Source organism: Manihot esculenta, chromosome 4 (assembly GCF_001659605.2).
Source record: "Manihot esculenta cultivar AM560-2 chromosome 4, M.esculenta_v8, whole genome shotgun sequence".
NCBI lineage: Eukaryota > Viridiplantae > Streptophyta > Magnoliopsida > Malpighiales > Euphorbiaceae > Manihot > Manihot esculenta.
Genome location: NC_035164.2, coordinates 26917528 through 26984127, shown reverse-complemented (window position 1 = coordinate 26984127; position 66600 = coordinate 26917528). Strand labels below are relative to the sequence as shown.

The window sequence follows — 66600 nt, the reverse complement described above, 5'->3', positions numbered from 1 at the left end:
TTTTTCTCCAAATTAATTAAAAGTTTCAATTTAAACTTGATTTAGTTTGAAAATAACAATTTTTTAGTCTAAATATCTTAAGTTTGATTTAGTTTAAAATTTTAAATTAATAATCAAATTGAGTTTTTCCAACGAATTTAGGGGTAAAATTGATAATTAAGAAGATAACATACTGTCACTGGAAGTTAGCTGATTTTTGAGGGGAAACAACAGGGAAAAGGGTGGAAATGATGTGAGATTCAAAAGTCTTGAGGAGGGAACAAATGCACATGACATACAACAACGTCTTTCTTGATGACTGTAAGATCCATAGTGAGTTAAGATCAGTACCTGTGTATGAAAGAGATTGGTTCTGTATGTATGAGAGTGAAAGAATATTGAATGTAAAAAAGTAAATAATCTGGGTTCAAGGTATTTAAGAAAATTCTCTAAAAGAGAAAAACAGGTTGAAAAAGGTTTTGTAGTAATAATCCTAATATTCTCATTTTCGTACAAGGTACAACGAGCTAAATGTCTTATCAGGTCATTTTATTGTTTTGACATAAATTTTTTAGTCGGTTCATTTATTATGTACAATTAATTCATTTAATACGTAATTGGCTAGAAATCATTCTTTTTCTGACTCATTCTAAATAGACTTTGTAATGACACGTGTATTTAAAGTTTTGTACAACATGATTAAAAATCGTTCGATTATATAGTTTGATGTCCTAACCTGAGTTGTTATAATCTGGGTGTACTCATGCTTGTATTACTTCCAATAGGTATACACGTGTTAAAATCACAAGAGAGGTTATATTTTATGTATTATCAATTCTCACTAAAATCAATGAGAATTTAAAAAATATGAAATCTCATATTATTCGTGGACTTTAACTTATTAGCATTAGAATTTTAAAAGTGTGAGTTCTTGAATTCAAATTTGAATTGGAGCCTATTATACCAAAAATAAATTTCATTCTCACCAAAAGAATATAATCCACAGGCAATCTGCGGATTACATTGGCCTCTGTTCTGCCGGCCAAGATTCCCATCGTCATGGTTTTGCTTCAAACATTACTTGGTTTAGAAAGTCATTGAGCCAAAATTCAGCTCATTTTCCTGTGCAATTTGCCAAATGTGACCTAAACAAAAATCAAATATTTGTGATTGAAAAAATAGTTAAGGAAAATCATCCATGAAATATAGCATAATTAACGAATTTATTTATCTATTTTTAAAATTTAATATTTTAATTCTTGAAATTTAATTTTATATTTTAATTTTTAAAATTTAATTATCAAACGTAGAGTTCCCTCTCTCAATAATCAATCCATTTGCAATCGCCCGATTCTCGCTCTTCACGCTATTATTGCATGATGTTCCTCTACCATCCACCATCATCCCGTTGTCACTGTCGCTCATTGTTCCCATTACTAGTTGTTCCTGTTGCCCATCACTAGTTGTGTCTCTCGCTCGCATTGTTGCTCCCACTCGCAGTGATGATGAGAACCTCTTTGAGGTTTCGATGAAGGCAACAAGCGGTACTGACGAAGACGCTTCACGGCTTCGATGAAGGCAGCAAGACAATGAGACTTTGTGGCTTTCACTAAGATAGCAAGACGACGAGGAGTGCTTTTTCGAGCGGCGATGACGAGGGTAGCAATGATGATGAAATAAAAAATAATTTGAGGAAATGAAAAGTTGTGTAATTAATAAAATTTATAAGGACGGTAAATACAGAATAAAATAAAATAAGCTATTAATAAAATTTTTTTTTAAAAAAATCTTATTTTAGAGTTACAATAAAATTGCAGTTGATGAATATGGATAAATATAAGGTATCAGCTACAATTTTTTTTTTTTTTTTTTTTTTTTTTGCAGTAAAAAGTCTATTAGACCAAGGAAAGATACAGAAGCCGAAAGCCTATTAGCTCATAAACAGAAGCTCAACCAGAGCCATTAATACAAACCCAGCTCATCCCACAATTGGTGAGACTGCCCTCAACTTGGAAGACTGCCACCGACTGCCTCTTGCACTTTCACCACTGCTAATAACCGGAAAAAGAAGAAAAAGCTGGAATTCTTCCAGAAAAGTACCAGCAAACCAACACAGGGGCATGTCGCAAAGGAGAGGCCCAGAAATCAGCAGGAAAAGCCGAAACCAAACCAATGACTCACCCAAAATTCCACCGATCACCAGAATAGGTTAAGACTCCATCACCACACAAAGGATGGTGACGCACAGTAGAGTATTTACAGAGTATTTTATTATATCTGAGCATGTTGGATAGATAGAAAATACCTACTCAGGCGTGATACCATCTAACGATATATTCCTAAAATATAAATTGAATTATAGTTAAGAGTATCTCATTGAAAGGAAGATTATGTGGCAAAATTACATTATTTTGTATTCGTTGACAAATTAATTATGTTTATTTATATATAGAATATAATTATAAACTCAAAAGAAATTAAAATGATATCTCATGAGAAGTTCGATATAATAAATGATATAGGTTATTACATCTTATATCTACTCATAAAATTCATAATTTTAAGTGGTTATATTATCTTAACATACATATAACATTTGAACTTTTGAAGTATGTACTAGTCACACAATCTATTTATTATGTAACTACAAATAATGGGTGGTGGGCATTTTAAATTTTTATTTTTTTTTAAGAATTCTTAAATTAAGAGGTTACTTTGTTCTCTCGAGAGTCTAATAAGAATTGATTGTTTTAAAATAAAAAATTTATTCTCATAATTTATTTTGATTGGGCTATCTTCCATATGTATATGGAATGACTTTATGTGTTTATGTGAAAATGGAAAGGTGTCAATTGTGGAATCTATAAATATTTAAGTTTGTTTTTGGATTCTTAATAAATTTAATTATTATTATGAAAATACACTGTAATTCGAAATAATTCTTAGATCATAAATTATATGCATAATTTATTTTTATGTATGAATTATGTGATAAAAAGTGTTATTTTCGATAAAAAAAATTGTAATTTGTCTAACACTTGCCTCGCTAGAGGAGAAAGAAGTGGCCCTCCTTGCTCCACTAAAGGAAAAAGGGTAGAGAGGATGTTATTGAAGGAAAGAAGAAAGAAGAGATGTTACAGGACCTTTGTTCAAAAACACCATATGTCTTTTATATTTTGATTTTTTGCGGGTAGTCAGAAAATGGTAGTTTAATTTCACGAGTTTTTTTAATTATTTGTATAAAAATTTTACAAAGACTATCTACGGTAATTATTCAAAGTTTATATAAAACTGATAAAAGCTTAATTATATTGTTTACTTGTATTTGAATAGTGGAACTGAAATTTGCTAAAATATTGGCTAATTTCTGATGTTTATATTGATTTGCTTAGTTTGGTTAATTTTTTTTTTTTTGAATCAAGAAAGACTTTATTTATCTTGTAGAATAATAATCTAATAGACAATCATGAATGTCAATCCACATCTTAAATCTACCATGATGAATAGACTCTCTAGCTAATAAATGGACGGCTCTATTTTATGAACGTCGTACCCAACGAACATGAATGTTACCATGAGACCGCATAACATCCTTGCAATTAGAAACAACTAATCCAAACTCCAAAAAGTCATCCAGAGGAGAGCTGTTGGTTTTTGGACAAAGAAGTGAAGAGAAATCTTATTCATTGCTGTAACATTACAGATATTTAAACAAAAGCAAAAAGCTGCTAAGATTAACTTTCCCATACTTAGCTAGTACAATTTCACCTAAACAACACTTAGGCCATACTTCACCATGCCATGCTAAGATTACAAGTAAAGCAAAAATATTAAGCCAAAAAGAAAGGACATAATTTTCTGACAGCAGCAAAAATGTCACTGTCATCTTCACTCCTCCTTGACATTTTTGCTGGAAACACCAAGGCTCCTCCTCAATGTTTCAAATCTGACTTTAGGCAATCCTTTGGTTAAGAGATCAGCAACTTGAACTTCAGAATCACAATGAATGAGCTTCACTTCTTCTTCTTTCTCTGCTTCTCTAATAAAATAAAATTTGATCTTGATATGCTTGGTTCTGCCATGAAAAACTGGGTTTTTTGCCATTGCTATAGCTGACTGATTATCACAGAAGATCACAGTTGCTTCCCTTTGTTCCTGCTTCAAATCTTTCATAATTTTTCTAAGCCAAATGGCCTGATTCACAGCAGCAGCAGTAGAAATGTATTCTGCTTCTGCTGTAGACTGAGCTACCACTTCCTGCTTTCTTGAACTCCAGCTAACAGCTCCTGAACCAATAGAGAACATGAATCCTGAGGTGCTCTTCATGTCATCAACTGAGCCTCCCCAATCACTGTCTGTATACCCAATCAACTTCACTTCTTGACCAGCCTTGAACCAAATGCCCAAATTACTGGTTCCCTTCACATACCTGAGAACCCTTTTTGCAGCCTTGAAGTGCCTTTGGCTAGGATTATGCATGAACCTGGATAGCAGGCTGGTTACAAACATAATATCAGGTCTGGAAGCTGCTAAATACAATAGACATCCAATTACACTTCTGTAAATTGCTGAATCTATTTTTTCTGAATCATCTTCCTTGCTCAATTTCTCATTTTGGGCTAAAGGAGTGCTGATACTACTGCAATTTTCCATCCCAAACTTCTTGAGTACTTCATTTGCATATTTTTCTTGACAAATGAAGGTTCCATCTTGTTTGATGAACCTCCAATCCAAGGAAGAAGGTCATTTCTCCAAGATCAGTCATCTCAAATACAGACTGCATTTCATTCTTGAATTGTTGTACCAACTCATTGCTACTTCCTGTGATCAAAAGGTCATCCACATACAAGGAAACAATTACCAAATCTTCATTCTCAGCTTTAACATACAAAGTAGCTTCACTAGGACTTCTTGTAAAACCCAATTTCAACAAATGATCATCCATTCTGCTGTACCAGGCTCTAGGGGCCTGTTTCAACCCATATAAAGCTTTCTTGAGGATGAAAACTTTATCTTCTTGTCCCTTCTTAATGAAACCAGGTGGTTGCTCCACAAAAATCTCCTCTTGTAGATGACCATTTAGAAATGCAGATTTCTCATCAAGCTGATAAATCTTCCAACATTTTTGAGCAGCCAAGGCAATGAGAAGCCTTATTGTATCATACCTTGCTACTGGAGCAAAGGTATCTGTGTAATCCACTCCAAACTGTTGTGAATAGCCTTTCACAACTAATCTTGCTTTGTGCTTATTTATAGAACCATCAGAGTTGAGTTTGGTTCTATAAACCCACTTTACACCAATTACCTTCTTGTTTTTTGGTCTGTCAACCAAGTTCCACGTTTCATTTTTATTTATCATTTTCAGCTCTTCTTGCATTGCATTCATCCAATTTGGAGATTGCATTGCCTCTTCTAGACTTGTTGGCTCCAACAAGGCTATATTAGACCTCTCATAAATTTCTTCTAGAGACCTGGTACCTCTGACTGCAAAATCTGAATCTGAGTCACTTCCATAATCTGCATCTTCTTGTTCATGAGCTGGTTCTTGATTGAGACAATCAACTCTCTGAATTTGATTATTGTTCATAAGTTCCACTTGTGCCTTTTCCCAATCCCAGTAAGCTTCTTCATCCACTTTCAGATCTCTGCAAACTATTACACTCTTTGTCTCCATGTTGAACACCCTATATCCTTTTACATTGCTGCAATAGCCCAGAAAAATCCCAACCTGAGACTTGTGATCCAACTTATCTCTTTTCACAGCTGGAATATGAGCATAGCATATGCTCCCAAAGACTTTTAAATGTTCAATGCAAGGTTTAACTCCAAACCAGGCTTCAAAAGGAGTTTGTTCTTTTAAAGCCTTCGTTGGTAGTCTATTCAATAGATAGACTGATGTATTTACTGCCTCAGCCCAGAATTTTTTTGGTAATTTTTTCTCAAACATTAAGCATCTAGCCATCTCCATAACTGTCCTGTTTTTTCTCTCACTTACTCCATTCTGCTGTGGAGTGTAACTAGTTGTAAATTGATGCTGAATTCCTGCCTCTTCACAAACCTTGCTGAAATTCTTGTTAGCATACTCAGTTCCATTATCAGTTCTGAGTATTTTGATTTTTGAGTTGCATTGATTCTCAGCTGCAGCTTTGAACTTTTGAAACATCCGTAGCACTTCTGATTTTTGTTGCAAGAAATACACCCAACAGAACCTGAAAAAATCATCAATGAAAATGACAAAGTACTTGCTCCCATTGAGTGAAGGAGAACTCATGGGACCACAAACATCACTGTGAACAAGCTGCAACTTCTCTACTGCCCTCCATGATTGATTAATAGGAAAAGGAATTCTGGTTTGCTTTCCAAATTGACACACATCACACACTTCAATTGGGGAAAGCACAACAGGCATGTTTTGAACTAAACACTTGTCATACATGTGTTTAAGTGCATCAAAGTTGAAGTGTCCAAATCTTCTATGCCAAAGTGCAGATTCATCAACAGAACTAGAGAATGCATGTGCATTTAACTTATTCCACCTTAAGGAAAAGCTTCTATCTTTCATTTTAACTTGCATCAATTCATTTCTAGCAGGATCCATGATTATGCATGTCTTATTTTTGAACAATAAGGAATATTGTTTCTCAAGCATCTGACCAACACTCAGTAAGTTCTGGTCTATATTAGGTACATACAAGACTTCAGAAATTAGTTTTGTACCTGCTGGAGTTTCAACTGAGATTTCACCTTTGCCCTTGACTTCCAGAAATTCTCCACTTCCTATCTTTACTCTAGAATTGTAGGACTTGTCAAGCTTCTTGAATGTCGCAATCTCAGATGTCATATGATGAGTGCAGCCACTGTCAATGAGCCAGGAATCACTGCTGGTTCCAGCTGCACAACAAGTTGCAACAAAGAGCTTTGCCTCATCTTGCTCTTGACTTTCTACAGTTTGAGCTTGATATTCTTCTTGGCTTGGCTTTGACTTGCAAACTTTTTCAATGTGTCCAAATTTTTTACAAGACCTGCATTGAACACCAGGTTTGTACCAGCAAAATTTCTCCAAATGATTAGTTTGTTTGCAATTTGGACATGGAGGAAACTTCCCTTTTCTTTCTGCATTCTTTCTGCTGTCACCTTCTTTTTCATTCCTTCTATCATTAAACTTTTTTCCTTTTGAGTTGAACTGAACTTTCTCTTTGCTTTTCATGACAAGAGCTGCCTCATTATTGTCTTCTTGCCTCAAATTCCTTCTTTGTTCTGTTGCTTGTAGTGCATTAACAAGCTCTGCTAGTGAAATTTGTGAAAGATCCTTTGAGTCTTCAAGAGATGAAATTTTGGCTTCAAACCTCTCAGGAAGACTTACAAGAACTTTCTCTACAACTCTCTTGTCTGGAAGATCTTCACCAAGGACCCTGATCTGGTTCACAACCCTCAAAACTTTGTCAGAGAATTCCTTCACATTCTCTGTTTCTTTCATCTTTAAAGCTTCAAACTCTCTTCTTAGGTTCAAGACCTGCATTTGTCTTGTTTTTTCACTGCCTTGAAACTCCTCTTTGAGTCTGTCCCAAGCTTCTTTTCCTGTTTCACATGCCATAATGCGTGTGAATATTGACTCAGACACAGCTGAGTGTATATAAGAGAGTGCTTTGAATTTCTTTGCCACTTCTTCAGCATGGTGCTTCATTTGTGTGACTGTGGGATTGGTCCTCAATGGAGGAGGATCAGCTCCTGTTTCTACTGCTTCCCATAAATCTAAGCCTTTCAACAAGGCTTTCATTCTCACAGGCCAAAGTTGATAGTTGTCACCATTGAAGACTGGTGGTGAAAGTGCTTCAGCATTGCTTGAAGCCATTTTCTGTTCGAAACAGGTTTTTTGGTGGGGTTTTCTCACTTGTTTTCTCTCAACTCCACTGTCCATCTAAGAACAAGAGAGCTCTGATACCATTTGTTGGTTTTTGGACAAAGAAGTGAAGAGAAAATCTTATTCATTGCTGTAACATTACAGATATTTAAACAAAAGCAAAAAGCTGCTAAGATTAACTTTCCCATACTTAGCTAGTACAATTTCACCTAAACAATACTTAGGCCATACTTCACCATGCCATGCTAAGATTACAAGTAAAGCAAAAATATTAAGCCAAAAAGAAAGGACATAATTTTCTGACAGCAGCAAAAATGTCACTGTCATCTTCAAAAGCGAATAGCCAAGGCTAAGGATTGGTTATCCGTAAAAATACAACCAGCCTGAAGAAAATAATCTCTAGCATAAGATAAACATTGATGCAAGGCCAAAGTTTCAGCAATAACAGGTTGCCCACCCCCCTCATAGAAACCCGAAATTGCAATGGAAAAGAAGCCTTCCAAGTCCTCAAATACTGCTGCAAAACCGAACAAATCAGCACTAGCAAAGACTACACAATCAATGAATGCAATCCAATCAACTTCAAGAGTGGTAGTCTCAACCAATGGGAGCACACGAGGAACAGATGGGTGGAATAACGTCCTTGGCCGAGCCACAAGTGAAGCCACATAATCATTAAAATATGAACTAGCAGCATGATGAACCTCACTAGGTGACAAAATTTTATTGACCCACAATCTTTCATTCCTGGCATGCCATAACTTCCATGCATGTATAGCCATACGTGCTGTCCTTTCTCTGCCAAAAGTATTATAAATATGAATAAAGAAATCCATGAATATAGGAAAATCAACAGCAGTAGAAAAACCAGCAAGTCTCCATAACTCAACAACCATTGGACAATGCAAAAAAAACATGTGAAATAGATTCATCATGATCACAAAAAAGACATGCAGTAGATACATGTATCCCACGCCTCAAAAGAATATCCCGAGTAGGAAGCACTCCACGACAAGCACGCCAAAGAAAATCACGAACTTTGGGAGGAACATCAAGAGACCAAAGACGGTTCCACCCATCATTATAACCCAGCACACCAGTCCTACCCGACAATTCTAAGGCACAAAAATAGGCAGATTTAACTGAGTACACACCCTTCTTATGCAAGTGCCAAATTAATTTATCCGGTTTTGGGAATAGAGGCAATGGAATAGTAAGAATAGCTCTCATATCAGCAACACTAAAAATATTCATTAGCTTCTCTATATCCCAACGCAGCTCACCTTTAACAAACAAATCACATACTCTCATGGCTTTAGGAACAAACATCGACTCATCTAAAGGCATAAAATCAATATCCCGAGGAATCCAAGGGCAATTAACAACAAAAATCTGCTTACCATCACCAATGCGCCACCTTACCCCACATTGCAACACTTGTTGAGAAGACAAAATACTCTTCCAAACGAAGCTATAGTTAGAACCTAACCGAGCTGACAAAAAATCCCCATTCAAAAAATATTTAGCTTTGAGCACTCTATATAGAAGAGAATTGGTGTCAACCAACAAACGCCAACCTTGCTTTCCCAATAAGGCAGTATTAAAACTAGCCAAATCCCGAAAGCCCATCCCACCTTCCGATTTACGCCCACACATTCGATCCCACGAGAGTCAATTCATCCCTCTCCCATCCTCACGATAACCACCCCACCAAAATTTATTCATCATGACCTGTAGCTGACGGCAAGTGGAAACAGGTAATAAAAAAATATTCATGCAATATGTTGGAATTGCCTGTAATACAGATTTAATTAATACTTCTCTGCCTGCACGAGAAAGAAAACGATTACTCCAACTACTAATACGTTTCCAAATGCGATCCCTCAAGAAAGAAAAAATTTACTTTTTACTACGGCCAATAAGAGATGGTAACCCCAAATAATTACCGCTACCCAAAGGAAGATGAACATCAAGTATATCAGAGATGGTCAACCGGTTTTCCTCAGACACACGGACTAAACATGATACCAGATTTATCAAAATTTACAGCCTGATCTGAAGCCTTCTCATAAACACCAAGAATTTGCTTAATCTGTATAGCTTCCTCCACTGTACCATCAAAAAATAGTAAGGAATCATCTGCAAAGAAAATGTGAGAAACCGGGGGGCAACCAACTTTCGCGCAACACCCATGCAAAAGGCCCTTATTTTCACTATCTTGAATCAACAAAGACAGTCCTTCAGCAACAATTAAGAATAAATAGGGAGAAATGGGATCCCCCTGCCGGAGACCCCGACTTGGAACCACAGGACCAATCTCTGCTCCGTTAACAGCAATGTAGTAGCTCATGTTTGAAAAACACATACGCATCCAACCAACCCAAGTATCAGAAAATCCCAATGCAGATAACATCGCAAACAAATATGACCATTCAACTCTATCATAGGCCTTAGCAATATCAATTTTCAGAGCACACGACCCCACACTACCCCTATTTTGTAATTTCAAACCATGCATGGTCTCAAAAGCAACAATAAAATTATCCGTAATTAGTCTCCCAGGAATGAAAGCAGACTGATTTGGCGAAATAATTTTATGCAGGACCCTCTTCAATCTATTGGCTAAGGCCTTAGACAAGATCTTATAAATCACATTACAGAGAGCAATAGGCCTAAAATCCTTCACATCAATAGGATTCACACATTTCGGAATAAGAACAATTAAAGCACTGGAGATTTCAGAAGGGATAGTACCTTGTGCAAGCCACAACCGACAAATATTGCAAACATCCACCCCAATAATTGGCCAATATTTCTGGAAAAAAGCCGGATTAAGACCATCCAACCCAGGAGCTTTATTCGGGTCCATCTGAAAGAGCGCTGAACGAAATTCTTCATCTGTAAAATCTACCAATAACTCAACATTATCTTCGGCCTCAATTATAGGCTGAACCAGAGGGAGAAGCTCCGTAAAATCAATAGGTGAATTGAAAAATAAACCCGAAAAATATTGCAAAAATGCATCCTGAATAGTACCCACATCCGAAGATAATGAACCATCCGATGTCACAATTTGCTGAATCCGATTACATCTGCGACGAGCTTTGATACTATTATGGAAATATTTTGAGTTCCTATCCCCATGTCTAAACCAGAACTGTTTTGCTTGTTGGCGTAGTCTAATATCCTCCTCTGCCAAAATTTGATTCCAGACATCCTTCAGTTGCCGCACTGCCCTTGTATCAAGCGATTCAGAGCACTTCCCCAATCTCTTCTTAATTCGTTCTTTTTGAAGCCAACGCATGCGGTTTCTATTCTTCCCCCAATACTGAACATGCTTCACAAGCTGGTCTTTACGTTGAATAAAATCTTTACGTTGAATAAAATCTTTACGTTGAATAAAATCCAACCCCAAACCTTGCTGCCAAGACGTCAAAACCACTTCCCCTAACTCATCATCCTCAAGCCATGAATTGTCAAAACAAAATCGTCGATTAGCCTCCCTAACTTGAGTTCCAACAGTTTCAATCAATAAAGGAGTATGATCAGAAACTGGAGCAACTAAATTAGACGAAATCGCATCAGAAAAACGAGCATCCCAGGTTGTATTGGTAACTATATTCAGTTATGAATAGATTTGCTTGATAAACTTTAAAGGCAATAGGTGAATAAACTACAAAGTTAAGGTTTAAGATTTTCCTATAAAATTTTTTTATATGATAATTTATGTATTAATTTACTAATGTACTCTATTAAATATATATTTAATATGACTTGTATTTCGCTCATCTTCACACTAAATTTTATTGACTCTTAATGATGACATCGTTATGACTCGACTCTTACCCATTGACTAGGTCGAAATGGTAATATCATTTAATTTGAAGCCTAGACCATGCAAGCCAAGGGTACTGGCGACTCAGGACATTGCAAGGCTCGCCTAGTTCCTATCACTTAGCCTTTGTTAGCAATTGAGACATAATTTGCAAAATCTCTTAAAACAAAAATTCCGAATAACTTCATATTAGATAGATATATATCTAACGAAAATTATTTTCTTACAATATAAAAGTTATTATAAATTAATATATAAATAACGTAATTTTAAGTATTTAAAAGTATTTTACTATTCGCTTTAACTCGTCCATTCATACAAATTATTTGAGCTGAGAATAATTATCCACAATATACCATCTCACTTGTATCTCACTGGTATATTATGCAGATATTTAGTGGTTAAGAATTCGAAAGGATATTCTCAAGCAACATCAATATTAAAAAGTAAAATTTATTAATTTTACTTATAATTTAATAATAGAATAATATAATATAAAAATATTATAAATTTTATTATTTAAATTAATTATATTTTTTAATATAATAAAATAAGGATTAATCATAAAAAAAATTCTATATTTTAAAATTTTTTATAATTTTACTGTATACATTAAAGATAGTAATTTAAATTTATATTTTTAACTTTTAAAAATGGCATGTAACCATTAAAACTTTTATTAAACACATCATCATAACATAAATAAAATAATTATCAAAAAAATATTATATTTTACAAATTTTTATAATTCTATGCTATATTTTAAAAATAATTCATTTAATTTTATATTTTTAAAACTTTTACCAATTATAACGAACCGTTAAAAAAACTACTAATATTTTGTTATGTCATTGATGAGAACGCCAAGTAATCATACCACACCATAAAATTGATTAAAAGGCAGGAATTTAATTTCAAATTATATAGCGGTATTAAAATATTAAATTTTATCTTTCAATCTAAATTTATCTTTAAACTATTATTAAAAAAAGCTAAATACGATCATCACTTATTTTTTTTTTTAATTCTTAGTCTATTTAATATTATTTAATTTTTTAATAATAATTTATGAATAAATTTAAATTGAAAAATAAAATTTGATATTTTTAACCAACTATAAATATTAGGAACAAATTTGACCTTTTTACTCTATATAATTACTGGTTAAACTTTTATTAATTTTGATAATTATTTCATAAACGTAGATATAGATATATTTAATAATATTACCAATAATTTTTTTAACAATTCGGTATAATTTATAGAAATTTTAAAAATATAAAATTAAATTGTCTATTTTTGAAATATTGGATAAAATTGGTGGTAAATATTTCATTAAAAATGTCGGATAAAATATTTATAGTGGTGCAACTTTGTTGGGTTGCAATCAAGTTTTGGCTTCATATATCCATTAAGCAGATCACTCTTCAAATTTAGTATTTAATTAACATTAAAAAAAAATTAAATGGGTTATTAATTTTTATATTTTATTAATTATAAATGACTTTATCCATCATTTTCTAGTATAAAAATACCTTCATTAAAATATAGGAAAATCGCTAATTCCAATATTAATCATTAAAGAATGAAACAAAATACAACAAATAATTGATTTTATTACCATGAGATCTCAAAGAATACAAATAGATGAATTGACTGAGAAAAGTTTTTTTAAACTAAGATAAGGTGGCAAAATCTCCTCAACCTGTTAATCTAGCAGGTTGAAAAAATAAAATATCTTGGAAATTTTGAAACCTGTAAAAACCTTACCTTGTTGAAACTATTTTCTTTCCAAACAAACTAAAATTACGTATTTTACTTCCAAAGACTTCCTCTTCCTTCCAGATATGACAGGCAACGTTCTGAATCTACATTAACAAGTTGGAATGTTTTCTGATTTATCAGAATTCAGAATCAGAACTCTTCAGGAATGCTCTGAAGTTGAGGAGTCCAAGAATGTCTGCGGCTTTCCTTGGCTGCTGCACTGGCTCTTAAAAGTTGCTTTTTCCGCAGAAGATTTAACCTCTGTTCTACAGTCAACGACGAAGATGTAGAAAAAGATTGCTGTTGAGAAATGTTCTTGCCATGTCCTCTCATCACTTCCAGCATTTGCCTTAAATCTTGTTTTCTCACTAACAGCTTCATCCTCACAACCCCATCTTCATTTACCTGCGAAACTACACTTCCACCATTGGCTTGTGCAATGGATTCCAATAGATTGTTCCTCAGACTGCGATGATTTCGAGCTCTCAGTGAACGGATTTCTCTCTTTGGAGAAGAAGCCTTGACTTCTGCAACTCTCAATTCCATCTTTAGCTAGCTATGCAGATGATACTGTTTCTGTATGTATGGACTACCATCTGCTGTAGCATTGAGGCTTATATAGGAATTGATCGGAAATCAATCTAAATATTATATTGATTTTGACTTTATTAGCCACATTCCACTTACCAAACCAGATAAGCAACAAAAAAAAAAGCAACTTCTCTCCTTTCTGAGAGAGAAACCGTTATCATTGCAGGTATTTTAATATATTTTTTAAAAATATAAAGACAAAAGTATTAATAATGATAAAATATTAAATAGTTATTTTTCTAAAATTTAATATGTTGAAATATATTTATAAAAATAGATTAAATGAGTAAAGTGTCTTAACATTATATTTTTGTAAATTTATAAAGTTTATACAATATGAAATTACTAAAATTCCAATACCCATCAACATTTTTGTAAATCACGTATCTCAAATAAACAATATGTTTACTTGCAACTTGAAGCAAGCCAAAATAATAATAATAATAATAATAATCATATGTGTTATAGCAGTCATGTAATATAAGAGAGATTCACCTACTCATCACATGCAAGCCCTGATATCACGTAGGAATTAGGTAAGTGTAAACACCAAAGGAGTTCTAATCTAGCTAAATATTTTCTGTGCGTTAAAATCCTACAAGCAGAGATTAAGAATGACCGTACTGAAACAGAAAATTGGACAATGTCTGTCTGTCATGTCCGAGTATGGACATCATTGGTGGGTACGTAAGAGAATTTCAACTTAATCAATGCAAGATTAATTCTATCTTCCAGAATGCAGCAAATTGTCAATGGTATCTTGAGCTGGTTCTAGCCTGTCATTTGTAATCAATCATTTCTATCTTTTATATATTGCCTTATATAGCTTCCTGGAATCCTTTCTCATCTTTACAGATGTTCTTTTAATATGCTGTAGGAGAAGAATAACCACCTACCTCTTCTTGCTTCTTGGGCTATCTCCACGTGTCCTGATTAATCCAATCCCATTTTGTAATTTGAAAGAAAATTTTTATTTAAATCAAATTTATGTAGACCTAAATGAGTAATTATGATAAAGTACTTATCAGATTCCGTCAAGAATTTTAATCAATATCGTTTGGTTAAGACGTTTTAACCAATATCGTTTGGTTAAGATGATATAAAAAAAAAAAGACTAAACGAGAATATATGAGTTTTAACTCTAGCTTATTGAAATTTTTTAAAAAATTGAAAAGTGAGTATTAAATAGTTAACGAAAATTATTTAAAATAGAAAAAAAATCTTAATATGTAAAATTTTAACAATATCTAAAAAATAATTAAAATGTAAAATTGACTCTTAAACGATGAAATTTTCGTTTAGAGACTTAATGAAATTTTCGTTTAGAGCTTAACGACCACAAATATCAAACTTAGATTAGAGACTTAATGAATCTGAATGACTATACATTATTTGTTCAATTGAACGATTGGCCTGCATCAATTAAATAAATAATAATCTCAATAATAAAATGAATAACATAGAAATCAGAAATGAGAAGGAAAGGTTAAGCTCGATAGATCTCACAATCTATACGAATTATACCTTGAAAATTTCCCTAGTTAGATAAAAATATTTAACTACTGAAACTCATGACAAAACTCTAAAACTCTGAATAAAACCCAAATATGCCCAGTACAAAGAAACTTCCTTTTTAAAAGGGGTAAATCTAAATAAAGAGGAAAAAAAATATTCCTTTAAAAAGGGAAAAAGACGATCCCTAAAATCTTGGTCTTTCTGAAATCATTTCTTTCTAAATTGCTCCTCTTCAATCATATCTGAAAATCCCGTGATATTTCATAAATCATGCCTGCGATCTTGTATACGAGGTCTACCTTGTCCAAGGTCAGCTCTACGATAAGTCTGACTTACGAGAGGTCGACTCCTCGGGAGATCTGCTTCACAAGAGTTTTGCTATGTTCCAGGTTGGCCTTGCAAGAGGTTTGCTATGTTCCAAGTCTAAAAATTAATGAAATTACTACAACAGAAAAGAAGAAGACATCAAAGATAACTCAAGACGAATAAAAAAAAAGAAGACTTTCAAATGAGTATATTTCTAGAGTTAAATGTAAGAATAATTGAGTGAGACGATGAGCCAATGATAGGACATAAAAATTATTTCCAAATGCATTAAAAATTTTATTTGTGTAAAGCATTTTTGAAAAATTAAAGTGGTTTTTATGGTTTCTAATGAACTGAGGGTCACCAGATGCGAATACCTAGACTGTGATTTGATTTGATGGGTAGATCAATGAACTGTGATTGATTTGATGACGGGTCCCTTCATGCATGATCTTGAGGAAGAAGCCTGTAAAATATGAAAAAATGGTCCAAGGTGAAAACCCTCTAATGTGATCGTGTGAGAGAGAGAGAGTTGGAGCATCCGAGAGAGAGCCTTCTTTAGGTTAGATCAATGGTAGATATAACCCCGGTCATTCTGTGCATCCCCTTTGACATGTCCCATCGGACTGATCGGGAGTGTTCTCTTACAGATATGTCGACTTATTAATGATGGGTGATTGAATAATAAATGTGGAGCCGGCTAATCCATACGTTGTATATCATGTGTCACGTCAATCTATTTGTCACATGAGTATTTTATGATCCCAACAATGTATTGAGAAGACAACCAGTACATAGGAGATTGACATCCTACCTTAGTTTCATCGATTTATATTGAGGTGGGTCCCTCCTAGTTACTTATAATTGGTCGGGCTTGCATCCAATATCGAGACTTGAAAAAGTTTTCACGTCCGTTATGGGCTTGGACAGAGTTAAGGGTGTTGCTATGATCTTTATAATTTATAGGTCGGGCTTTCTGCTATCCGGTTGGACCAGACGGTGAGATTCATGGAACCCTTTTGAATCTCAAGTATATATATTGTGATTTTAACAGGTCCTATTATATATATGTTATCGGTTTCAAAAGTATGGAGAAGTGTTTGAAACAAACTAAGTTAGTTACCTATTTTTCCTTTACTAAATTTTAAATATATAATTTTAAAACACTTTAAATTTAGGTATCTAATTTTTGTCTGTCTTGTTTTTGGATAACTAATTTCAATCTAAATGTTAACTGATTTTAATATGCATGATTTCAAAATTGCAACAGCTAGTTTTGAAAAATGTATTACCGTTGAACAACCATTGCAGTTAAGATGAAAATTATTCAGACACCTATATATAAGAGTTTAATTCTTTTCATAAATTTTTAATGAAAGTATTGATATTCTGAGAGTGTTTACAAACTTATTTACCTGCTTTCATTCAATAGTATTGATTCTCATTGGCAAACCTTTCCTCTCTCTTCTCTATCACATTCTATTGTAATTGTTGAGAGTGAGTTTAATTTATCCAAAACCTATTTAAGGTTTGATAAAGTGAATGTGTTCACTTGGAAGAAGTTGTTAAACACATGTTAAAGCTTAGGTTGAAGTTTGAGTGGGTTATCAAACATGTAAAGATCTTCAAGCATCTGAAAAGCTTGCCATTTGTAGAAAGGTTGTTTAAAAGAGCTATGTGTAGTGAGGACTCAAGGAAGGTTTTTGAGAGAGTGGATGTAAGATGAGTTAGCGAATCACTATAAAATTCTTGTGTTTGATCTTCTCTACTATATATTCTTTAATTTCATCATTTAATCTTAGCTCTAATATAAGTTTTTATGTTGATATGATGTTGATGGAAATGTGTTGAAAATAGTTTGCTAGCTCTAATTTTGCTTTGTTTTATATGCATGTGATCTGTGTTATTGCCTTTGCTGAAAATGATTCCATGATTTTGAGAAAAGTTTTCAGAAATCTATTTTAAACTCTCACTTATACACTCTTAGAATTACAACCATAATTCTTCATTAAACTTTGAGTAAGAGCTGAAAAATTGATAAAAGTGATCAACCTCTTGATCACTTAGTTTGGAATAACAAATTAGTAGTAGAGCTTTGCTCTCTTGCTTCAGATTCAAAAACCTTATAGAGATTCTAAATGGCTGATCTTTCTAGTTTTGTTGGCATCCCTGCACTACTAGCTGAAAGCTATACTATCTCTTTTTAATGTCACAAATTATTCTTTTTGAAAAGTTGGAATGAAAAATTTTATTTAATCTGTTAACACAGATGCTTAGCAAAGAAGCATTAAAGGTCTTGAAATTCCTTATATTACAGGTGGAATCAGAGCAAAAATTAAAAATGAATATACAAATGATGCTTGGAAGAAAACCTTTGTCAATTCTAAAATTTTAAATATACTTCATTGTGCATTTGATATAACTAAGTATAATTGTATTTCAGATTGTGCATTTGCTAAGAAAGTGTGCGATAAGCTTGAGATGACTTGTTAATGCACAAATCGAGCAAAGGAATCCAAAGCAAACTTGTTGGTTCGTGATTATGAGCTCTCTGAGATGTAATCAGGAGAAAGCATTACTGAAATGAGCACCATATTATTGATCTAATTAATCTCCTACAAGCTTTTGTTAGAAGATTTGAAGAAGCTAAGTTGGTCAAGAAGGTGCTAAGACTTCCAAAGCCTTGCGAGCAAAGGCCACTATGATTTTTATACAAAAAACTTTACAAAATACACCTATAATGAATTGATTGGATCATTAATAGCTCATGAAATTATGTTCAAAAAAGATATTATTGAAAAAGAAAAAAAGCAAGAGAAAAAAAGCACTAAAATCAAAGAAGTTGGCTGAAGGAAAGAAGAAATCTATTGCATTGAAAATAGTACAATTGATGATGATGAAAGGGTAATGTTGAAAAAAAAAATTTTTAAAGTGCATTAAAAAAAGATGGAACAAGTACAAAACAATTATTAAGAAATATGATTCAACTATAACTCGCAATCATATCATCACAAAGATAATAATAAAAAAATATATATATTATGAATGCAACATTATAGGATCTTTATGTATCCAGATTTTCTTTGCTCTAACTGTACCTTTTCTTATAAAACAGAAATGATCTTTTTTATTAGAGTAAACTACAATTTAGTCCCTCTGATTTAGTGAAATATAACATTTCATCCCTCTGTTTTAAAAAACCTTCAATTTAGTCACTGTGATTTTTAAAAACTATGCCATTAGTCCCTCCCGTTAGATTTTCAGTTAAATCACTGTTAGTTTTAGTTAAAAAGACTAAAATACATTATAGTATCTTTATGTATCCAAATTTTCTTTGCTCTAACTGTACCTCTTCTTATAAAACAGAAATGATCTTTTTTATTAGGGTAAACTGCAAGATTATCTTATTGTAATTTCAAAGTAATATCACCCCAATTCAAACGTTGAGTCATGTCACAAATAGCCATGATATCTAAAGAAAGTGGTTCCATGATGAAACCTACAAGATAACCCACACCAAAATTGTACAAAGCAAAACCTATGTAAAAATTATAAACAAATAAAAAACAAAAGCAAAACTAGGAGCACACTAGAGAGTTCCACAGAAAGAACCCTTCTAGCTTAATTCAAATGCAGTTTATTATATAATTTAATGGTTTTACAATAATTAAAATAATATATCATTTCCATGACAATTTAATCAACTCCTACCAAACATTATTATGTTAAACATATCCAAGACCAACAACAATGACACTAACCACATAGCCAAATAGATGAAATGACTTAACCAAAGTTAATTGATATCCTAGCATTTTCATCGTCCATATTTACCATCTAAATATTATAAAATTGTAATTTATTAACCTTCAAACTAAAATATAACTACTAAACTTCAAATTTTATAAAAATATTATAACCCATGTCTATGAGTTAAGACGAGTGTTAAATATTAACTATAAAAATATTAAAGTGCTGACTGACCTTTTTGTATAAAGGCGAATCGCGAAATAATACATTAGTTTTATGATAATAACAAGACTGTCTTAAACAAAACTCAACAATCTAATCAATGCAATTTCAAAAATTTGTACGAGTTCCACTTTGAGGACGCAACCTTTGATGCATATCCAGCCAAAATTTAACATACTGGGGCGTCATGAATTAGCACCAGCTCCATACAACAGAATAACTCCAATACTACCATCCTCACAAATAAGATGGGCTAAACTTGATCATAAAATAAAACTAAAATCATAATCTAGGGGGCATTTTATAGTTATATCCAATTTCTTCTAATTTTTTGAATTTGAATCACAAACTTAGCACCACGATCATTGGGATTTTTTATTATTATCATATTCACTAGGCCTAAAAGAAAAGAAGTGCATTCAGAAAATAAATCCCGCTGGTGCTCCAGTAAAAATTTCGATTTCTTGATTTAAAGTTTAAATATTTCTATAAAAAAAAAATGCATTCTAAGTATTCAGAATAACTACAAAGAATCAACAAATGCAATAACTGTTTCAGACAGCAATCAAAGACACTCAGATGGTTCACCAATGTTTTTGCTAAACTCAATGCTCAATGAGTCAGTCCCAGCCTTCTACCACAATCAACAATTACAAGTGGGTAAGAAAGGCTTAACTAAGGAAATTCACAATCCTGTTCAGTAGATTTAAACCAAAAACAGTTTCCTCACAGTTGACTTTTATAGATATATTCAATGGTTCAATGCATTTACCTTCAGCAGTAATGGTAATTAAGCAGGGAATTGAGTTGCTCAGAATCTCACTGCTGAATCGTAAGCATAAACCAGAGGCATCGTCGAGATTGGCAGCAACCGGCATGTCAACTGACACGAGGAAGACATTAGCATTGCTAAGCATCTGTACAGCGATGGTCTCACAGACTAAGAGAATTTTGTCTCTCGTTAACATGTCACCCATTTCCTTGTCCTTGTTCAGCTCCTCAATGTGGTGAGTGAAGGTGCAACTGGTACCCAAAAAAACAAAAAAAGAAAAATTTAAGAAGATGATGAGCAAGAGAGCACCACCACATAGAACAGCCTCATCAGAACATCAAAAGTAGATCCAAAACAAATGGGCCAAAATCCATTAACATTCAATATATGCATTTCTTTTCTTTTTCTTTCCCCTCTAGTTGGTACAACAAAAGTGGAGCATGAGGTAGCTTGCAATATTTTTAGTGGCACCCACCATACATCTTTTTGTATTTTTTGAAATAAATTCAATCATTAGCTATGAATGGAACCCCTAATACTATGAATGAAACCCAAATATTTCACATTCAATTCACCACAAGCACTTTTTACAAAGCAAGCACTAATAACTTTTATCTTCCCAGCAGAATGCAAGAGCCAAGAGAATGTTATGGATAACCAGAAACCAGAATGCAAGTACAATGATGGGATTTGATGGAACCACCAAAGTAACAAACCAAGGTCTAAAGCCAATGGTAAAGAAAAGATTTGCATTTCATTTACATTTTTTAATTAGTCTTCTTGATTTGAACTAAAGAATCACAATTTCTGCCCTTAAGAGGAACCAAATATTAAAAAAGAAAAAAATTAAGAAAAGTTAACTGGAGATGCTATCCAAAGAATCCCCAGTGCAATGAAATGCCTTGAACGGATTGCATTCAGTCTCCAACACTGCCTTAACAATCAGAGGACTAATATATTAATTACAAAAGCATATATGATAAAAGTATGAAAATGCAAGAAAAATCAAAACGGGATTAACTGTAGGAGGAAACTGAAAGTCTTTATTTTCACTCTATTATTCTCTAAATCCTTCTAAGGAATAAGGAACTCAGATAGGAAGTGACTCTACCTTCTAACGTACTCAAACATTCCACGGAGATGAGATTCTTTATCTGTGAAGGCTTCAACTTCCATTGGAAGTGGTTTCACAAAATATCCAATGTCAGGCCGCAACTTGACAGAAAGCTTCTTGCCATTACAATATAAGGCCAGCTTTAAAGGCAGCAAATGATGATGGAATCGTACATGGAGAGTCCTCTTTGTCCTCTGACCAGGTTCCAAAAAGGTTATATCTTCCATAGGAACCAGTACTGGGACATCACTGTGAGAGGTCAACGAGCTGCAGTATCAAGAAAAAAAAGCAAGTGGCCTAAATTAAAAACCAAAAGCCAAGTAAGACTCTTACAGTCAAAAACATTCTCGATTCGTATTTTCTCTGAAAAGATTGTCACCTATAGATCATGCGCATCAAGGGGATCAAGTTTATTAAACAAATTCAGCCCAAGAATGCATCGAACGTTAATAAACACTGATACAAAAATAGTTTTAAGGATATTTAAGCAAAATGACAATGCAGATATTTGTGTGTGTGTCTGTGTGTACACTTCAAATTTTAAATTCAATATTTAAAACTGTAGAAAGGTAATATTTGTTGTTTCTATTACAATAGGGATTACAACATATTTATACATGAGAAACCATATCTGATGGGCACACAAATTTTAAATTCAAGTTCAAAGACTATAATCATGCAATCACTAAGATTAAGCAACTAACACATCTATCAATATTTACTTTTTATATCAATATATTTACGTCCTATAACCTATATCACTCCCCCTCAAGTTGGAGTACAAATATTAATCATGCTTAACTTGTTACATATATAATCAACTCGAGTCTCAGTTCTGATACGTCATGTTAAGATTATCTTTTGTTGAACCTTCTCATGAACAAAATGACGGTCAATCTTAATATATTTAGCCCTCTCATAAAATACTGGATTAGAGGCAATATGGATAACTGTTTGATTATCATACTATAACTTAGCAGGCACCAAATTTGTGAACCCAACTTCTTCCAACAGTTGATGCACCCACAAGACTTCACAAACGGCTAGTGTCATACTCGATATTCAGATTCAGTACTAGAACGAAAGATCGCATTTTGCTCCTTACTTCTCCATGAAACCAGATTACCTCCCACAAAAACACAATATCCAGTAATTGACCTCCTATTAACCTTTGAACTTGCTTCATCAGCATTAGAAAAGTATTCAATATTTGAGTGCCCACGACGGTTACTATAAAAGAGGCCTCATCATGGAACCCCTTTCAAGTAGCAAAGAATCTGTCCTAGAGCATCCCCTGAGCAACAATAGAAGAGGACATAAATTGACTTGCTACTCACTGAATATGCAATATCAGGACGAGTCACCATCAAATAATTCAGCTTGCCAACTAATCTTCTATACATTTCAAGATCTGCAAATACCTCACTGTGTTCAGTGGTAAGTCGAAGATTAGGAGTCATTGGTGCACTACAAGGCTTATCACCCAAATTTTCTATTTCCGTCAACAAATCAAGGACATATTTTCTTTGAGATAAGAAAATGCTTTTCTTACACCGCATAATTTCAATGCCCAAAAAATATTTCAAAGAGCCCAAATTCTTTGTATGAAACTGTGTTTTAAGAAATTGTTTTAGGGATATAATGCCAGCAACATCACTTCCTGTGATAACAATATTATCCACATATACTAGAAGCAGAATTACTCCACTATCAGAATTTTTATAAAACAGTGAGTGATCAATAGCCTGCTTTCCTGGGGGCAAGGACATCAACTCCCAAGTACCATAGTGTCTAGGGCCATCATTTCTTCCACTGCAGCACACTAACCAAAATGGGACAAGGTCTCAATAACAGTTTTGGAGACTCAAATAGAATCTAAGCAGTGGCAAAACAACGAGAAGAAGAGGATAATTGACCATAATAAACAAAAGACGAAATAGGATGAGTGCAAGTACGTTTACCTTTGCGAATAGCAAAGGGCAAATCCAAATCAGGTAGTGAAGGATCGGCGGGAGCAAGGCCTGTTGACGAAGAAGCTGGTAGCGGAGCAGAGTCAGAGTCCTCTAGGTGTCTAGAATAACAAACATGAAAAATAGGAGGGCGACCAGGCATATGAATGGGAGGTGCAAGAAGAGTCTGAAAATGAGACAGAGTGAATAGTGTATAACAAGAGGTCATCTTCCTCCCCCTAAGTGTCATAAACAGATGATGGTTGAAAGCACAGAGTGAAGTCAAAAAATATTATATCAGCAAACACAAGGACCCCATTAAGATCAGCAGAAAAACAACAATATTCTTTTTGAAGTCGAGAATAGCCAAGAAAGACACATTTGAGTGATTTGGGATCCAATTTAGTAACCTGTGGATGAACATCACAAACAAAACAAGCACAATCAAAGATATACGGTTCAATAGGAAACAAAGATTTAGTGGAAAATAAAATGTTATAAGGGATTTCACTATGAAGAACGGAGGAGGGCATGCGATTGATCAAAAAATAAGCAGCGGATACAGCATCATCCCAAAAGCATATAGGTACTTTTATTTGGAATAAGAGAGCCCTGGCTACTTTAAGAAAATGTCAATTTTTTCATTCGGCAACTCCATTATGTGAAAGAGTGTCAACACAGGAAGACTGATGAAAAATTCATTTTTTTGACAAATAAGATTTAAATTTTCCAGAAAGATATTCTTTAACATTATCACTTTGCAATATTCGAATAGAAATATTAAATTGAGTTTGAATTACAGCATAGAAAGCACAAAAGATATAGCATAATTCTGAACGACTCTTCATTAAAAATAACCAAGTAGTGCGAGAGAAATCGTCAATAAAAGTAACAAAGTACTTAAAACCCAGACTTAGACACAATAGGATAAGGACTCCAAACATCTGAATATACTAACTCAAAAAGGGACGAAGTCCGTTTATTGACTCGAGACACTATAGGTAAACGGTGATGTTTGGCAAATTGATAAGACTCACAATCTAAAACAGATAAAGAGTAAAACTGTGGACATAACTTCTTTAAAGCAGAGAGAGAAGGGCGCCCCAACCAATAATGAACATCAAAAGGCATTAAACTCGTGGAACATGCGAGAGATCTAGGTAGTTGTTGATCCAAGATATAAAGACCCTAACTCACGCCCTCTACCAATAATCTACTTCGTCGAAAGATCCTAAAAAACACAATGATTAGAAAAGAATGAGACAAAACAATTCAGTGCACGAGTGAGTTTACTAACAGAAAGCAATTTAAAGGAGAATTTAGAAAGACATAATACAGAGGATACAGAAAGAGAAGGCTTTAAGTTAACATGTTCAGAACCCATGACAGAAGATTTAGTGCCATCAGCAAGAGTAACATAAGAAAACAATGCATGAGACTTAAGATTGGACAAAAGTGTAGAATTACCTGATATATGATTGATAGCATCAGAATCAATAACCCATTTGGAGGATGAAGACACAAGACATGCAGTAGAGTTATCTAACTCAGCAATTACAGTGATAGAAGAATTAGAGGATTTCAAAGATGCTTGGTATTGAGTGAATTGTGCATACTCATATGCAGATATCAAAATTTCCTTATTAAAAGAGGCCTCAACTGTCATATGCACCATTTGTGAGCGCTGATTCTTATTTTGAAGTTTCAGACATGTCTTCTTAGTGTGTTCAAGTTCATAATAGTAATAACAAATGATTCTACCAAAGTCAGAAGTAGAAACTGCTTTCCCAGGATGCTGAGATCCTCTACCACCATTAAAACCTCCTCTGTTCCCATCTCTATTATTCTGTCTGTCACTGTCATTATGACTAACAAGAGCACTAGTGGTTGGTGAATGAAGGAATTGAAGAGGAAGATTATGTATGCAACACTCTAGTAAAAACATCATGTAACGATAATATTTCAGAATCAGAAAGAATCTGAGATTTAGCTATCTCAAACTTTAGAGGAAGACCTGCAAGGAAGCTCATAATAGCCATTTGCTCTCGTTGAGCTTGTTGTGTTTTCACATCTGTACTAAAAAGCATCAAGACATTAAATTCCTTGTACACTCTTTTAAAATCCATAAAATATGAGGTCAGAGCTCTATCATATTTCTCAACTCGATAAAACGCCCTACACGTCATAAATGCGAGAAATATTCCCTTTGCTAGAATATAAAAACTTCAAATAATTCTTTAACAAATTTACAATGATTAAAAAAGGTTGATTACCTCACTATGAATGGAATTTCGGATCTGCAAAATTAATTGAGCATCATCTCCCATCCAATCTTTCCTAGTGTCATCAATTGGAGGATCCTTGGTAAGATGATTATCCATTCAGATACTTCGTAAATAAATACAGATAATCTTACTCCAATCCATAAAATTAAATCTATGTAATTTGTATTCCGTAATTTTAATCATCACAAGCATCACCTCAGCTACGTGTTTTTAAGTTCAGCCATGAGACCAACCCAAAGCAATGGCAACAAAAAAACCAGAAGAAATAGGATGTGAACAGCACCAGAATAGTGGAACGTGAACAGTACCAGAATGGTGGAATGCGAACAGTACCAGAATGCGATCCAAACTAAAAACACCTCCACTAAACACCCAAACGGTAAATGAACCACAGAACTGACAAGGGTGCTTCGAGGCAACTCCGGCGAGGGTGACCGGAGCAGCAACAAACACACAACACGCCTCCATGTGCCAGCGAGTGGGACAACGTCAGAAAACTTGTCGCGGCACGTGAAGCTCACTCGCCGGCCGGACAGTCGACTCTTCAGGATAGCTTCGCCGGCTCTTCGGTGTCCTTGCTGGGTGGGCGGTGAAAGACAAATGTTACCTTATATGGGTAACCTAAAAGAACAGGAGCCCTAGGTCTCCAAACAGAACAGGAAAAAAAATTCAAATCTCCATGGGAAACTCTGATACCATGTAGAAAGGTAATATTTGTTGTTTCTATTACAATAGAAATTACAACATATTTATACATGAGAAACTGTATCTAGAAAGAAAAATAAATCAAGACTATGATCATGCAATCCCTAAGATTTAGGGACTAACACATCTATCAATATTTATTTCCTATATCAACATATTTACTTCGTATAACCTATAACAAAAACAATAGTAAACCAATATTCTGAATTTCAATTCCAAACCGACAAACTAGTTTAAACTTTAAAGAAAAAAAGTCTCAAACAAAAAAGAAATATTAACTCCATCATGCAACGATGTTACAATTTCAATGTTTGAAGTTCAAATTTAACATTTTATTAGAGTGCAACTTAAATATGAACGCTTCAACAGAAAGAAACCTAATCTAATTAACTTTGTGGGAGAGGATCTAGAGTTTTAGGGTAAATAAATACCTTAATGCTATGCTTGGATTCCAATATTTTTTAGATAAGGGATGTGTTTTAATTTTCTTATAAATTATTAACAAAATTGTGCATTTTTAATAAGATGATTTAACTTTTTAACAACTTGTCGGAGTGATCTAAACACTGAAAAAAAAAAGCTCCATACATTTATAATTATAATATTATTCATGAGTCTAATCAATTTTAATATAGATGCTACGATTGTATCTATATGTATGAATCATTGTACTACTTGAACACTAATATAGATATACACAATACTAAATGAATGGAAAACCACTCTTTTCTCAGATATAATTATGTGCAGCGATCCATAAGTAACAAAGAGGGGATCAAATTTTCCATGAATGAATCATTACCGATACCCTGAATTTAAAGAACATGGTCAGACCTATGTGAAAACAGAATGTGCACATTAGAGCAAAGGAATTCCACGATCCCAAAAACATATAAAAAATTAATCTTTTGATATGTTAATTTGAACCATGTGATAATTTGACATGACCAACATCAACTTGTTTGGTATACACAACCCGCCTTACAAGTAAAATACCTAGATCATTGAACAAAATATCCAACTAAGAGAACTTTTCATAGACAAACAAAAATAATACTCACCATTCTGCAGAATCTGAAGCTTTGTTAGATTCCTCATCCACCAACGTCACTTCCGAAATGTTCTCAGTGGAACGGTTCTCAAAGGAAACTTCTACACCTACAAGTAGAGGTGATATGCTTGAAATTTCAGATGAAAATGAATAATCAACCTTCAAGCCGTTTCCATTTGCCGGATCTAAGAGTTCATAGCTTTTTGGTTTAACTCGGCTTCCAATATCCTTGATGGAAATTCTAGCTGAAGATCTATGGACTTGACTTTGTCCTGATGCACTGGGGTTTGACATATCAGGTTGCTCATCCAACCATGACTCCAGTGCCCTCTTTGACATCATTTCACCCAAATCAGTGGAGGCAGATTGAGGAACTCCATTCTGATTTATGTGGGTATCTCCAATATCTGATACCTGAATCAGTGGATCCACATCATTTCCATTCTCACTTGCAGAACCAGTCTCATCACTGCCATCATCACCATCTGAATCAGTAACAGAACGTTCTGAGCTATAATCAGATACAGTTTCCTCATCTGATGATCCAGATAATGAGCCAGAACCATCTGTCCCCTCCCCTAACTTATTTGTTTCAGGACTATGCTCATCATGAAGCACACTACAAGGTTTTGGGAGAGGCTCATATCCTGGAGCTGCATGAAGGACTATTTGCGAGAGAGAACCAGGAAGATAGATCCGATAATTAATAGGTTCCAAAGACAATTGTTGTGTTTGCGCTCGGAGGATGCATTCTGCCAGTACATGTGGCAGGTCCTCCTTTTGAGGTGGATAAATCATATCATCCTTGACTTCTTGAGAACCTAATTTTGATGAGACAATTTTCTTTAGAAAGCGAGCTCTGTCACGAACATCATAATTCAAATCAACCTCAGCCAATTCAAGCACATAGCTCACTACTTTTTTAGAAGTCCAAAGATCTTCCTCCTTTGCTCCTAGTAGCACCTGTGTGTAAAAGCCACTTGAAGAATAAAGGTACATCTTTTTTTCTATAGCATCAACATCAGACAGGCAACTCTAATCTATGTATTATAAATATTACAAAGGATAGAAAAAAGATATATATATACACACACACACACACGCACACATATGTAGGTATATATATATATATATATATATGTGCATCCTGATTTCTTCTTACATATATTATATGCCACTATCATAAAGACATGTGATGCATACATACTGGATTCGTAATAAGAAAATAAATTCATGACAGAATCGAAGAAAAATACCACAACAGTTTCTTTTTTCCCCTTTTTAGAGACAGTTAGTTGGCATACCTTAACACTAGTGTTGAGAATCTGAAGCTTTGTTTCCAATGCTTCTGAAGGAAAGCTCCACGCAAGATATTTAAGTACAGTGGTTACCATCCTCGGGAGCATCTCCCCTAAATTGCTGTACTCCCCCATCATCCAAATCACAATTGCACGGGCTGCAGGCACCTTGATTTCATCCAAACTATGAACCACCTGAATTACAACCTTCAGGAAATATAAAGATATTGCACAGATAAGAAACCAATGCAAAAGAAAACATCTCATAATAATTAAATAACATCAAAACTAGAAACTATGGTACTGTTTCCACCTTTGCCAACTAAGAGAATGCGAATCAATTATTCATTGGAATTTTTCATCAATAAAATAAAAGATCTAATCACTATGTTCCACATTTATCACAGCATAGGGTGCTTGCTTCAACAGCATTGAAAAAGTTATGTTATATGGCTTGAATTTTGGAGATGTTATTGTGGACCTAAATATGGCCTGTCCCAAAAGTTCAGCGTTCCAATCCAAATATAATATTTTTTGAGTTCTGTAATATTAGCCGGAGACATGGATATTTTTTCCAATTTTGACCAAAAAACCAAATGAATCAATTCAGTTCAATTGGTTTTTATTTGTATAATTAATTTGCTTTAGTTGTATATTTTAATCAACTTCAGTTTCTTGGTGCAGTTCGATTTTTTGGAGAAAAACTGGGAAAAAAAACATAAAACCAAAAGCAAACAAACAAACCGACCAACCGACCAATATATGTATATATAGCTCTAAATAAAACTAGGGATTAAGTAATTCCCTAATACCTTTCCCACTTTCCTCTGATTTCTATAAGCTTCTAGTGCAGCATCTCTCCTCACTCATGATGCTATGCCCCTAGTAAACCTCTCCGCCACCAAGTCCGGCCAACACTCTGCTCCTCAATTTCATCTCAGTTTCTATACTGTGTGCTCATCATCAATTAACCGGTTCTCTCACCCCTCAGCTCTCTCTCATCTTAAACCCATCTCTCCCTTCTCATCTCATTCTTTCATCAGTTTATCCAACAATGAAGATCTTGCATGTTCTCCTGATTGTCAGCTGCTCTGGCTCTAGCTGCTCTGGCTCTAGTTGCTTCTCTGTTCATTCTTGTCATCATCAGTCAACTGCTCCCATGTTGCTCTATGCTCCTGTAGTTGAGAAACGAAAAATGGGCAATGGATTTTGCAGCTTTAAATGGGCAATGGATTTTGTGGCTTTGCAGTTCTAGTTTAATGAATATAGCATTTGTCGATCTGTAGTTTAGATTTGTAGTTCTAATTGAATGGGTAGTGGATTTTTTTTGGATTTTGATTGCAGATTTGTAGTTTAATTGAGTAGATCTCTTCATGGGTAATAGATTCTTGATTATTTGGATTTTTTATTATACTTATAATTGACTATTGATTATGCATCTGTAATTTGGAAAGATTTGTTATAATTGTTTAGTGATTTGATTTTCCTTTTGGGGATTTGTTGCCTTCGAATGAAGAAGGGGACTCAGCCATTTTGGGGATTTGTTTTATGCTTTATTCTGTCCTTCTTGCAGTGGAGTCTGTAAAGAAGCAAAATGTGTCGTTTTTTGGGCTTGTTGAACCAACATTCTAAACCGACCGAACCAAACTGATTGGGTTCATCTCAATTTGGTTCTTCTCTCATTTGTTTGATCTCAGTTTGAATTTTTTACAAATTCTGTTTTTAGCTTTTTCAATTTCGATTCTATTCGAAAACCAAGCTGACCAATCTCCCTAATTGCAGCCACAGTTGTTAAATCAAGAACCAAAAACTTCATTTTGTGAATCGAGTCGAATCGAATTTTAAGATCCAATAGAAGTCCCAAAATTAATTACAAATAATTTATGTTCTAAAAATAAATAAAAAATATATATTACAATAACATATTTTGATACATATAGAATTATCATTTAACTAACGAGAATGATGCTTTGTAATAAAAGAGTATATTCTTATTATATTATGTGGCTTTCTATTATAAATTATGAGCTCTTGAATTGAGCAATGATTATCGTTGTGCATATGTTGAAACTCCAATTTAAATTTAATAAAATAATTAAATAGTAAAACATGATACTGAGTTAAATTAAAATGTCAGAATCTATTAATATCACATGCCATAATTTGAAAACTATAATTAATGAAGTAATAAAACAGCAAAAAAGAAAAGGAAAAAGTGGGAGAGGAAAAAGAATAGCTAGTGAAAATAAAAAGCTAAAGAAAGGTTCTATCTGCACTTTTCACAATAAAAATAAAGTGAAATATTAAATTTTGAAACTATAAGGTCTAACAACGTTCTAAAAGAATCGAATCAATAGATTCATATCGAATTGTAAGATTCAGTTTTCAAATTGTAAAATATGATCACAATTCAGGTACTTTAAGATTCACCTCATAGATTTGAATTGAGTGGGTGAAACATTGGATCGAATCATAAGAATCAAATTGAAAAACATAAGATTCTAACAACAGTGATTGCAGCAGTATTGTGAGAAAATTGTGAAACACACTAAATATAGGATTTGAGATTTTTGTGTGATTGTATGTTGCATGTGCATCGTAATGGAACTTTTGTTTTGTATCTTGCCCTTCAGACCAGTGTTGTGAAAGGCACGCCCTGAGGGGCAAGGCACTAAAGGCACCTGCAGCATCGCCCAAAAGGACTCTAGGCAAGCAAATTTGCCAACTAAACTCGCAATGCAAAAATAAATCAGAATGACTCATTATGCTCACAGCACAGGTCCCAACATATTAACAAATGAGCCCAAGGTAAGAACCTTAAGAGACTTTCTTTCTGCAACAAACCATTAGCATGTACCTTCTAAAGAACCATAGAGCAAATAAAAACATGTGTATACCTTTTCGTGATCAGGAGGATCTTGCTTTATAATTGATTTAATTGAAGTTAATACTTGAACTAAAACACCCGCTTCTCCTTCAATAGATCCAAATTCACTGGTCAAAAGTTCTGCAATAAGTTCTGCTAAATCAGAAAACAAGTAACAAAATTTCCCCCCTTCACTTGAAAATTCACCAGAGTAACTGAAAACAGACCTTGTCTAGTGAGAGCCAACAGCCCTTCTAAGAACGTATTGGCCATTTTGGGAAGTCTTTGAGCACATAAACCAATTGCAGCAACAGTATCAGCAGCAAATCTCCTGTCCGGATCTCTAACATAATCCTAGAAGCAAAATTAGAACCGACACTTACACCCACATTCAGTCGATACACTCCATAATTGATATGGAAGTTAATGACATACATAATAGCAAAATCTTATATCACACAAAGCCTAAAAATGATATTACCATAAGTGACACACAACAATGTGCATGTATGCATATAGGCACATTCTGAAAATTTCATCCAACTTTGAAATTGTGCTAGGATTTATATATTACAATGAATTAATGATTTGGCAATGAAATCTAGACCTGACAGTGAAAATTGACATCCAAAATAGAGTCTTTAACTGTCATTTGATATGATTCTTTTTCTTCTCTTTTTTATCAAATATAGCACAATTTTCATAAGTTCTCACTATATTTCTCAGTCGGTCAGAAGATGGGTGAAATATACTAAGATCCTTAGGGTTTGCCATTATTCGCTAATTTGTCCGTAGATTTTAATAGTTGCTTTAGAAAGTCCCTTTTGATTCTATCAATTAAATAGACCTCCATCCATTTTTAAAGCTTTTTGATGTTAGTCCATTACAAAAAGACCAAATTACTCTCTTCAGATTCTTTATCCCGTCCCCCTCACTCATCCTTCTCGCCCCTCCCTGCTGACCAAATAGCCCAATCCTTTGTGTTTCCCCTTTGCCCCTCTTCAATGTATCATTTAATTCAGACTAATCATTAGGAGTGTGCAAAATTGACCACTTCAATTCTAAACCAGAGCACAAAAACCAACACACTTAAAGAATATAAATTGAAAACTGCACTGAAATGGTAAAGAGACCAGACCAATTTGGTTCAGTTTGGTTCATGTATTAATGCCAATAAATGATGCTGTTTTAAAACAGAAAATGTCCCAGCAACAAAATCAAACTTCCCAACAGCCAAAATACAAAAATAGAGAGCTGTAACAAAATCAATCCTGCAACAAGGATGGGGAAAAGAATCCAAAACAAAGATCTATAGAACAAAATCAAAAGGTGGACATGTAGGAGAACTGTAGAAAAGAATCAATTCAGCCTGGCACCATATTTAGTCTTGACTTCAAAGGTCTAGTCGGTGATATCACGTCTCAACCAACTACAAAGCATCTCAGCAATGTCGAGTCCCAAGGACGCTCTTAGTGATTTGTGGTGTCTTGTACTTTGAAGGGAGATCTCGACTCTCAATGATGCTCTCAACTCAAGCTGGAGCAAGCTTTAAAGGGCATTGTCTCAACAATGAGAAGAAGAGAAAGAGAAGGAATTGGGTTCATATACTCCAAGAGAATGGGAGAAAGGAATTAATGAAGAAAATGGAGGATTTTAGCTAATACATGGATATAAAAACCTAGTAGAATTTATGCAATAGAAAAATCGATTCGTTTCGGTGAGTTCCCTGTTTCACTAAATTAATTGAACCAAACAACTAGATTATTCTTTTAATATGATAACAAAAACCGAATCAGTTAACTGAAAAACCAAACGAAAAAACTGAATTAAATTGGTTCAGTTCAATTTCTCAATTAAAAACTGATAGATGCTCACCTTACTAACGAAAATTGCTATTATCTACAACTAGAGGCTAAATTCCTTCTTATTAACCAAAAAATGGATCAATGAATGCTCACCCCTACTAGGGAACTATAGAATCCTTATAAATTTGATTCTCGACTGGACAAAATCTGCAGGTATATATTCTAATATTCCTTCTCCTTGTCATTTTCGTGTGTAGTTTCACATTTACTATGACATTTGATTTGTAATGTTCTGGGCTATTTGGTAGATTTAAATGCCAATGTTGCAAATGTACTTACATTAAATTTCATCACTACTTTTAAGAGACTTGTTACAAGTTACAACTAACCCATTTGGAGGGGAAAAAATGGTACCAAACATAACACTTAACATCGAGAGAGTGAAATGAGAAAGCACAAAAGAGTGCAGTAGACAAGACATAGAGGAGGAGAGACAAGGAAGCACAACAACCTGCATTGAAGAAAATGAGAGCAAAGAAAGCAAAACAGAATGCAGAAAAAATGACAATTGTAAATAGGTTTAAGTTAGAGAGCACAAACAAAGAATGAGCATAGCAAACTAGAGTCATCAACAAAGATGGTCACTGAGTGCTACAAACACTCATCAAATTGCTTTACTCCGTTTCAAACTTTAAATCTTCCTTGGGACAAGAAGAATGTCTTGGGATTGTTACGTATTAAAGGAGAAAGAAGAGAGTAGATGTGAGTTAGTTGGAATTGGATAGAAATAACATAAGTGAGAATTGGAGGGAAAGGAGCAGAATCTATTAGCCAGTAATTGTGACAGCTACTGATATATAAAGGAGACTCATACCTGTGTAGAGAATTATTCAAGATCAAGAATCAATAATATTTCTCTCTATCCTTCTCTCATCCACTCTTCTCGACTTCTCATCTCTTTCTTTCTTTTCTCTTCTCAACTCAGTCTCTATTCTCTGGATTCTAAGGAGTTCAGATTTGACATCAGAGAGATCCATATAGCCGACCCCAACTAGTTTGGGATTAAAGTTTAGTTGCCATTGTTGTGTCGGATCGGTACTTTCAATTGAATTGAGCACAATAAAGGATCTATGGATAAAAATATGGTTGTGAGTATTGTGTAATGAAGAAACCACAATGTCCTCAAATTGAGAACAGCAAAGATGAGGGATGGTTATGTAAAATTAAAAAGGAAAACAAAAAAGCATACAAATAATTATTGTATCCAAAGAAACAAAAAGTGTTGCAACCATGGAACATAAGTTGAGTGAAGCAACTAAGATAGTTTCAGCATAGCCACCAAATGCATTGGTATGAAATGTCAAGCATATTGAAGTTGAAAAGGTGATGAAGACTAGGGTAGACATGAGATGAAGTGGGCAAAGTAATGAAAAAGATTAAGCAGCAATAGATGTTTCTATAGACATGGCTCTAAATCAAGTAGAGTGAACTGAGTTGAGTTGGTATTCCATCTTGGAGCTACATTTTTGTTTTACAATAAGGAATTATTTTAATCAACTACATTTAAATTTCCTAACAAACATATTGGATCACCTGCTTGTAATCATATTAATCCCAGAAGCCTAATGAAACTTCTTATCATCAGTGGCCCCAGTTTTCTGAAGACCTAATATTCTATGGTTTACTCCAAATCCCCAATCCCTGGCATGTTCCATTCTAACAACTTTGGGAAACCTTGCACTCTTTCAAGCTGCCTTAACCATAAAACATAAACAAATTGATAGTACATAAAAGTAAAGTTAGAAGTCATTGGGAGAAAAATATCAAACAACAAAATACACGATGTAACCCTTGTTTCTCCTGTAAATAAAAGGGTGAGGAAGCAAAGCAAGAGAAAATCCATCACATCATAAACGAACCATATACCAAACATGGATCTTTTTCCTTTTTTTTTAATTTGATAAGACAAAACTAAGGATCATCATCTCCCCAAAATTTCTAGAGAGTGAACAATAATAGTGTCAAACTTCCCAATGAAATGCACCTAATTTTAGACAGGAAAAGGAGAAAAGGAATACCTGAAACTCTTTGAAGATAGAAGAAATAGATGACTCTGTAGTAATAGAACACAGAATTTCAAGCTTCAAAGCTTTTATTTGATATGAATCTGAAGAAATTATGAAAAAGTCTTCGAAGTGTGGAGCAAAGAGAGAAGGCATTGCTTTTGCAAACACTTGAATGTTGCAAAGGACCTGTAGAGGAAAATCAATACCTATAAGCTTACTGTTACCAAGTTTAACTGTAAATGCAGTAAATATTTAACAAAATACCAAGTTGAACTAAGCACACATTAGAGAAAGTAATTCACACATAGACATAGTTCAAATGCTGAAGCATCAACCAACAACAATAAGCGAGTTTATTTATCCAGTTATATATATATATATATATATGAGTTACGGATAACTAATAAACTGTTAAAAAGATTTTGCACTGCATTATACATCTCGTCCAACTTTATAATATACTAGCCAGTACCACTGCAGAGGAACCAGCCATGAAGAGCATTAAAATTGCATATATGTTACATGGTAATCAAGTTATTAAAGCAAAGTTGTACCTTAAGGAAGCATATACTGCAATCAACATAGAGATAACAAAAAAATGAAGAAATGTCCAAAGAACCCGTATTATTTACAATCCCACTTGAACAACAAATAAAGTAAATATTACATATTCATTGGGCTTTTATCAAAGTTCAAAGTGGTTAACTTCAAAAATAAGAGCACAAAGAATCCAACAACTTTCTTTAAAATGGACTTCATATTACCATTCCAGAACTTCTCTTCTGATTTTATGAATTACCTGATTTTCACACATTACATCTAGAGGCTTTAACATCAAAGCCCCTTTTTACTACTTCAACCCATACCTCATGCATTAGCTTCTTGAAATGATGATAAATTAATAAAGAAAAAACAAGAATGAAGTAAAAACCAAAATAAATAAAGGAAATTATAGGTACCACATATTTTGAACTACTGGATGATCTCAGCAAAAACAAAAGTGGCTTAACAATTCTCTTGACATCCTCACGTGGCGCCATAATCCAGTGGACACCTGCTGCTGCTAGTACTACCGCACTATTATTACTCCACAGCAATGGTGAAGTACAATGGAGCAGGATCATCAAGTTATCATTACTTTTGGCAGATATAAATTTATAATCATGAAATTCAGAGAACATCCTGTTGCCATAACTTGACCGTGATAAGTATTCATCAGGTCCTTCAATATAACACCTGGAAACCAAACTTGCCAGTTCAGAATTGTATTTCCAATCCATGGTACCATTGTCTTTTTCTAATGAAAACTCAACATCCGAACTATCCTTTTCAGACTGAGGACTTTCCTTGCCATGTAAAGAGAACATTATAGACTTTTTTACAAGACCATGCCTTGCTATTGCATAGCGTAAAAGGATTCCAATTAGAACTATCTGACCCCACTCTTCCACATCAGGAAGAACCTCACACAACCTTCTATAATTTCTTCCAATCAAAGAATAATTGTTTGGACAAATGGAATTAAATGCAGCAGCGGCAGCTCCAACTACACCAGGGGAATGGTCACTTAATAACATTCCAACAATCTGCATAAAACAGGAAACAACATAAGTTGGCAAATCAAACCATAATATCTTTCCATAACATATGATCATGCTAATGTTACTGCATCCACATAGTCTTTCTACAAATCAGAGCTACTGTCCATGGAAAAAACAAATTGGCCGATAAAGCCATTTCCAAACATTTTTAATTCTTTAAACCAGTAGGCTTAGGCCCCAATAATAGCAACAAAAAGGAAGCCATATTAAAAAAAGTGATAAAAATTAAGTGACCAAACCTCTTCAATTGTGGAGGAATGTTCCTCTTGTTGCAAATCATGTAACTTGGGAAGAGCATTAGCAGCACATTTTCTGACATAAACAGATGGATCTCTAGCACACTTGCCCACAGCCACCAAAACAAGTGGTGCAATTACATGTAGACGGATTCCTGCCATAGTACGAAGTGCCCAAGCTCTCACCAGCGGATTTGTGTCTCCCAAATCCTTTTGGAAGGAATTGATTGACAGCAAAGCTTCGTTTGGACGCCTAGACCCAAAAAAAAAGTTGCAGAAAGTGAACATAAGAAGAAAATAAACTCATTTGCTCTCCTCCTATTTGCTCTATCTTTAATGGTTGTGAAACAACATCAAGAACCTTCTAGATGAGTACAATCATATAGGAAATAGGGAACACCTCCCTACATTTCAGTCAACCCCGAAAATCCCATAGACTACCATGTAAATTTGCAATGCTATCATGCCATGGATTATGAACAGTTCTAGCTATGGATGCGACCTCCAAGGAATTATATCTAGTAAAATTAAGGTCAATTACGTACTTTTCAGCATAATGCAGCAAGTACAAGTAAACCAGCTTCTTTACTTCCAGTGACTGAGATGCCACGTTTTTAACCACCTGTAATTCCCTTGGTCAAAGAGAAGGAAAAAAAACAGATACCAAAATAAGTAATATGAAATCAGATTCATCAATTTGTGGAGAATTTTATTTGGTATTGAAAATGTAACAAGCAGAACCAATTTTCAACGCTCACTATGCTTCTGACTAATTGACCAATCTATACTTAACACAAGCAAAGCTAAACCTTTCAAGTGATAAATTCCATATATTAATAATACATATATAAATACAAATATGCGCGAGGGAGAGGGAGACGGAGAGACAAAGAGAATGAAAGAGAAAATTGAAATTGCCCAGAACTGAATCAATATCAAATTCCCGGTTCATATTGTAACTACTCTTGAAAGCTGATCACTGATCTAGATTTTGAGTACCCATTTCCAACCTTAAGGAGAGAGAAAAAAAAATTGAGCTCACAATGAGCTCTAATTTCAACACTAGATTTGGAAAAAGTCAATTCACTCAAGTAACTGTTTAATATTTTAAATTCTTTCAAAACCAACCTCCAGAACCTGAGATCATTCAGAGACCTCAAGCTCTTTCCATAACCTTTCCCCTACTTGTAGTTCGAACTATTACTCAGTAAAATCTAATCTATATCACGAACGGATAATTCAATAATCAAATTATCAAAATATTCCCTGGAAGCTCCAACATTTACTCAGCAACCAAACAGAGAAACAAACAAGGAGAATTGTTTATATGGACCTGAGGGAAAAAATTGGAAACATCGAAGCCTTGAGCAATGAGAGCGAGGAGACGCTTGAGAGCTTCACATTTCTCGGAATCGAACTTGCTATCGAGCAAGGGAGCGATGTTAACGTCCTCTGGATCGTCGTACAAGTGGGCATCTGTACCAATCCGAAACATGATCGTAGACGCCTTGCTCAGCGTTTCTGCAGTGGCACCGAACTGGGGAAACATTTTCTATTATGAGAGAGGGAGAAGGGGAGGAAAGCGAGGTTTTGTAAAAGCAAAAATTTCAATAGCGTAACGGAAGCGAGAGTATATATTTCTTTAATTGAAAATAGTAGTACATTTAAATTATAAATTAGTATTTTATGATAGGGTAGTGTAATCTTGTACAAAAAAATTTACAAATTAATTTTTTAATTTTAAAAAATATATTAAAATATTTTTAATATTTTAAAAAGTTTATTAATTAATTTTTCAATTAATTAATAATAAATAATAAATTTAAATAATAATAATAATAATAATTAAGTCTGACCACTCAATTTTTTGTATCAAAAGAATTAAATAATAAATTTTTTATTTAATTAAAAGTAAGTTATTATTAAATCTCCATATTTTATAAAAATTAAGCATTTAGCCTATTTTTGTAATCACACAATTATAATATTTTTATACTTTATAAAATCAAATTATTTATTTATTCTATTAAAAGAATTAGTTAAATAAAAATGTTAAATATGATAATTAATTATTAAATTTAATTAGCAATTAAAAATTAAAATATTTTAAAAAATTTAAAAATAATTTAAAAATAAAAAGTAGTAAAAAATAAATAATGATCACATAAAATGAGTAAAAATAATATGCAACATGTTATAAAAAAAAAATTAGTTCTTTAATAATAGTATTTTCATTTAATCCAAATATATAGACATTATTACCCTAAATTAGAAGTTATTTCGATGTCACTGGACTTTGAAGATTATAAAAAGAATAATAATTACTTTATAAAAATTTCATATTAAATTTACTTTTATAACTATTTAATCTCTATAAATTTTTTCATTTCAAAAAAAATCTCTATTAATTTTAAAAAAATACATTAAAATATTTTTTAAATTTTAAAAAATTTATTAATACCTTAGTTGTACTTGCCTGGTCGCCTTATCTTCTGCGTCGCATTCAAAGTTTTGTCAACAATTTTTGCTGTATAAAAAGCCTTTTTTTCTTCTTTTTGACTCACAACAATTTCTCATCGGAGAGAAGAATAGAATTCCTTCTCCTTCTGTTCTTGAGGGTAACTAAATATATGTGAAGGATATTATCATAATATTCGAAAAGCAACCAAAAGCGAGTTTTCATGAAGGTGCAAGTATATTGTTTAGTTATGAGGATTGCAACTAGTTCGACTATAGCGGGTTTTTAGCACTATGACCCTTGGAGCAGGGTCTGATTTGTACAATATTGATTTCAAGGGCAAGACTAGGAAAGTAGTTGGAGAGACAGCTCTTCTCATGGTCTTTCAGACGGCCACCTCCTATAGGGTGGGATATATTTTAAGGATTTTGATGTAATAGATACTTTATTCAAATCCCTTTTTGACTCTTTGTAATCTTTTGTAATAAAAACATATATTTTGTATACTTTTGTGTGTTGCCTTTATTGCCACCATTTTTGTTGAACGAAGGAGGCTAAAGCGTATCTTCTTTAACATCCATTTAGTCATAAAATAATTTTTAGAAAATTTACTAAAAAATAGGATTAATATCTAGATCTGTGGCCCGGCAGACTGCGATCCTTCCATCGTAAAACGTCTTGGGATTTGTTAATAGGGATCTTTCACCCAATCTAGTTCTTTATTTGACATCTTCATTCTTTGTCTTTTTTGGGGCTGGTATATCCGCATTTCTAGTTGTCTAGCGCTGACAACTTGATTAATGGAACCAACACCTAAATTCGTAGTTTGGCGAGAGTCACCTTGTGGCCTGACCTGACAAAAACTGCCTTGTGGCATTGTTTAGTGGGATCAACGCCCGAATAGTCTAGCGAAAACTGTCTTATGGATTGACCTGACGAAAATTATCTTATGACCTTATTTAGTAGGATCGACGCCTGAATTGTAACAACCTGAATTTTCTTTATTTATTTTATTTTATTATTAATAAAAATTTTAAAGTTTTTAAATTATTTTAGTGTTCTAAAAATTTTTTCGAATTTCCAAGAATTTTTACGATACTGAGGTAGAGTTAAAAAACTAGAAATAAAATTTTGAATTGAAAAAAAAAAAGAAAAAAATGGATCGGACCGATTGAATCAAATCGATCAAATCGGACAGGTCGAATTTAATCAGCTCCACCTTTTTTTCCTCTGCGCGACAACGTCCTCCTCCATTTTCTTTTTCTTCTTTCTCTCTCTTCAATTTCTCCCTCTCCCGACTACCATTTCAAGCAAGGTTGATCTCTTTAGGCTCCTCTCCTCACAAGCTTCGCATAGATACCAAGATTATCTGCCTATCGTATGAATAAGTATCCAAAGTTTATAGCTCTTTTAACTTCTCTCTAAAATTTCTCCCACACTAAACATCCTATCGAAAATCTGAAGCCATCAACGTGTTATACTTGTCGAAAGCTTCATATAGACACCAATCTCATAATTTTTCAACATCAAAAAATTTTAGAGACCCATAAGGCTGATGATGAGTTTTCAAACCCTTAGAGTTGTGTTTTTCATGAAATAAAATTATATTCTTAGAGTTGCGTTTTTCATAAAATAAAATTATATTCTTACTCATGGTGTTATGGGCTTCGTGTAGGTACCTTCGTTTTGGAGAAATTCTACCGGTGCCCGGGACTGCAATTTTAGTCCAAACGTATGGGCTCCGGAACTGACCCCAAAAGAGGTCAATATTATAATCATTTCCACAATTTTCAAACGTTCTAGACACGTTTTAGGTGCTAGAATTGGCTTTGGTAAGCTCGAACTCAAAATTATCATCTTACCATAATGTTAATGTTTAGGTTGATACATTATTAAATATCTTAGGTAGGATATAATAGAGTGAAATCAATTGTTAGAATAAGGTATCATTATTGAGAACTCTAGAGAATAATGGTAGAATTTTCAAAGTGCTTTTAGTATTTTATCGGACTGTGGAGATGTTAAGGTATATGAGCAGAGTTTATAAGACGCAGTAATTGGGTAGTATTGATAAGTGCCGGATGAGTGATATATTTTTGTATTGCAGGCCTGAGGCCATTGTGCTTGTGGAGATAAACGTGTGGTTATTTTGCAGGGAGGTTAGGTCTTAGGTATAGGGGAAACTTTGCCGAAATTTCGTCATAAGTTTGGAATATCTTTATCACTTTATTTATGTGCTTATAGCCTGTTTTTGATAATCTTGTGATGACTTTATATAGGTAATCTGAATCAATCATCTTCTTCCCAACAACACTGTTAGACGACGAGTCACCCTATTTTGTGAGTTGGATATTAATTATCCTTGTAAATTCAATAATATTTATATTTATCTAACATGCTCGTGCATCATTTATAGTATGTACCTAGTTGATATATTTTGAGCATCCTCTACTCTTTGCATTATTTATTTTGTGTTGTACTACTTTGGAGATAAGTTGGAGCTTTTATATATGTATACATAGATGGATGGATGTGAATTCTCAGGGTAGGTACGGTGCATTATCTTGTTGACTCTTGAGGATATCGATAGGTGGGGTAGGTACGACACTATAATTCTCTGACTCTCGCTACTGCAGGATAGGTATGATGCTATATTTTGCTAACTCCTGCATAATAGTTTAACTGGACGTATTGGATTGAGAAAGCCAAGATATGGGGTCGGCTCCCAATATTTATTTTTGGATGGGTGTGTAAGTAGCTCCAATTTATCCTCTTGTGTGAAAATTGTGTGACTAATTAATTGATGCATTTTCATCCATAGGGTTGCATTAGTATTAGATAGTTATAAGATTTATGATTATAATCAATGTTCATACTCATTGAGTAAAACGCTCACCCCTATTCAAATATTTTTTTTCAGATGATAGGTGTATTTCTTTGAGAGTCGATCTGTAAATTTTTTCTCGCATGGCTATCTACATTTTTATTATATTTTGATATTTCAAATTTTAACTTCAGAACTCTGCAGTGACTATTGAGGGTATTCTCTAGGTTGTAGAAATCTTATTTCAACTAATATTTTCTTGTGATATTGGATTTCTCTTGAAGAGCTGAGTTCCCTATGGTGGTACTATTATTATTTTAATTTTTTGAGAATGTTGTAGATTGCGAGGTGAGCTGAGCTCCCTAAGTTGTTGAGTTTTATTCCCATACAGGTCGGGTGAGTTTTCTCCTCGTTGGTATGTTCAGTTTATAGCGGAACTCTGACGGTTTAATTTCTTAATTTTTGGACTTTTCTTTTGGTCTAAATTTTGGGTTGATGTGATTTGAAGCTTACTACGGGCTTTGGGGGCCTTATGCCAACCCAATTCCTAGTGTCGGTCTGGCCAACGAAGTTGGATCGTAACAAAGTTGGTATCAGAGCTTAGGCTTTAAGGTTTTGGGAATTGTATATAGATTGACACATGCAGAGTATAGGATTGTTGTTCATCCTTATTTGAAATCGATGTTTCCAAAAAAAAAATTATGCGTTACTACTATCATATATATAGTTGTCAAATATGTTTAGATTTCTAAATATAGTAATATGTTGCTTATATGGCTTTAGTTTCATGAAGTGATACGCAGAAGGAGGAGACTTGTTGTACTACAGGAGCCAAATGCACAAGATGAGGCATTTGTGCATGTTGAGACTTTGGCTCCTAGACGGCATGGTAGGAGGCCAAGAACTGCTCAAGCTAAAGAGCAGCCACCACCACAGCCACAAATGGCTCATGATCTTGTAGATCCTATAGCCAATGGTATATTGGGACTACAACAGACAGTTTCCATATTAGGTCAGTCGGTGGCAAATTCTCTATAGCAACAGAGAGTAAAACCTTTTAAGCAGATTATTTCATTCAAAAAGCTAGTGGGAATGACCTATGATGGGATAGGGGATGCTCATAGATTTCTAGACAAGATCAAGCATGATGGTAATGAGATGCAAATGACTAATAGATACTTAATTGAATGCACACAACATGTGTTAGGACCAATCCCTCGTCAATGGGTGACAAACTATGTTATTCCAAGAATTGAGGGTATGACTTGAGGTCAATTTTCAGAACTGTTTATTAATAGATTCATACCGAAAAGCTTCATAGATAATAAACGGTGGGCATTTTAAAGCCTTTAAACAAGATGGTAAGTCAATTAATAAGTATACTACAGAGTTTTTAGAATTGAGCAAATATGCCCCTACAGTTGTAGCTACAGAGGTAATGAAGGTGAAAAGATTCCTAAAAGGACTAGTCAAAAGATATGTCAACTTGGCTATGTTAGCAGACCAACCTTTTGATACTATGGTGAATAGGGCGCACCAGGTGGAAATGAGATATGAGGTCGAGGGTAATGCAAAGTCTAAGAAGTATAAAACAGAGGGACAATCAAGTGCACAGAATCTAAGTTACAATGGAGCTTTTCACATGGGTTCTAGCGGAGGCCCTAGTCAGAGTAGTCATAAAACTAGTTTGAACAATCTAAACAAGGGGGATATAGACACAAGAGTAGAGGTTATAGACAAGGTTATAGCTCTAATAGTAGTGGGCAGAATTGTGGACAGAGTAGTGCAGGGTCAAGATCATGATCAACTTATCTACCATGTCCCTAGTGTGGCTGCATTCACCAAGGCCCCCACTTCATGCAAACCAGTTGTTGTTTCAAATATAGCCAACAAGGTCATTTTGCTAGGGAATGTCCTATTTTTAGAGGACAACAGTCAGAATTGCAGGGTTCTATGGCCAATACAGCTTGACCTGGATATTCAGGTGCTTCTGGATCTGCTAGCATTCAATTTAAAGGCCAACAGGGTTGAGGTTTTGGAGGTCAAAATTCAGGTAGTAGATCCTTAGGTAGAGGTCAGATGCAAAGTTCTATGCAATTAGGCAAAGGGCATGCTCAAGTCTTCACTCTTACCCATCAAGATGCACAAGCATCTAATGTTGTAGTATCAGGTATTCTTCGAGTCCATTCTTTTGAGGCACGTGTTTTAATTGATCCAGGTAGCTCCTAGAAGTTTAGAATGTTCTTTAGAAGTGGCTACTCCTATAAGTGACACTTTTGATGTCAATATGGCATTTCAGTCTGTCTGGTTAAAGTGAATGATAAGAATCTTCCTCTAGACTTGATTTCTCTTCCGATAATGGATTTTTATATCATTCTCGAAATGGATTGGTTGTCCAATCATTATACCACATTGGATTGTAGGAATAGGAAAGTCATCTTCCACATTCTTAGAACTAAGGAATTCAGTTTTGATGGCACTGGAGATGTGGCGCCTTATAACCTAGTGTCTACTATTAGTGTTAGAAAGATGTTACGGCGGGGTTGTCAATGTTATTTGGTGTTAGTGAGGGACATATCTCTAGAAAGTCCTAGTGTGAATAATATCCCTATGGTTAGGGAATTTTCGGATGTCTTTTCGGATGATCTACCAAGGTTGCCCTTTAATAAGGAAATTGAGTTCTACATTGATGTTATACCAGATACTAATTCCATCTCTATGTCACCATATAGGATGGCACCAGTAGAACTTAAAGAATTGAAGGAGCAATTGCAGGAATTATTAGAAAAAAGGGCTTTATTCGACCGAGTACATCACCCTGGGGTGCTCCAGTTTTATTTGTGAGAACGAAAGATGGGTCTTTGAGGCTTTGCATCGATTATAGATAATTGAATAAGATGACAGTTAAGAATAAATATCCACTTTCTCGGGTTGATGATTTATTGATCAACTACAAGGGGCTCAATACTTCTCCAAGATTGACTTATGATCAGTCTATCATCAATTTGAGAATTCAGAGAGAGGATGTACGAAAGACAACTTTTCGAACTTGATATGGTCATTATGAATTCTTAGTGACATCTTTTGGATTACTAATGCACTACCAATATTTATGGATATAATAAAAAGGGTATTCAAACCATTCCTAGATCGCTTTGTGATTGTGTTCATAGATAATATTTTGGTATATTCTCGAAGTGAAGAGGAGCATGTTGGGCATTTGAGAATGGTCTTATAGACTTTGAAGGAACATCAATTGTATGTTAAGTTTTCTAAACGTGAGTTTTGGTTGCATAGTATATCCTTCTTGGGCATGTGGTTTTTAAAGAAGGCATTCAAGTTGATCCTAAGAAGATTGAGGCAGTGACTAATTGGTTAAGGCCTATTACAGTCACAGAGGTACGAAGCTTTCTAGGCCTAGCTGGGTATTATCGACGGTTTCTATAGAATTTCTCTAAAATTGCAGCCCCTTTGACCCGATTGATACAGAAGAATGTGAAGTTTATTTGGTCTAATGCTTGGCAAGAGAGCTTCCAGAAGCTTAAGGAATGTTTAACTATAGCTCTTGTATTGACCTTACCAACTAGTGGAGGTGGATATATGGTGTATTGTGATGCATCTAGAGTTGGATTGGGATGTGTTTTAATGTAGGATGATAGAGTGGTAGCCTATGTGTAACGACCCGAAAATCGGACCGCTACCGGCGCTAGGATCCAGATCGGCTTAAGGCCGCTGGGACCCGTAGCAAGCCTAACATGTAACCTATAAACCTGTTTAATCCCATACATGATCAACAACATACATAAAAATTAAAACTTTTCTTTCATACATTCTATCATACACCAAACTCAACCTGTGCATGCACTGAACATAGTCATAATCATAAACTTGACCCCTCTGTGGGATCTCATCAATGCCCCCAATGGGTGACATAACATGTGTTGAGTTGGTTTACATCTACATCATAAAACATCTAAGATCATGTAATAAAAGGGATAACAACATCCATAGGGTCAAGCACAACTTTTAATCCTCAATATCATTATACATAACATGACTATTCAAACTTTACATCATCTTACAATTTATCATGTCCACTTCCTATCTATTACAAATACATGACTTTACTCTCCTTGACTTCTCTGTCTAGCCCGTACCTGCAAGTCTGGGGGTTAAGGAAGAGGGGTGAGCTACAAGAGCCCAGTGAGTAGAATAATGAAAAACAACATTTAAAATCTCATGCCATCATGTAATGCAACACATCACAACAAATCACATCTCGGATGGTATTGTCACCAATAGTCCTCTACATTCCAAAGTGCCGGGACGTAGAATGGGTACAACCGGTCTTTCTCTTAACATAACATATCATAACATTCCAATGTGCAAGGGACGTAGAATGGGTACAACCTGGACTTTCTCTTACATAGTGCCAGGGACGTAGAATGGGTACAACCTGGACTTCCATACCATATCATGCCGTAACATCATCATATCATATGAGGACTAAAGGATCATCCAATAACCAATCCACATCAACATCATAAATGCAATGCAACATATTCGTGAATTCTAATGCAAACAACCTAATTCATTACTTGGCATTCATGATGCATGAACATGCTCAAAACTTTATAATTTATTTGCTTTCAATCGTAAAGGTTTGTTCTACTCACCTCTTGGCTAGCTCTGACAATGACTGAAGCAGCTGACTCACTGCTGGGGTCCTCGGTTCCTCAGGTCCGAACCTACACAGGTGGACTCAAATGAGGGACCAAACAACTAGAACATAATTCTAAAAACATCCCCCAAAACCCCCCTAAAATACCTCAAAACAATCATGCAAAAACATGCAAAGGAAGGCTGAACAGGGCACTTTCGGCGGCAGGTTCGGCGGTCGAAAGTCCCTCCAGAGCCGAAAGTCAGGCAGGTTCGGCGGCACCTTCGGCGGCCGAAACTCCCAGACAGAGGCGAAACTCATGCATGTTCGGCGGTACTTTCGGCGGCCGAAACTCCCAGACAGAGACGAAAGTCTCCTTTCAGGGGCAGGCTTCAACAGCCGAAAGGCTTGCCTCCCCAGCCATGTTCGGCGGCCGAAAGTCCTTCGGCTGCCGAACCTGGTTTCTGCCAAAGGGCAGAAACTTGGCTCCTCTTGCCTCCAATGCCTCCCAAACCTTATAAACATGCATAATCCTATTCTACAACACACATACTCAAGCATACAAGCTCCTAGGGGCTTCAAACTATCTTAAACCCCATCTACAACACATCAAACAACACAAATCCAACATACATTGCCCATAAATCAACATAAACCCAAAAACTCATAGAACCCTACACATGCATTTCTACTTCAAGAATCAACTTAAAACTTGTTAAAAATATATAGTGAGCTCAAGATCGGCCCTTACCTCTTGAAGATCGAGAGGAAAACGACCCTAGCTCGAAGATGGGAGAGATTTGAGTTCTTGAACCTCAAAGCTCCAAAACTCGCTTTAAACTCGAAAATCTTCAAAATAAGATGAAAACTCATAAGAAAAACATGAAATCTCGAAGGGAGAAGCTCAAAACAGAGGAGGGGCGGTGGAGAACTCACCTTGGCCGAAAACGGGAAGAAAAGCTTGCCCGTTTCGGCCATGGGGTCCTTTTATAGGGCTGTCCTTACCACCTTTCGGTGGCCTAACGTGCCCCCACAGCGCATGCAAGTTCGGCGGCCGAACATGAGGTTCGGCGGCCGAACCTTGGCTTATTCAAACAAGGCTTTCGGAGGCCAAAAGCGCTCCCAAAACCTCCCCATGTTCGGCGGCCGAACCTGGTAAAGTCTCCAAAGCCCTCTACACTCAAAACTTGGATTTATTTCTCTTAAAAACCATAAAACACTTTAAAACATTTTATGAAAACATGGTTTTACCCCTTCTAGAGGTTTCCGACATCCGAGATTCCACCGGACGGTAGGAATCCCGATACCGGAGTTTAGCCGGGTATTACACTATACATCTCGACAATTGAAGAGACATGAGCAAAACTATTCCACCCATGATCTTTAAATGGTGGCTATGATCTTTGCATTAAAGATATATAGACACTATCTTTATGGGGAGATGTGTGAGATATATACTGACCATAAGAGTTTGAAATATATCTTCGAATAAAGGGATCAAAATTTAAGGCAGAGAAGATGAATGGAATTGAAGGATTATGATTGCATTATTCAGTATCACCTTAGAAAAGCTAATGTAGTGGCAGATGCCTTGAGTAGGAAATCATCGAGTAGTCTTGCACATATAACAGTAGAAAGAAAGCCTTTGATACAAGAATTATATGAATTGATGGACCAGGGTTTGATATTTGATATATCTGTGTCAAGTTCAATCTTAGCACACTTTAGAGTACAACCAAACCTTAGAGATAGAATCTGTAATACCCGGCTAGACTCCGGTATCGGAATTCCTACCGTCTGGTGGAATCTCGGATGTCGGAGACCTTTAGAAGGGTAGAACCATGCTTTCATAAAATGTTTTCATGTTTTTAATGGTTTTAAAGTATGAAACTAAATGAGTTTTTGCACGAAAATAGCATTGGAGGAAAACCCAGGTTCGGCCGCCGAAAGTCAAGTTCGGCCGCCGAACATGCATGCGTTTTGGAGGCACGTTAGGCCCCCGAAAGCATGAGTTAGGGAAGTTCAGGTTCGGCCGCCGAAAGTCAAGTTCGGCCGCCGAACATTGCATGGATGCGGAGGCACATTCGGCCCCCGAACGTGGCCTGGCCAGCCACCTATAAATGGGGCACTTAGCCGAAATGGGCGAGCTTTCTCCCATTTCCGGCCACAGCAAGCTTCCGACCTTCCTTTTGCAACTCTTGTGCTCTTCCTCCAAATCTCTTCCATTTTTCTTGAGTTTTAAGCTTGCATTGAAGGTTTTTGAACATTTAAACCAAGTTTTGGAGCTTTGGGAACTCAGGAGCTCATTTTCGTGGATCTCCAAGTTTAGGTCGTCTCCCTCTCGATCTTCAAGAGGTAAGAGCCGATCTTAAGCTCCTCATGTGTTTTAAGTAAGTTTTAAGTGATTTTATGGGGTAGAATGGCATGTATAGGGTTGTAAGAGTTTTTTTAAGCAAATGTTAGGTTTTATGTGATTTATGAACAATGTGGCATGTTTGAGTATGCTTGAAGTGTTGTAGTTGGGGTAATTGATGTTTTGAGGCCCCTAGGATCTTGTATGCATGTTGTAAGTGAGGTATATGCATGATTTGTGAGTTTGGAGGCAAAAATGCACAAAGGAACCGAGTTTCTGCCCTTTTGCAGAAACCAGGTTCGGCAGCCGAAGGCACTTTCGGCTGCCGAACATGGCTGGGGAGGCAGGCCTTTCGGCTGCCGAAGTGCCCCCGAAAAGAGACTTTCGTCTCTGTCTGGGACTTTCGGCCGCCGAAGGTGCCGCCGAACCTACCTGAGTTTCGTCTCTGTCCAGGACTTTCGGCCGCCGAAGGTGCCGCCGAAAGTGCCCTGTTCAGCCACTTCATGCATATCTCTATGTGATATTTTCAGGATGTTTTAGGGGGTTTTTGGGGAATATATTAGAGTTATGTTTTTGTGTGTTTGGTCCCTCATTGGAGTCCACCTGTGTAGGTTCGGACCCGAGGAACCAAGGACCCCAGCAGTGAGCCAGCTGCTACAGAGTTTGTCAGAGTCAGCCAGAGGTGAGTGGAACTAACTTAACCTTTTTAAATTAAGAAATGAAATGCTTTTATCATGCTTCATGCATCATGATCATATTATAGGTTGTTTGCATTAGAATTCACGACTATGCCGCATTGTATTGTTGTGATAGATGATAGTGGATGGACATTAGGATGATTCATTAGCCTTCTATATACGAAGTCCTGTGGTGCCCATAATAGGGCCGGGCAATACGAAGACCTGTGGTGCCCATAATAGGGCCGGGCAATAACTCCGAGTACAAAGTCCTGTGGTGCCCATAATAGGGCCGGGCAATACGAAGTCCTGTGGTGCCCATAATAGGGCCGGGCATGGAGTTGAGGGATTTTTGAATCAGTCCATCCGTGGTGTGATTTATTTGTGCAGTGACGCATTTCATGATAGCATGTTTTAAATATTCTTTTTACAGTTCTACTCACTGGGCATCTAGCTCACCCCTCTCCCCTAACCCCAGGTTTGCAGGTATGGGATAGATAGAGAAGGCAAGACGAGAAAAAGTCATATGTATGTAATAGTTAGTTTGTGGACATGACAATTGTATTATGATGAAATGTAAAAATATTCAGGATGTTATGTAATGAGGTTATTGAGGATAGAGTTGTGCTTGACCATAATGTATTGTTAATCCCTTTTGTATATACATGATCTTATGTTATGATGTTTATGTAAACTAACTCAACACAGGTTGTTTTGCCTTTAAGGCTTGATGAGATCCCACAGAGGGACTATGTTATGTATATGTTCAGAGTATGCACAGTTTAAGTTAGTAGATGACAGTTTGTATGAAGAAAAGTTTTAATTTTTATGCATGTTGTTGATCATGTATGGGATTATACAGGTTTACAGGTTATATGTCAGGCTTGCTACGGGTCCCGGCGGCCTTAAGTCGACCCGGATCCTAGCGCCGGTAGCGGTCCGGATTTCCGGGGCGTTACAGAATGGTATCAGAGCCCTAGGTTCATATGGTCGGACCTAGAGTGTCGGGCTCATAGATGTTATAGAAGGTCAAGCACAATAGGAAGGTCATGTCCACTAGGATAGGATGTTGAGTCCTGTCTTGTATGATGATGTGAAATGCCATGATTTTGTACATGTGCATTGATGATATGCTAAGCTATGTGATGTATGTGATGAGGGTTCATGTGTGCCCACATGAACCATATGATGCTAATGTTTGCTTGTTATGAGCTGTTTTTCAGAGAATAGGATGAGAGGAACTCGTCGATCTGCGCGATTGACTGGAGTGCCACCTGAGGATGAGGGCACAAGCGCCCGTCCTCCTACCTTGCCTAGGGCAATGTCTTGTAGAGCCAACAGAGAGAAAGTGTCAAGGGACCCTAGAAGGTCTTTTGATGCTAGCAGAAGGGGGACAGATAGAGGAGGAAGTTCTTCAGATGTGAGGGAGGTTATGGAAGAGGATCAGAGGAGGGATGGGAACCTGGATGTGAGCATGCAGGAAGAAGGGACAGGGGAGTCTCAGGGAGGCGTTCAGGCCTCGGGGTATGGTTTTCCACCCCATTATCCACCCTTCCCACAGGGTTCAGGGTATCCGATGGGAGGCACATCGGATTACTCCAGCTTTAACCCCTACCCTACCTACATGCCTTATCCACCTTTCTATCCACCCTATACACAGTACCCAGCTTATCCACCCTCACCTTTCTATCCAAACCCGGCAAACCCCGCCTCGGGGAATGCTGCACCTCCACCTCCACCACCTATAGAACCAGCAGCCCCAGTTACTCAACCTCCTAGACCTAGCTCAGTCGATGGGAGCAAGGTGAAGATGACAGATTACCTCAAGCTAGATGCTCCCAAATACAAGTCAGGGGATGACCCCTTTGAGTATCTGAGAGTAGTGAAGACAATAACTGATGAGCTAGGGGCAAGTGACAGCAGGGCCATTCAGATGGCAGGGTTCACTTTAAAGTGCAAGAAGGCACGGGAATGGTTCAAGTGTTATGTGGACCCGAGACTAGACGGTATGACATGGGAAGAATTTGCGAATGAGTTCGCTGGATGGGCTTTTCCAGACAATTCTAGAGAACTAAAAATGATTGAGTTTGAGCAACTGAGGCAGTCAGAGCACATGAGTGTAGAGGAGTTCACGGATAAATTCTTGGAGCTATTGCCTTTTTCAGGGCAAGCTCTAGATTCAGATACGAAGAAAGCCAAGAAATATGTTATGAAGCTGCATTCCAGGTACTCCTCGTTGGTTCAGTCAGCTGAGAGAGAAAGTTTCCACACTGTGGTGGATATGGCTCGAAGAATGGAGGCAAGTGCTATAGTTGAGGGGTCAGTGAAGTAGTCAGCGACCCAGTCTTCAGGGGTTAAGACCCCAAGCAGAGGAGGACCAGGTTTCTCTTCTCAGAGTTCAGGTAAGAAGAGGTGGGATAGCACCACCAAGAAGCCGAAGAAGAATAAGTTTTGGAACAAGTTGAAATCCGGTCTGGGATTTGGCGGTGGCTCGAGCTCAGGCTCAGATGGTACAGAATGCCAGAGATGTGGAAGACCGCACAGGGGAGTGTGTCGAGCTGGGACTAATGCATGTTTCAGATGTGGACATGAGGGACACATAGCTCGGGATTGTCCTAGAGCGCCTTTTATGGGCCAGCCCCAGCAGACAGCTTCTGGTAGTGTGGCACAGCCAGCAGTTCCAGCCACAACTCAGGGCAGTGGCAGAGGTAGAGGGAGAGGGGTAGCCTCTTCTTCTGGTTCCCGAGGTGAAGGTCCATCAGCTCCAGCCAGGATCTTCACCATGACACAGCAGGAGGCTAACACATCCAACACCGTGGTGTCAGGTAATCTCGTCATTGGGTGTTCTGATGTGTATGCATTAATGGACCCGGGTGCATCTCATTCATTTATTGCTCCGAGAGCCGTTGAGAGGTTAGGTCTGATAGTCTCTGGGTTAGAGTGTCCCCTATGGGTCAGTGGACCCAAGTGTGACCCGTCAGTGGCAGTGTCAGTCTGCCAGTACAGTCCAGTTTTTATTGAGGGAAGATGCCTCTCCGCCGACCTTGTGGTTCTAGATTTGACAGACTTTGACGTCATTCTAGGGATGGATTGGTTATCTACCCATGGTGCTACCTTGGACTGCAGGGACAAGGTAGTCAGGTTCAGAGATCTGAACGGGTCAGAGGTCGTCTTCAGAGGAGACAAGAGGGGCACACCTAGAGGTCTGATATCAGCTCTTCAGGCTCGTAGGTTGCTTAGGAAGGGATGTCAGGGGTACTTAGCTCATGTGAGAGAGCTAGACAGTCAGGTCAGGGAGCCGGCCTCGGTGCCAGTTGTCAGAGAGTTTCAGGATGTCTTTCCTGATGAGCTTCCAGGTTTACCACCTGCTAGGGAGATAGAGTTCGAGATAGAGTTGATGCCTGGAACTAGACCGATCTCTATCCCTTCCTACAGGATGGCTCCAGCCGAGTTGAAGGAGTTGAAAGAGCAATTGCAAGAGCTGGTAGAAAAGGGTTTCATCCGACAGAGTACCTCACCTTGGGGTGCTCCGGTCTTGTTTGTGAGGAAGAAGGATGGATCCCTTAGACTTTGTATCGACTACAGGCAGTTGAACAAAGTCACTACCAAGAATAGGTACCCATTGCCTAGGATCGATGATCTATTCGACCAGCTAGCCGGAGCGGGTTGTTTCTCCAAAATAGATCTGAGATCGGGGTACCATCAGCTAAGGATAAGGGATGAGGATGTGCCAAAGACGGCTTTCAGGACCAGATATGGGCATTTTGAGTTCCTTGTGATGCCGTTCGGGTTAACTAACGCCCCTGCAGCATTCATGGATCTCATGAACAGAGTGTTTAACCAGTACCTGGATCACTTTGTTATTGTTTTCATAGATGATATCTTAGTGTATTCCAGGAATGCAGAGGAGCATGCCCATCATCTGCGGTTGGTCTTGCAGACTTTGAGGGAACATGGCTTGTATGCCAAGTTCTCTAAATGTGAGTTCTGGCTGAGGAGCATTTCGTTCTTGGGGCATGTAGTGTCAGAGAATGGTATTGAGGTAGATCCCAAGAAGACAGAAACTGTGGCTAACTGGCCTAGACCCACATCAGTGACAGAGATTAGAAGTTTCTTGGGTTTGGCAGGTTACTACAGAAGGTTCGTTCAGGACTTCTCAAAGATAGCAGCTCCTCTGACCAGACTAACCAGGAAGAATCAGAAGTTTTTGTGGACCGACCAGTGCGAGGAGAGTTTCGAAGAGCTTAAGAAGAGGTTGACTTCAGCACCAGTGTTAGCTCTGCCATCTAGTGATGAGGACTTTACAGTCTTTTGTGATGCGTCCCGTGTGGGACTGGGTTGTGTACTGATGCAGAATGAGAGGGTGATCGCTTACGCTTCTAGGCAGCTGAAGAAGCATGAGTTGAATTACCCCACACATGACCTTGAGATGGCAGCAGTAATCTTTGCACTCAAGATGTGGAGGCATTACCTCTATGGGGTGAAATGTGAGATCTTTACAGATCATAAGAGCCTGCAGTACATCTTGAGTCAGAGGGATCTGAATCTGAGGCAGAGGAGGTGGGTAGAGCTGCTGAGTGACTATGATTGCAAGATTCAGTATCATCCGGGTAAGGCGAATGTCGTGGCAGACGCCCTAAGCCGGAAGTCACTAGGCAGTCTATCCCACATCGCGGCAGAGAGGAGACCAGTGGTAAAGGAGTTTTACAAGCTCATTGAGGAAGGTCTACAGATGGAGTTGTCTGAAACAGGAGCCTTGGTGGCCCAGATGAGAGTGGCACCCGTGTTTCTGGAGCAGGTGGCTCAGAAACAGCATGAGGACCCGGAGTTAGTGAAGATTGCCAGGACTGTTCAGTCCGGCAATGATAGCGAGTTCAGATTCGACAGTAAGGGGATCCTCCGCTATGGGAGCAGACTATGTGTACCATATGACATTGGGCTAAAAGGAGACATTATGAGGGAAGCTCATAATGCAAGATACAGCATTCACCCGGAGCCACCAAGATGTATCAAGATTTGAAGAAAGTTTATTGGTGGCCAGCGATGAAGAAAGAAGTGGCACAGTTTGTGTCCGCCTGCGAAATATGTCAGAGGGTGAAGCTGGAACATCAGAAGCCGGCTGGAATGCTTAACCCGCTACCTATTCCAGAGTGGAAATGGGAGAATATAGCTATGGACTTCGTAGTGGGGTTACCGGCGACGTCCAACAGAGTGGACTCCATATGGGTGATTGTGGACAGACTCACCAAATCTGCTCACTTCATTCCTGTCAGGAGTGGCTACTCTGTGGACAAGTTGGCGCAGGTGTATGTGGATGAGATCGTCAGGCTGCATGGGGTTCCTGTTTCGATAGTGTCAGATAGAGGGCCCCAGTTCACCTCCAGGTTTTGGCGGAGTCTGCAGAATGCCATGGGTACTAGATTGGATTTTAGCACTGCCTTCCATCCACAGACAGACGGACAGTCAGAGAGGACCATCCAGATCATAGAAGATATGCTAAGAATGTGTGTGCTAGACTTTGGCGGTTCTTGGAGGCAGCATCTACCTTTGGTGGAGTTTGCCTACAACAACAGCCATCATGCTAGCATCGGGATGGCTCCATATGAAGCTTTGTATGGAAGGAAGTGCAGATCACCTGTTTGCTGGGAGGAAGTTGGAGAAAAGGCCTTGGCAGGGCCTGAGTTAGTAGAGATCACCAGCAGGGTGGTACCCAAAATCAGAGAAAGAATCAAGACTGCTGCAAGCAGACAGAAGAGCTATGCAGACGTCCGCAGAAGACAGTTAGAGTTTTAGGAGGGGGATCTGGTATTGCTCAAGGTGTCTCCAAGGAAGGGAGTGGTTCGCTTCGGGAAGAAAGGTAAACTAGCCCCACGATATATCGAACCCTTTGAAATCTTGCAAAAGATTGGGAATGTGTCGTACAAGCTGGATTTACCTGCTTCGATGGAAAGAATCCATCCGGTTTTCCATGTTTCAATGTTGAGGAAGTTTGTGTCAGATCCGAGCAAGGTTCTTAGTGAGCCTGATGTGGAGGTCCAAGAGGATCTCACCTATGTTGAACAGCCAGTACGGATCATAGACACCCAGATCAGAAAGTTAAGAAACAAGGAAATCCCGATGGTGAAAGTCCTGTGGAACCACCACAACTTGAAAGAATGCACTTGGGAGACACGAGAGTCTATGCTCCAGCAGTACCCTCATCTCTTTTAAGGTTAGATCCCTATGTGTTTATGTGCCTTGTATGTGTGTTATGTTCTTTGCCTTGCTATGTGTGCTAGTTGAGGTACATTCGGGGACGAATGTTCTTAAGGGGGGGAGAATGTAATACCCGGCTAGACTCCGGTATCGAAATTCCTACCGTCCGGTGGAATCTCGGATGTCGGAGACCTCTAGAAGGGTAGAACCATGCTTTCATAAAATGTTTTCATGTTTTTAATGGTTTTAAAGTATGAAACTAAATGAGTTTTTGCACGAAAATAGCATTGGAGGAAAACCCAGGTTCGGCCGCCGAAAGTCAAGTTCGGCCGCCGAACATGCATGCGTTTTGGAGGCACGTTAGGCCCCCGAAAGCATGAGTTAGGGAAGTTCAGGTTCGGCCGCCGAAAGTCAAGTTCGGCTGCCAAACATTGCATGGATGCGGAGGCACATTCGGCCCCCGAACGTGGCCTGGCCAGCCACCTATAAATGGGGCACTTAGCCGAAATGGGCGAGCTTTCTCCCATTTCCGGCCACAGCAAGCTTCCGACCTTCCTTTTGCAACTCTTGTGCTCTTCCTCCAAATCTCTTCCATTTTTCTTGAGTTTTAAGCTTGCATTGAAGGTTTTTGAACATTTAAACCAAGTTTTGGAGCTTTGGGAACTCAGGAGCTCATTTTCGTGGATCTCCAAGTTTAGGTCGTCTCCCTCTCGATCTTCAAGAGGTAAGAGCCGATCTTAAGCTCCTCATGTGTTTTAAGTAAGTTTTAAGTGATTTTATGGGGTAGAATGGCATGTATAGGGTTGTAAGAGTTTTTTTAAGCAAATGTTAGGTTTTATGTGATTTATGAACAATGTGGCATGTTTGAGTATGCTTGAAGTGTTGTAGTTGGGGTAATTGATGTTTTGAGGCCCCTAGGATCTTGTATGCATGTTGTAAGTGAGGTATATGCATGATTTGTGAGTTTGGAGGCAAAAATGCACAAAGGAACCGAGTTTCTGCCCTTTTGCAGAAACCAGGTTCGGCAGCCGAAGGCACTTTCGGCCGCCGAACATGGCTGGGGAGGCAGGCCTTTCGGCTGCCGAAGTGCCCCCGAAAAGAGACTTTCGTCTCTGTCTGGGACTTTCGGCCGCCGAAGGTGCCGCCGAACCTACCTGAGTTTCGTCTCTGTCCAGGACTTTCGGCCGCCGAAGGTGCCGCCGAAAGTGCCCTGTTCAGCCACTTCATGCATATCTCTATGTGATATTTTCAGGATGTTTTAGGGGGTTTTTGGGGAATATATTAGAGTTATGTTTTTGTGTGTTTGGTCCCTCATTGGAGTCCACCTGTGTAGGTTCGGACCCGAGGAACCAAGGACCCCAGCAGTGAGCCAGCTGCTACAGAGTTTGTCAGAGTCAGCCAGAGGTGAGTGGAACTAACTTAACCTTTTTAAATTAAGAAATGAAATGCTTTTATCATGCTTCATGCATTATGATCATATTATAGGTTGTTTGCATTAGAATTCACGACTATGCCGCATTGTATTGTTGTGATAGATGATAGTGGATGGACATTAGGATGATTCATTAGCCTTCTATATACGAAGTCCTGTGGTGCCCATAATAGGGCCGGGCAATACAAAGACCTGTGGTGCCCATAATAGGGCCGGGCAATAACTCCGAGTACAAAGTCCTGTGGTGCCCATAATAGGGCCGGGCATGGAGTTGAGGGATTTTTGAATCAGTCCATCCGTGGTGTGATTTATTTGTGCAGTGACGCATTTCATGATAGCATGTTTTAAATATTCTTTTTACAGTTCTACTCACTGGGCATCTAGCTCACCCCTCTCCCCTAACCCCAGGTTTGCAGGTATGGGATAGATAGAGAAGGCAAGACGAGAAAAAGTCATATGTATGTAATAGTTAGTTTGTGGACATGACAATTGTATTATGATGAAATGTAAAAATATTCAGGATGTTATGTAATGAGGTTATTGAGGATAGAGTTGTGCTTGACCATAATGTATTGTTATTCCCTTTTGTATATACATGATCTTATGTTATGATGTTTATGTAAACTAACTCAACACAGGTTGTTTTGCCTTTAAGGCTTGATGAGATCCCACAGAGGGACTATGTTATGTATATATTCAGAGTATGCACAGGTTGAGTTAGTAGATGACAGTTTGTATGAAGAAAAGTTTTAATTTTTATGCATGTTGTTGATCATGTATGGGATTATACAGGTTTACAGGTTATATGTCAGGCTTGCTACGGGTCCCGGCGGCCTTAAGTCGACCCGGATCCTAGCGCCGGTAGCGGTCCGGATTTCCGGGGCGTTACAGAATAAAAAATTCGCAATACAGGGACCCACAATTGATGCAAATTATAGAAGAGGTACAACAGGGTAAAGACTATGACTTTGGATTTGATGGTGATGGTGTTCTCATACAAGGGTCAAGGGTATGTGTGCCTGATGTAGATGACTTAAGAGATGAGATCATACAGGAAGCACACTAACCTCCTTATACTATTTACCCTGGGTCTACAAAAATGTATCATGATATAAAAGGCAGATATTGATGGAATGGCATGAAAAGAGACATTACAAACTTCGTCTAAATGCCTAACATGTCACAAAGAGAAGTTTAAACACTAAAGGCCTTCAGAGAAGCTACAGGAGATACCTATTCCATAATGGAAATGGGAAATGATCACTATAGACTTTGTGTCCAGTTTACCCCATACAACTAGAGGATATGACTCCATATGGGTAATCGTAGATTGTTTGACTAAGTCAGCTCACTTTTTACCTGTGAAGGTGACCTTTTCAGTTATTCAGTATGCTAAGTTGTACGTTCAGGAAATAGTTAGGTTGCATGGAGTTCCAGCTTCCATAATATCAAATAAGGGATCTTAATTTACTTCTTAGTTTTGGAAAAAGCTACAGGAGGCACTCGACACCTATTTAAATTTTAATACATCTTTCCATCCGCAGACTGAGAGTATTATACAAACATTAGAAGATATGCTTCGTATGTGTACCATGGATTTTGGTGGCCAATGGGATGATCAACTACCATTGGTGGAGTTTGCTTACAATAACAATTATCATTCCAGCATTGGTATGACACCTTATGAGGCTCTCTATAGAAGAAAATGCAAATCCCCCTTGTGTGGGATAGAGGTTGGTGAAGCTAAAGTCCATGCTATTGATTTGGTTTAGTATACAACAAAAAAAGTACCATTGCTTTGAGAACGCTAAAAAACAACTTTTAGTCGATAGAAGAGTTATGCAAACCCTAAGAGGCGAGATGTGGAGTTTGTAGTGGGAGATTATGTATTTTTGAAGGTCTCTCCTATGAAGGGTGTGATGAGGTTCAGAAAGAAAGGTAAGTTAGCACCTCAATATGTGTATCCTTTTGAAATCAACAACTCATAACTTATTTTGAGTGGATGTAATACCAGTAGTGTTTAAATGTTGAATAAGTTTGTAAAGCTACCATCCCTGACACTAAACACTTAGTGTTGGCAACAATTGCTTGCATTTTTTGATAAATTTACAAAACTAACTCTTAATATATATTATTATTTAGCTTACTTCTAACGTATCTTTTTAGCAAAATAATATTTTAAATCTATAAATTTATCATTATTATTATTTTAAAGATATTTATGTACCCCTAATTTTAAAGTTAAAATTTCACTAGTATGATATATAATTTTTAAAAAATGGGATTGGGGAGGCCAAGGCCCAAAATCGTATACATAGGTCCGCCCTTTGGTCAAGGATCGACTTTTACTTCGAAATGAATTTGTTGGACTTGCCACTTTTTTCAGTCATCAAATAAGGTCCTGTTTGATATACTAACAGTTTTAATAGTAGTTATTTATTTTAATAATGGTCAATTATCTTATTAGTTATTAGCTATTAAATATGTTAACATTTAATTATTTTGCTTTCAAAAAAAACATTTAATTATTTATATAGTAATTTAAATCAGAATATTTTTTAAAAAATAATTGTTAAAAATTTTATCTTTGCCCACACAAATAAACAAATTTTATCTTTGCCCAACAATAAAATCATTTTATTTCACAATCCTCTCAAAAAAAAAAATTGCAAAAAATTCAAATAGTCTCCTGAATTATATAATAACACAAAAAATATTAAATTTTATCTTTCAATTTAAATTTAACACTAAACTATCATTAAAAACTAAATAAAGCAATCACTTATCAAAATTAGAGTGTAAATTATACTTTAATAGATTATTGACTTTATTTACATTAAAGCATTTTCATGATAATTCATTGGTAAATTTAAAAATAAAATTTGATAATTTAATGGTAAATTTAAAAATAAATTTAATATTTTTAATCCTACAGTATACTTCAAAAACAAATTTAATTTAGCCTTTTAGCCAAAAAAAATGAATAAGTAATTCACTTAAGAAGGCATCAGTTGAATGCCAAACTCATACAACAATCATCACAAGATAATAATAGGACACAGCTCTCACTGAATGAAAATGAACCACTGCAAAAGAAAATGAGAAGAAAGGATTGATGAATGAGGGAAAAAAAAACTTGCATTAAAGAGCCACTTGGGCATTAAAAATTTTTGAGGCTCCACAAGATATTGTTTTACTTAACCCTATGTTATGTACAATTGCTATATGGTTCTCATTGACCAAAGAGGCAGACAAATAATCTCCTAGCCAAACAACTGATCAGGACTTGATGGATCCCCTCCATCATCTGAATCACTGTTGGCATTGAATGTCAATATAAGCTCTAAAAGTTCTCTACCAGAAGCTGCGCTCTCTCCATTCCGCTCTGCGCCGCTTGTCAGCCTTGGCAATGAAAATAGTTGCAACATCAGGTCCTCTGGTGAAGCCACATGGTACATCCAGCCCCTAGCCTTCGGTTTCAGCTGAACACAGAAAGTGTAAATCAGAATCATCATTTGCATCATCATAACCGTCAACAAAATTATCAATATCCCCATCGCAATCATCATCATTATAATCATCGTCAGTGTCATCATCAGCATCACCACCACTGTCATTAGCATCATCATCATTGCCATCATCATCATCATCATCGTCGTCATCATTGTCATCATCATCATCGTCATTGCCATCATCATCATCTTCATCATCAGAGAAATAATCATCATCGTTGTCATCATCCTCATCACCAAACCAAGGAATGCGATCAAACCTCAGAACCTTTTTCAAACAAGTAACAGCAAAGATAATACTGGCATACAAATTAATTATTCCTCAGATTTCTATAGATTAGATTGAACCAGAAAGATCATATCAGAGTCACCAGACTGAAAAGGATTGCCAAAAAACCTCCATTTTTGTAGTTTTCGCTTTTCCAAGGGTTGAATCAAATACATGCCCTCTTTCTCACAAATGTAAAATGGGAAAATATTAATCAATTAGCTTCCCTCTAGAATACCAAAAAGTACCCCCACTGGCCCACCCCCCATCACTACATTCTGTAATATTAATGAATACAAAATTACATTTTGATTATGTGTCCGGCCAAAAGCTCAAAACTTGGATAACTCCACGCAGATATGCAAAGAGTAATGTTGGACTACCAATTAGGGGAGATTTAATTTAGCACTAATCCACCTTGAAAGAAATATAGAAAACAGTTTGGCTTAATTAGTGTATTTTCAATATTCACATTTGTTATTAGGACTATGGCTTACTTTGTGATGCCTGCTGTTATGGGCTCTACATTTTTTGATGGCATGTAACTAAATCAAATATTCAGGCTGTTGGTTTCCTTTCTTTGCATCATCCCCCCATTTTACATTCTACATCATGAAGATAAGCCACCAAAAGAAACATTTACATCAATCCAATTAAAGTTTAAATTTTTCTCCCAGAAGCAAAGAGATCATATTTTCCAACTTTGTTGTCTTAAGGTCATGCATGAAATCTGAGTCATTTTTTTCTCATTTAGAATTTACAGCTAGGAACTTGAAATCAAATAAAATAGAATTTTGAAGGATATGCTCTCAGTGACAAGCTCAACATTAATAAAGCATACCTTTTCAATGTTTGCAGGCAAAGTAGCCCTCTCAAAGGCTTTTGGAGTCCATATCTTTATATCAGTCTCAATTCCACTACTAGCAAGCCCAGTGATATGAGGATGAGGTTCAATGCAGTTCACAACATGCTTATCTGCTTCCATGACACGAATGAGCTCCCCACCCTTTTTCTTCCAAATGAATATTCTACCACAGTCTGACCCACTCACCACGTACTCGCATCCAGGCCCAAAGAAGCTCACCCCTTTCACAGTCTCACAATTTCGATGTCCTTTGTATACCTGGGGAGTGGGTTTTCCATCAGCATCCACAGGCCCCATTTCACTAGCATCGCTGCAAACTGAAGAGGATAGGTCTGGATTGAGACCCAATCCCATGTCACGGGTGAAAAGGTAGATGAACTCATCATTATATGAGACTAGAAGCTCGCTCTGGTCTGAGAATGATAAGCCTGTTATTCCAACTTGCTCATCACCAATCAAATGCGGAGGACAAAAGTAATCTGTAGGTCGACCAAATTCAGTTGACCCATCCCACTTATACATGCGGACATCATATACTCGAGTATACTCATCTGTCCCCGCAACTGCAAAGAGATTTGGGTTTCGTGGATCAATTGAAATTGCATTTAGATGGACAACTGGCGTGTAATTCTTCCTATCCTCAATTGGTTGGCAAGTGAAAAGTTCTGTCGCACGCCTAGTTCTCAGATCAAACTGACATGAAATTAAGAGTGTCACATAATTGTATTAACAAAACTATGCAATCAGGTGAAAATCATATTACAAGATCAAAAGACGTGGAAATAGTATAATATACTCCACCCTATTGTTATCAAAGACAATCAGGGTTAGGAATCAACCAGCTATTTGACTTGTCAATTTGCTAAAGACATGAGAAGAAATAAAAAAAGAAAATGACAAATCGGCCCTTTTCTTTTCCAGGCCCTCTTTCATTAGCTCAGCAAACTCTACTAGATTTCTAAACCTCCATCCGTCTTTCTATCTTAACCTTAAAATATATAAGTACCATTGCACATTTCCAATACTGTCCCACATCACCTGAAACTAAAGTATTGTCACAGTCCACAAATATCTAACACGTATCATGCCGAGCAACTGTTTAGGTTTTCAACACAGAATGGTACTTGTGTTAACAAACAAAAGTGCAGAGTTCGACACCCACTGAAATGGGAAATGACAAAATAACTCACATGTTGAACCAATCCATCCTCGCCACAAGTATAAAATATATGAGGGCTCCCAGGCTCAATAGCCAACTTATGAGCTCGCCCTTGGTGTTTTGCTAGCAATGCAGTCTCCACCGTGTGCTCCAGAATCTGAGCACGTCGAACCTAGAATAGATGTCAAAGTTGTCATTAAGCATACTATCATATTTGAGATGACACATCTTAGACTATTAACATGGCTCCCTCTTTGAACTAAGGAGTTCTTTGTAATATAAAGCACAAGCCATTACTCGACTGATATCATCTCAAGCTAAGAAGAAGTATAGCCAGAATCTACAATAGTGCATATGCCAAGTTGCAAAGACATGGGTATATCACAATCATGTCCTTTTAAACATAAGATTTACCTGACCATCTGCAGCACAAGTAACAATGCTTCGATCATCTGTGTAAGGCATTATTTTGGCTTGAAAAACATTGTTATTATGACCAGAATGGAAAGAAAGCTTGATACGGCCAGTTTCCCAGTCCCAGAGTATGACCCGCCTGTCATCAGAACCTGACACCAGAACGTCACCATCAGCATTGAAGCTTACGGTATTTACACAACCTCTGTGCTTCTCTAGCTTCTTGTATATTTCAAGTCTCAGTACAAGATCCTGAAAATAAGATAACTATTGCTTTAGAGCTTTGTCTATGGATGCAAAATTCATAAAGAATTGAAACCACACCTTCCCCGCCCCCACCAAAAAAAAAATAAATAAAGAAAGAAAAGAAAACACACACACACACACCAGCTTCATTATACTTAAAGCACAAACAAATAAATAAATAGATAACTTCCTCTTGTAATTGCCTCCTTTTTTCTTAATATCTGTATCAACTATATTTTAACAGGATTGCACTTGTTCCGAACATAGTAAAATATTTACAAGAGCACCCCCTAGGAGCAAAAAAGGCTGAACCAAATAGATATATCAAAATATCCCAATATGAGTAAAACCTCATAATGGCCAAGAAAAATAGGAAAACAAGAGAACGGAATAGCAGATGCACAACAAGAGAAGGAAGTGAAAGCAACGGAAGTAAATGGAAGATAGATAAATTATCCCCAAAAGCATCTGTTATATATTTGCTTATTCACTTGTTTTACAGCCACACAGAGTAATCTTAGCCATATATGCTTCGAAAAGGATAAATCCATTACAAATACCACAATGCAGCATTCAAGACAGCCCCCATTGACTAGTTTCAACATCACCAACAGAGAAGATGACTTATCAATTCCATTTCAGTTCAATTAGCTTTCATTTGTAACAGTAAGAAAACTTCCCAGAAGACAATTAGAGACGAGAAACCCCCAGAACAAGTCTTTCCATCCAACAGCAATTAATACTTGTTACCCAAAGAACCCAAAAAAAAAAAAAAAAAAAAAAAGAAAGATAACCTCAGTCTCTTGACAGTTAGATAGCTAATACAAGGTTGTACAGCACAAAATCAAACAACCATATCAGCTTTACATAATCAAAGATATCTGCTATCCCATACGAAATATCTATGTCAAATAATTGCACAAAACACCTAATCATGAAACCCCAGAATTAAAATCTAACCACACACATTGTTTAAGTTGACAAAAAAAAAAAAACAACTCAACACACTAAAAAAAGAGAGAGAAATAACAAGAATAAGATTAAACAGAGAGAAAGACCTCAGAAGCAGCGAGACGGTGAGCGAAACTCCTAGTGGAAAGCTCACCAACCTCCCGTTGCCAAACATTGGGCACCGCCTTATCGGGAGTGATTCTAGCTCTCTTTTTCATTAGAAAACGGAAGAGGAATCAATCAAGAATCAAAATTGACAAAGATCGAATCAATTAGCGAAGTGAGTGAGTGAAAAAGGAGCGAGCCAGTCGAAGAGAGAGAGGGGTTTGAGGTTGGGGATCGTGGGGTTTCTGTTATAGAATTGTCGAAGAGCTCTGCCGCTGTGTCTCTCTCTCTCTTTCTGCAGAGATGGGTCGGTGATGGTTTGGCTCAACACTCACCACGATATTTATCACTTGTTCTCTTCCTCTTTCCTCGCCTTTTATAGTCTCTTCTTTCTCTGTGAAAAACACCAACTCAACGTACGTGTTCGCATTCGTGTTCCTCTGCTGCATATTATAGAGAGGATTTAATTCCATACACGCAGTTTCACGGAGTACGTAAACATGATCATGACACGTGGCAAAAATATTAGATGTATTATTTAATACTTTCATACTAAAAATTTATTTTTTTAGTATTTATATAGATCACAAAATTTATTCTTTAATTTAAATTAATTTAAATAATACTATTATTACATATTTTAAATTTTTAATTCAATTGTAAAATATCATCCACTTTTAAATTTAAATAAACTTTTAAATTAATTTATATAATAAAATTATTATTTATCTTAAAATCTAAATTAAATTATAAAATCAAAAAATATCCTATGTTTCCGTATAAATTATGGATTTATAATTAAAATTTTAAATGTTAAATTTTATTAAATTCAATAAATTATTATTATAATAAATAATTAAAATATCTTAAATTTAAAATTAATAACATTAAAAATTTATCTCACATTCAT

The 66600-nt window shown here is 36.4% G+C and overlaps 2 protein-coding genes across 12 annotated transcripts; both read right to left on the bottom strand.

Annotated features, from left to right (window-relative positions):
* Nucleotides 1–20263: 20263 nt before the first annotated feature.
* Nucleotides 20264–39181, bottom strand: LOC110613418 (AP3-complex subunit beta-A). Of its 9 annotated transcripts, none has more exons than XR_002487614.2 (12): nucleotides 38905–39181; nucleotides 38117–38193; nucleotides 37575–37824; nucleotides 36694–37320; nucleotides 35747–35920; nucleotides 32091–32217; nucleotides 31895–32004; nucleotides 29004–29204; nucleotides 27710–28662; nucleotides 26252–26581; nucleotides 25932–25995; nucleotides 21845–21976 (listed from the first exon to the last, which is right to left on the bottom strand). XR_002487614.2 is itself a non-coding variant. In XM_021754521.1 (11 exons), the coding sequence occupies exons 1-11, from the start codon at nucleotides 39118–39120 to the stop codon at nucleotides 20495–20497; spliced, it is 3357 nt and encodes a 1118-aa protein (XP_021610213.1). In that variant the 5' UTR covers nucleotides 39121–39181; the 3' UTR covers nucleotides 20264–20494. The 9 variants fall into 9 exon arrangements, 4 of the variants coding, with proteins under 4 accessions (XP_021610213.1, XP_021610214.1, XP_021610216.1 ...); XR_006350431.1 differs by lacking the exon at nucleotides 21845–21976 and adding an exon at nucleotides 24455–24889 and having other exon boundaries at nucleotides 26252–26587; XR_006350429.1 differs by lacking the exon at nucleotides 21845–21976 and adding an exon at nucleotides 24455–24889.
* Nucleotides 39182–61290: 22109 nt separating this feature from the next.
* LOC110613422 (DDB1- and CUL4-associated factor 8) lies at nucleotides 61291–66110 on the bottom strand. 3 transcript variants are annotated; one of them, XM_021754533.2, is made up of 5 exons: nucleotides 65693–66110; nucleotides 64389–64640; nucleotides 64006–64146; nucleotides 62792–63508; nucleotides 61291–61950 (listed from the first exon to the last, which is right to left on the bottom strand). In XM_021754533.2, the coding sequence occupies exons 1-5, from the start codon at nucleotides 65801–65803 to the stop codon at nucleotides 61636–61638; spliced, it is 1536 nt and encodes a 511-aa protein (XP_021610225.1). In that variant the 5' UTR covers nucleotides 65804–66110; the 3' UTR covers nucleotides 61291–61635. The 3 variants fall into 3 exon arrangements, with proteins under 3 accessions (XP_021610225.1, XP_021610224.1, XP_021610226.1); XM_021754532.2 differs by having other exon boundaries at nucleotides 61291–61871; XM_021754534.2 differs by having other exon boundaries at nucleotides 61291–61652.
* Nucleotides 66111–66600: the final 490 nt, after the last annotated feature.

Excerpts from the sequence above, each read along its gene's own strand:
- LOC110613418 (XM_021754521.1), bottom strand. The coding sequence starts at position 39,120 with ATGTTTCCCCAGTTCGGTGCCACTGCAGAAACGCTGAGCAAGGCGTCT. Across the intron at positions 28,663-29,003 it reads TTCTCAACACTAGTGTTAAG|GTGCTACTAGGAGCAAAGGA; the intron begins GTATGCCAACTA and ends TTTTACACACAG. Across the intron at positions 21,977-27,709 it reads GCTTCAGATTCTGCAGAATG|CTCGTTGACCTCTCACAGTG; the intron begins GTGAGTATTATT and ends TTGATACTGCAG.
- LOC110613422 (XM_021754532.2), bottom strand. The coding sequence starts at position 65,803 with ATGAAAAAGAGAGCTAGAATCACTCCCGATAAGGCGGTGCCCAATGTT. Across the intron at positions 64,147-64,388 it reads CTTGTGCTGCAGATGGTCAG|GTTCGACGTGCTCAGATTCT; the intron begins GTAAATCTTATG and ends CATCTATTCTAG. Across the intron at positions 61,872-62,791 it reads TGCCTGCAAACATTGAAAAG|ATGATGATGATGGCAATGAC; the intron begins GTATGCTTTATT and ends CTGATGATGAAG.